The sequence below is a fragment of the Myxocyprinus asiaticus genome, chromosome 1 (genome assembly GCF_019703515.2).
Source record: "Myxocyprinus asiaticus isolate MX2 ecotype Aquarium Trade chromosome 1, UBuf_Myxa_2, whole genome shotgun sequence".
Lineage (NCBI taxonomy): Eukaryota > Metazoa > Chordata > Actinopteri > Cypriniformes > Catostomidae > Myxocyprinus > Myxocyprinus asiaticus.
In genome coordinates, this window is record NC_059344.1 from 47,677,967 (window position 1) to 47,735,977 (window position 58,011).

General features: G+C 37.7%; 2 protein-coding genes across 5 annotated transcripts; one reads left to right on the plus strand and one right to left on the minus strand.

Annotated features, from left to right (window-relative positions):
• Positions 1-3,458: 3,458 nt before the first annotated feature.
• On the minus strand, positions 3,459-13,345 carry traf6 (TNF receptor-associated factor 6). Its single transcript, XM_051702136.1, has 7 exons — positions 13,058-13,345; positions 7,655-7,956; positions 7,372-7,522; positions 5,639-5,791; positions 5,357-5,428; positions 5,146-5,223; positions 3,459-5,005 (listed from the first exon to the last, which is right to left on the minus strand). The coding sequence occupies exons 2-7, from the start codon at positions 7,954-7,956 to the stop codon at positions 4,136-4,138; spliced, it is 1,626 nt and encodes a 541-aa protein (XP_051558096.1). The 5' UTR covers positions 13,058-13,345; the 3' UTR covers positions 3,459-4,135.
• An 11,779-nt stretch (positions 13,346-25,124) lies between these two features.
• Positions 25,125-52,689, plus strand: acana (aggrecan a). 4 transcript variants are annotated; one of them, XM_051701815.1, is made up of 20 exons: positions 25,125-25,305; positions 36,247-36,305; positions 37,718-37,803; positions 37,992-38,375; positions 38,470-38,644; positions 38,755-38,882; positions 38,965-39,258; positions 39,409-39,762; positions 40,275-40,449; positions 40,851-40,978; positions 41,270-41,563; positions 42,000-42,098; positions 42,965-44,236; positions 45,363-45,476; positions 46,357-46,470; positions 48,670-48,828; positions 48,927-49,009; positions 49,125-49,269; positions 50,681-50,863; positions 51,144-52,689. In XM_051701815.1, exons 3-20 carry the CDS (start codon positions 37,725-37,727, stop codon positions 51,224-51,226), a joined length of 4,263 nt encoding a protein of 1,420 aa, XP_051557775.1. In that variant the 5' UTR covers positions 25,125-25,305; positions 36,247-36,305; positions 37,718-37,724; the 3' UTR covers positions 51,227-52,689. The 4 variants fall into 4 exon arrangements, with proteins under 4 accessions (XP_051557775.1, XP_051557774.1, XP_051557776.1 ...); XM_051701814.1 differs by lacking the exon at positions 36,247-36,305; XM_051701816.1 differs by lacking the exon at positions 36,247-36,305 and having other exon boundaries at positions 25,125-25,274.
• Positions 52,690-58,011: the final 5,322 nt, after the last annotated feature.

Consider the following 58,011-nt stretch of genomic DNA (forward strand, 5'->3'; position numbering starts at 1 on the left):
ATCAATCCCAGAATAACAGCAAAGGACCTTGTGAAGATGCTGGAGGAAGCAGGTAGACAAGTATCTATATCCACAGTAAACCGAGTCCTATATCGACATAACCTGAAAGGCTGCTCAGCAAAGAAGTCACTGCTCCAAAACTGTCATAAAAAAGCCAGACTACAGTTTGCAAGTGCACATGGGGACAAAGATCTTACTTTTTGTCCTCTGGTCTAATGAAACAAAAAATGTAACTGTTTGGCCATAATGACCATTGTTATATTTGGAGGAAAAAGGGTGAGGCTTGCAAGCCAAAGAACACCATCCCAACCGTGAAGCATGGGGGTTGCGGCATCATGCTGTTGGGGTGCTTTGCTGCAGGAGGGATTAGTGCACTTCACAAAATAGGTGGGATCATGAGGAAGGAAAATTATGTGGATGTATTGAAGCAACATCTCAAGACATCAGCCAGGAAGTTAAAGCTCGGTCGCAAATGGGTCAGTTACACCAGTTCTGTCAGGAGGAATGGGCCAAAATTCCAGCTTCCAACACAGAAGCTTGTGGAAGGCTACCCAAAACATTTGACACAAGTTAAACAATTCAAAGGCAATGCTACTAAATACTAACAAAGTGTATGTAAACTTCTGACCCACTGGGAATGTGATGAAAGTAATAAAAGCTTAAATAAATCATTCTCTCCACTATTATTCTGACATTTCACATTTTTAATATAAAGTAGTGATCCTAACTGACCTAAGTAAATGTCAGGAATTGTGAAAAACTGAGTTTAAATGTATTTGGCTAAGGTGTATGTAAACTTCTGACTTCAACTGTACTGTATAAATGCCATGAACGGCGCGTTTGTGTGTCATTCAGTTGAACTCCGAGTCTGAGTGTCACTGACGGACCTCAACCAGCTCCTGTCCTGAAGAGCGCATGAAGAGCTTCTCAAGCGCTCTGAATCAGAAACACAAGCAGGAGTTTGGCGCGAACCACTGCTGACAGCTAGCGCCAAACTCCCTTGAAAATATAAATGAACAAGTATAAACTGTGATAGTGAATGCAAAGCGCTCCAGTTTCACTTTAAACTATTGTCTAATGGCAAATGTTCCTGGTTCATACACGCAGTGACTGAGAAGGGGAGACACACGTTCAGGGGACAGCGGGCACAAACTAACACTTTTTGGTTTTCTTACGTTTGTGTAAATGTACTTGGGGTTCGATGTATTTTTTATTTATTTTTTTCACATTAATTTCACACGTGTCTATTACACATATGTGTACAAAATTATACAGCGTATACTTTTTTCTTAATCTACCTCGAAAAAAAAAAGAAAAGTGAAATGTTACAACGTGCCCAGGGACACATTGTAACAAGACCATATAACAGCTTAAAATCCCCCTCTAACAAATCTATCTGATCTAATTAAAAAGCCTAGAAGATAAACTAAATTTCATGTCAATAAAAGCCTTTTATTAACTTTGTCATATATAATATAGCAATAATTTTGACACTTGACAATAAATACACAACAAAGCCACCGCATTGACCGAAATAATGCATTGATTGATGACACACACACACACATGTTCCCGCGCACGCACGCAGGCACACACACACACACACACACACACACTCCCGCGCACGCACGCAGGCACACACACACACACACACATTAAAAGGGGAATTATGTAAATACATATCTGACTGCATGGAATTGCATATCGTTTTTTGTAATTGGGGCACAGTGTTACAACGTGCCCCGACGGCGCAACTGGGATTTAAATCCTGGCTGGTCACTTCTGCTGTCTATCTGAAAATTAAAAGACTATGTGAGATGCTAGCTAAAAGTTTGGAGATTAAAATGATACCAAGTTTGCCTCATTTTAAATGAACAGTAAAAACAGAGATGAAAATTTACTTTAACGTGAATTTTGACTTTTGCTACTTCAAAACGAACTTTTGGCGATATCATCCAGTTTTTTTTAATTTTCCGCCATTTTCTTTTATCTACATAGTGTTGATATGGCAACAAGAAAACAAATTAAGTTTCGTCTTACCAGCGTGTGTGGAAACGTTTAAACCATGTGTGTGACAACTAACCCCGCGTTAGTTTGTCCCCCGCGCTCCCATACTTTATTTCTGTGGGGTGATGAAATGATGAAATGAAATCTCTCAAAGGTTTTGCTTCATGAGAAACAAAGGCCCTTGGGTTTAATCAGAGCATTAAAATAACGTGTGAAAGTTAAGAAATTAGGACAGAAATATTTTACTATTGCATATTATAACAAAATATGATATAAATATATATATATATATAAAAATATATAATGTAAAATATATTAGTTCAAAAAGCAACAGCATAAATGTAAAATTGACCAAAACTAAAGTTGACCAGACATATTTTAAGTATTTAGAAATATTTTGATGTTTAAAACATTATTTTTCATGTCATTCATACGTTTTTAAAGCCTTTAAAGGAAATCATATATCCCTATTTTATCATTTGATTTTTATGTTTCAAGTTAAATGTATAAAAATGACTTAAGGTGTATTAAGCACACATGCAGAAAAAAAGCACACCTTAAGAAATATGACAATTTATATGACAATTAATCGTGAAAGCCCTTAGAGACAATTAATCATCATAGCCCTAAAACAGACAACATCATAATCACAATTATTTGTTTGACAATTAATCATCAGCCAAATTTCATAAGCTTGACAGCCGTACAAGTAAGCAATGTCAGGCACAATGTGAGCAACACATGACAAATTAAGAAGGCACAATAAATTAAAGTGAATGAATCCTATTAAATCATCATGGCAACCATGGCTTGGTACAAAGTCTAAGCTTATAACATACCTATTTGAAGAAGCAAACATCTAGTGGATCTGAACATTGGTGTTAAAGGATAAAGGAATAGTTCACCCAAAAATGAAAATTCTCTCATAATTTACTCACCCTCATGCCTTTCCAGATGTGTATGACTTTCTTCTGATGAACACAAATGAAGATTTTTAGAAGAATATTTCAGCTCTGTAGGTCCATACAATGCAAGTGAATGGGAGCCAAAATTTTGAAGCTCCAAAAGCAGATAAAAGCAGCATAAAAGTAATCCATACAACTCCAGTGGTTAAATCCATTTCTTCAGAAGCGATATGATAATTGTGGGTGAGAAACCGATCAATATTTAAATAATTTTTTACTATGTATTCTCCTCCCTGCCTAGTAGGTGGCGATATGCACGAAGAATGTGAATTGCCAAAAACAAAAAAGAAGAATGTGAAAGTGGAGATTGATAGTAAAAAAAAAAAAAAAGGAGTTAAATATTGATCTGTTTCTCACCCACACTTATCATATTGCTTTTGAAGAAATGGATTTAACCACTGGAGTTGTATGGATTACTTTTATGCTGCCTTTATCTACTTTTGGAGCTTCAAAATTTTGGCACCCATTCACTTGCATTGTATGGACCTACAGAGCTGAAATATTCTTCTAAAAATTTGAGTTAATCAGATGAAATAACATCATACACATCTTGGATGGCATGAGGGTGAGTAAATTATAAGAGAATTAAAATTTTTGGGTGAACCATTCCTTTAAGACTAATGCATTTTAACATTGTTCAAAGAACACGATGCACAGGATTTAGTAAAATTGCAGTAAACTGTGATGCTCTTTACTCATGATGCTTAAAATTGTCTGACTTTGTCAAATGCATGACTAAAAATTATGTATTCCAGCTAAAACAATAGAGCAAAAAGTTTTATTTGTCTCAAACAAATAACAGGACCTTCTGTTAAGTTTCTGGGTCAGGTGAAATTTGCAATTAAATGTAGTACTATGAAATGAAAGGTAACACTTAGCAAAAGCAGCACCATTCATGTTCTTACACCTATGAGCTTGGTTTATTTTGCCAATCATACAGGTGGTTGTCCATTGATTTCACTGCACTGAAATGCTTTTGAGAAACATATCTGTATCAAACAGATATGTAAGAACATCATTACTGAGCCTGGTGTACCATAAAGGGTCTAAGAAAGTCCTGGTTCTGTCATATTTTCCTCATGTTTCAGCAGTGTGTGTGTGTGTGTGTGTGTGTGTGTGTGTATGAGAACTTAAAAAAAAATGCAGGAGGACAGTGCAGGAAATCAAAGTGAGGGTTCTGGGCCCCGAGGTTGCACTCCCTCTCTCCTGAGGCTGGCGTCGAAGCGTGGCGTAACCTCACAGCGCACTAACAGCACGTCTTCTTTCACAAACCCACGCTGCTTCAACGCCTGTAGATGCAGGAAAGTGACGTAGCCGAAACCCTTGGGGTTGCGCTGCACGGTGGGCCTTTGGAAGGCCTGCAGGTCCGGCTTGGTCTCCATCACTTCCAAGTGGTGCTGCCCCTCGACCTGGTCCAACACTGCCAGCCGGATCGTGCCCTGGAAGGGCCAGGAGAGCTGGCTGTCAAACTCACCCTGCATAGTATGCACAAAAAGTGAGATGTAGTTGGAGCAGCGGGGGGCACTGGGGGTTTGCAGGTGTAGCCGAAGGCAGAGTTTGTACCCTGGCCGGCCCGTGTAGAAAGGTGGGCTGTGGAGGACTACAGGTTGACCGGCCTCCTGGTTGCGCAGGTGGGCTGAAAAGGTCTCCAACCGCCACACGTAAACACCTTGGTACTGCTGGGCTTCCAGCTCTCGGGTGGCCTCCTCCAGTGAGCTCAGCTTACGACGTAGGTCTGTGAGCTGGGTTTTCTGCGTGTCATTGTGAATACACAGTTCACGGATCTGTTGGTCTTGACGCACCAGCCGGCCTTCCAGCTCCAAGACGGTCTCCTGCAGGTTCATCAGCTCCTGGTTGCACCGGCAAGGTTCTACTGCCTTGGACGAGGCGCCACGTTCATCTGACGAGGAGTGGCCGGCAACTGATGATGTAAGACAGCTATTCAGAGTCTGGCTGCGCAGAAACTCAGCCATGTAACGCATATGCATCTGTGTAAATTCCTGCATGTGCTGTGCCAGTTCATTTCTCGGCATCTAAAACAAATACATGTGCAAAGAAATCACTTACATTCCTAAATGATTTGCAGTGACAACAGTGTTCTGACAAGTTAAAAGTGGTACTGCACAGAGTACTAATAAGGAAGTCATCTTGGAACATTAATCACGTGCCCCACCTTTTCACGACAACCAAAAGTGCTAAAAGTGCAGGCTACAGGAGCTTTGAGACAATCTGTGTCACAGTGCAACGCCAACTGAAACCAATAAACACAAATTAAATTCAGCTACATCGTCCCACAATGCAAGTTTTTTTTATTCTTATAATAAAAAGACTCAATTACTGTTGTGTCTCAGGCATAATTTATAGTGGCATATCCTCTGACGCACCTGATCCCGAATAAGCACCATTTCACAATAGTCACACACTGTATTGGCGAAAGGACACATCTGCTCATGAATCTACAAGATAGAAAATAAGACACTAATGCTGAAGTAAAATACACCCAACACAAAAAAATGCTACTTTCAATAAGTGCATTCTACTAACATTTAATCAATTAAAATGAACAACTTAAAAATGCCTACTGACCACATAATAACCAAGTCATTAGCCTTTATTTTCAAAGTAGTTTTAGGCAAATCCAGTATGTAAACATGAAAGCTTTTCACCTGTTTGTCAGCATATACAAAGCTCCCTGCACAGTTAGGGCAGGTCATGAATCGCTGTAAGCACTGCTGGCTCTTGTGTTCATCCAGATGGCTCTTACGAACAGACTCCTGACACTGAGGGCATGGCACTCTGGCAAACTTACACAAGTGTTTCTAAGGGAGAAATAACAACACAGCTAAAAACAAAAACAAATGACACAATAACTACTGCAATTACGAAAGTTAGTTCAAGACCACTGACTAATATGTTTTAAATGTCTAATGTGAAAGGTCTATTTGTGAATTGCTCCATCAATTTGATTCACTTTGACTCAGAAACACATTTTGTGTTTTATGCACTAAAGTAAAAAGGAAAGCCTTCTAAAGATATAATTATGTTTCTACTCCAAACTGCTGCCAATATGTAATTAACTAGAGGAATAGTTCATCCAAAAATGAAATTTCATCACTCATCATTTACTCACCCTCATTCCATCCCAGGTGTGTATGACTTTCTTTCTTCTGCTGAACACAAATGAAGATTTTTAGAAGGATATCTCAGCTCTGTTGGTCCTCACAATGCAAGTCAACAGGGTTTAAAATTTTTGAAGCTAAAAAAAAAAAGCACATAAAGGCAGAATAAAAGTAATCCATAGTCCAGTGGTTAAATTCATGTCTTTAGAGGCGATATGATAGGTGTGGGTGAGAAGCAGATCAATATTTAAGTGCTTTTTTACTATAAATCTCCACTTTCAAACAGCCCTCCTAAGTGCTCTTCTATCCTATGAGTTCTTTTGTTTTTGCTGATTCACCTTATTCGAGCATATCGCCACCTACTGGGCAGGGAGGAGAATGTATAGTAAAAAAGGACTTAAATATTGATCTGTTTCTCATCCAGACCTATCATATCGCTTCTGAAGACATTGATTTAACCACAGTAGTCTTATGGATTACTTTTATGCTGCTTTTATGTTTTTTTTGGAGCTTCAACATTTTGGAACCCATTCACTTGCATTGTATGGACCTACATAGCTGAAATATTCTTCTAAAAATCGTTGTGTTTCACAGAAAAAAGAAAATCATACACATCTGGGATGAGGGTGGGTAAATTATTTGAGAATTTTAAGTTGGGTGAATTATTTCTTTAAATGTTGGCTAAGACTTTCTCTTTTACTTTAGTGAATTAAACTCAAAATGTGTTTCTCGGTCAAAGTGACTCAAAATAGGGGGGCCTGGGTAGATTACCACCCCTGGAGTTCGCAAATTCGAATCCCAGGGCGTGTTGAGTGACTCCAGCCAGGTCTCCTAAGCAACCAAATTGGCCCGGTTGCTAGGGAGGGTAGAGTCACATGGGGTAAACTCCTCGTGGTCACTATAATGTGGTTTGCTCTCGGTGGGGCGTGTGGTGAGTTGTGCGTGGATGCTGTGGTGGATGGCGTGAAGCCTCCACACGCACTATGTCTCCACGGTAATGTGCTCAAGACACGTGATAAGATGCGCGGACTGACGGTCTCAGACGCGGAGCAACTGAGATTCGTCCTCCGCCACCCGGATTGAGGCGAGTCACTATGCAACCACGAAGACTTAGAGTGCATTGGAATTCCAAATGAAAAAAAATTATAAAATTAAAAAAACATTTCTGACTCAAAATTATGAAGCAAGTCATATTTACTTTTTGTAGATGCATTGCTTTTATTTGGATATTTAAAACCCACAGAACACATCCAGGGTAGTAAACAACAAAAAAAGTTCACCTCCAAATGCCGTAACTCCATTTTATCAGTGCACCCAATATTAGGGCACCGGACAGTGAGTGACAGGATCTCTCGATTGGCAAAGTTATCAAGAAAGAGCTGATCCTCCAGCAGCAACTCATTGTCAACTGGACATTTCTGCCCTGTATCCCTAACAGGCAGAAGAAAGAAAATTAATAAAAGACAATTTTGAATGAGCACGCAATGGACAAGTACATAAATACGTTTAAATTGCATACACTCAAACTGTTCTGCGAAAACAAAAACAATGCAAGCTGCTAACCTGATGGACTTCTTGATGCACGAGTTGCAGAATCGATGTCCACATGGTGTCTGCACTGCTGATCTGAGACCCATCAAACAGATAGGACATTCATATTTGCTCTCTAGAGGAGGATCAAACTCCACATCATATCCTTGCAGGTCTGGTAGGATACTAGAAGAAACACTGATGGTGGAGGGGTTTTCTGTCGGGCTGAGACACGATTCACTCTCTTTCTCCATCGCCGCCGCACAACTGGAGTATTCGCTATCATAGCAGGCACCATCACCAAAGCTGGACTTCTCCGTATCACTGCAAGCCATCTGTAATCACATCAAGAGAATGAGAAAAAGAGTTCTATGGCGATGAGAGAACATATGAGCCTTACCTCAAAAATCATACCCTTAAAAGCAGTGATGTGCACAGACCTTAGCAGGGACAGGGGTGGAAGGATAAAAAAGGGCACTTTTTTTTTTTAATGAGTAGTAATTAAAAATACTTACCTAATTTCTTTGTTTTTTGAGTATTAACCATTTTCTTATATATATATATATATATATATATATATACACACACACATACACACACACAGTTGTGCTCAAAAGTTTGCATACCCTGGCAGAAATTGTGACATTTTGGCATTGATTTTGAAAATATGACCGATCATGCAAAAAAACTGTAATTTAAGGATAGTGATCATATGAAGCCATTTATTATCACCTAGTTGTTTGGCTCCTTTTTAAATCATAACGATAACGAAACCACCCAAATGACCCCGATCAAAAGTTTACATACCCTTGAATGTTTGGCCTTGTTACAGACACACAAGGTGACACACACACAGGTTTAAATGGCAATTAAAGGTTAATTTCCCACACCTGTGGCTTTTTAAATTGCAATTAGTGTCTGTGTATAAATAGTCAATGAGTTTGTTAGCTCTCACGTGGATGCACTGAGCAGGCTAGATACTGAGCCATTGGGAGCAGAAAAGAACTGTCAAAAGACCTGCGTAACAAGGTAATGGAACTTTATACAGATGGAAAAGGATATAAAAAGATATCCAAAACCTTGAAAATGGCAGTCAGTACTGTTCAATCACTTTTAATCACGAAAATTTGGGGATCTCTTGATACCAAGCCAAGATCAGGTAGACCAAGAAAGATTTCAGCCACAACTGCCAGAAGAATTATTCGGGATACAAAGAAAAACCCACAGGTAACCTCAGGAGAAATGCAGGCTGCTCTGGAAAAAGACGGTGTGGTTGTTTCAAGGAACACAATACGACGATACTTGAACAAAAATGAGCTGCATGGTCGAGTTGCCAGAAAGAAACCTTTACTGCGCCAATGCCACAAAAAAGCCCGGTTACAATATGCCTGACAACACCTTGACACACCTCACAGCTTCTGGCACACTGTAATTTGGAGTGACGAGACCAAAATAGAGCTTTATGGTCATTCACAACCATAAGCGGTATGTTTGGAGAGGGGTCAACAAGGCCTATAGTGAAAAGAATACCATCCCCACTGTGAAGCATCGTGGTGGCTCACTGATGTTTTGGGGCTGTGTGAGCTCTAAAGGCACAGGGAATCTTGTGAATACTGGCAGACAATTTGCATTCTTCTGTGCGAAAGCTGCGCATGGGACGCTCTTGAACTTTCCAGCTCGACAATGACCCTAAGCACAAGGCCAAGTTGACCCTCCAGTGGTTACAGCAGAAGAAGGTGAAGGTTCTGGAGTGGCCATCACAGTCTCGTGACCTTAATATCATCGAGCCACTCTGGGGAGATCTCAAACGTGTGGTTCATGCAAGACGACCAAAGACTCTGCATGACCTGGAGGCATTTTGCCAAGACGAATGGGCAGCTATACCACCTGCAAGAATTTGGGGCCTCATAGACAACTATTACAAAAGACTGCACACTGTCATTGATACTAACGGGGGCAATACACAGTATTAAGAACTAAGGGTATGAAGACTTTTGAACAGGGGTAATTTCATTTTTTTCTTTGTTGCCATGTTTTGTTTTATGGTTGTGCCATTCTGTTATAACCTACAGTTGAATATGAATCCCGTAAGAAATAAAAGAAATGTGTTTTGCCTGCTCACTCATTTTTTCTTTAAAAATGGTACATATATTTCCAATTCTCCAAGGGTATGCACACTTTTGAGCACAACTGTATATATATATATATATATATATATATATATATATATATATATATATATATATATATATATATATATATATATAGCCTATTGTGTTATATTTCTCACAAAAAGCACCACGGTATTACACTTGTTTATTTTCAGACATGGTCTGTGATAACCCCATGTTTTTGAAAAGTTTCATATTAAAACCATGGTATTTTTTCAAGTACCTTGGAGTATCATGACAGTATCATGAAATATGAACATGATCATTCATTCAGTACCATGGCATTACCCATGTAACGTGGTTCATGGTGCGAAGGCGCGATGAGAAAGTGCGAGGCGATCAACTGTGTTCCATGAATGCTTCATGGTCCTTGAATAACGTATAACATGCAAGGAAGGGCAGCCAGTGGAGTTTCTGGTGCCCCCTAGGTATGATGGTGCCCCCCTAGGGAGTTGGTGCCCTACACAGACTGCAATTTACGTATATGGAGCGGCGGTACTGTGGAAGCCTAATGGTATTTTTCTTAAAGTGATTATTCTAATGGATTATTAGTTTCAACAAAACCAAACTGGCTTTGGTTGAACCTGACAGCTCCTTCAGTTTATGTCAATATTCTATAAAAGACTAATTGAATGTCTATCACTTAAAGCGACGCGACCGTTTATAATCCCATTATAATTAATAAATCAGTCAACAACTACAGGTTCGTGATGTCAGAAATGCGGTAGCAATCGAGGATTATTCTTTTGATGAATTTACAACACAATAAGTGGAGTGGACTTTTTATCTGACCTGTTATTCGTCTGAGGTAACGGCACTTTGATGCTCCAGGGCAAAGTCAAAACTGCATTTTTTGCTTCCTTGAAGGGCACTACTAAGGGAGGGGACGCCACTCGAAAGCTCATTCAAAATGAAAGTTAAAAAAAATATTTTCTCAGAGGGCCCTTCCACAAGACTGTTAGCGAAGGGTACATTCTTACAGAAATGCCAGGTTTCCTTCCAAGTACTCACTTCAAGGGCTCTGCACTTTGGAGTGAGTATAGGTCATAGGGAGGATCACTTGCGATTGGATCTGCCCCCAATCTGCACACCCTAAAAGGCACCTCCGCTTATATTTTTTTTAATACGCCAGCGATTTACAAATAAATCTCATAATAACACATAATTACTGTTATTGTGAGATTATTACGAGACTTTGTTTTATTTAACTATTTTAATTTAATTATTAAAATTTCTCCCCTTTTTCTGGACAACCAAAAGTGCACCTTTAGATTTGTGAACGCAACAGGCAGGGGCTTACGCCCTTGCTGCCTTCGTTTTGTGCACGTCTCAGCTTAAAAGTATTACTAAGAGTTTCCTTAAACTAAGGGGTTTGTTGCAACTGGGCATTGGCCCTCAACATTCATGCTTTTCTTCATATGATCTGGCAAGTACATGGAAATGTGATCAGGATCCTTTCCAGGACTTGAATGCATGGAGAACATAGTGTAGCAGAACATTGCTGTAGTAAGAGAGTAGACATAAGGCTGATTACTGCTGTACTAGTGATGTTACTCAACATCTGGCGCTTTCATTTTTTTATTTACCTAAACAACAGATTTCAACTTTTTCTATTTGTTATATGAAGGTCACATTAAACTTTTTACCAGGCTTTCATCATTTATTGTGGTACTTTTCAAATGCCTGTTATGTACAGATTTTGCTGTATTAGCCACACTTGCCCAATTATGCAAAAAGTGTTAAAATTACATTTAATTTTGTGTATTTAGAATGAATAAATGTTTGCAATGAAAACAAAGTAGTCTGCCATTTTATTTTGTAAAAATGCTACAAATCCATTTGCATCACAATCATTTTCACAATGGAAATTTACTAAACGCAATGCAGAATGTGAGATGTGGAAAACGACACCGTTGTGGGACTCTTATTACTTTCAGAAACAAAATATGTCAAAAATCACATGAATTTCCTGTGGTGTATGTAGGCTACACACTTTTGGATTGTTAGGAGTGTGAAAAATGGTTTAATTATACTTTACTTTCTAGAAGTCCACAGTGCTTAAAGTGCCTAAAGCTGAAAGACACCCACAGTTAAAGAAATAGTTCACCCAAAAATGAAAATTATCTTTATCATTTACTCACCCTCATGTTATCCCAGATGTGTTTGAGTTCCTTCTGCAGAACACAAAGAAAGATTTTTAGAAGAATATCTCAGCTCTGTAGGTCCATAAAATGCAAGTGAATGGTGACCAAAATTTTGAAGTTCCCTCCAGTGGTTTCATCCATGTCTTCTGAAGCAATCTAATTGATTTTGGGTGAGAACAAACCAAAATACAACTCCTTTTTCACTGTACATCTTGCATTGCAGTCTCTAGGCACGATCATGATTTCAAGCTTGATTACACTTCCTAGTGCTTGACGCATGCGCAGAGCGCAACATGGCGCTAGGATGTGTAATCAAGCTTGAAACCATGTTAGCCAAGGAGACTGCTGTCTAAGTTTATAGTGAAAAAGGAGTTACATTTGGGTCTTTTCTCTTCAGAAATCGATTGGATCACTTCAGAAGACATGCATTAAACCACTGGAGTCATATGAATTACTTTTATGCTGCCTTTATGTGCTTTTTGGAGCTTCAAAGTTTTGGTCACCATCTACTTGCATTATATGGACCTACAATGCTGAAATATTCTTCTAAAAATCTTTTGTGTTCTGCAAAAGGAAGTCATACACATCTGGGTTGGCATGAGGGTGAGTAAATGATGAGAATTTTACTTTTTGAGTGAACTATTCCTTTAACTGTGTGGGTGTCTTCCAGCGAAAGTGAAACAAGCCTGGAGATGACAAACCGCTGTCTTAAATGATTTATTCAACATTAAACTGCACTGTTTCCTCTTGCGCACTGCTGGGTGGGGAGTCGTGGGAGAAACTCTTCTCTTTTAAGTAATCAGTATGTTATTCCGAAAGTTATTTTGACCCCCAAAATGCCCGTATATAACAGCGCAAAATAAATGTAACATGTATTTTTAAAGCCTAAAGTTTATTTCCCACGTGAACAGATATAAAGTAGGTTAGCAGGCGAAATAAGCCAACCAGACACAACGGACGGTTACACGAACAAGTCCAACTTTCCTGTCGTCGATGACACAAACAAGTCTCACCCCGACGTTATCAATATTATAAAACCATTCACTTCTCAATATGATATACATTTAGCTTTGGACGTTGTTCCTTTGTTAAAAATAAATAAATAAATTGCATTTACATACCTTAGCTCAGTCCGGCCTCGCTGTCAACGAACCTCTTCCTGTATTGACTCCAAACATCAGAGCAGCGTCACAGGGTCAGGCCTCCTGTCATTACTGATCTCAAATAAGCTCTCGACAAGCGAATCTTCGCGAGAATCAGCGCAAACACAAGAGGAACTCAATGGCTCATCTGGTCTGGGATCGGCGGATACCAGCGCATTTGTTCAGCAGATTTTGAAGTCGCGTTTTGCGATGAACACTACCAGATTGAACATTGCAACCCACAAGGGAGTGCTGTTACCTCTGATTTGACAGGAAAACAGGGAACCAGCCCTTTTTACCAACGGGAGGAAAGAACCGTCTCTTATGTGATTTTGGTTACACTTAATATTGTATTCGTTAAAATTAGTTAAGTAGTTAACATAAACTAAGAATAAACAATCCTTTTTTTTTCTTCAGAAGTTAATGTTATTTTTTAACAAATACTAATACATTTTGAATTAGATTTTGTATACAGTTGAAGTCAGAAGTTTACATACACTTAGGTTGAAGTCATTAAAACTCATTTTTTGATTTAATATTAGCAAACTATAGTTTTGGCAAGTCATTTTGGACATATACTTTGTGCATGACACAAGTAATTTTTTCAACAATTGTTAACATACCGATTGTTTCACTTTAAATTGACTATATCACAATTCAAGTGGGTCAGAAGTTTACATACACTAAGTTAACTGTACCTTTAAGCAGCTTGGAAAATTCCAGAAAATGATGTCAAGCCTTTAGGCAATTATCTAATTAGCTTCTGACAGGAGGTGTACTGAATTGGAGGTGTACCTGTGGATGTATTATAAGGCCTGCCTTCAAACTCAGTGCCTCTTTGCTTGACATCATGGGAAAATCTAAAGAAATCAGCTAAGACCTAAGAAAACAAATTGTGGACCTCCACAAGTCTGGTTCATCCTTGGGAGCAATTTCCAAATGCCTGAAGGTACCACATTCATCTGTACAAACAATAGTATGCAAGAATAAATACCATGGGACCACGCAGCCATCATACTGCTCAGGAAGGAGATGCATTCTGTCTTCCTAAAGATGAACGTAGTTTGGTGCGAAAAGTGCAAATCAATCCCAGAATAACAGCAAAGGGCCTTGTGAAGATGCTGGAGGAAACAGGTAGACAAGTATCTATATCCACAGTAAAATGAGTCCTATATCGACATAACCTGAAAGGCTGCTCAGCAAGGAGGAAGCCACTGCTACAAAACCACCATAAAAAAGCCTTTTTTTGCAAGTGCACATGGGGACAAAGATCTTACTTTTTGGAGAAATGTCCTCTAGTCTAATGAAACAAAAATGTAACTGTTTGGCCATAATGACCATTGTTATATTTGGAGGAAAAAGGGTGAGGCTTGCAAGCCTAAGAACACCATCCCAACCGTGAAGCATGGGGGTTGCAGCATCATGTTGTGGGGTGCTTTGCTGCAGGAGGGACTGGTGCGCTTCACAAAATAGATGGGATCATGAGGAAGGAAAATTATGTGGATGTATTGAAGCAACATCTCAAGACATCAGCCAGGAAGTTAAAGCTCGGTCGCAAATGGGTCTTCCAAATGGACAATGACCCCAAGCGTACCTCCAAAGTTGTGGCAAAATGGCTTAAGCAAACCAAAGTCAAAGTATTGGAGTGGCCATCAGAGAGTCCTGACCTCAATCTGATAGAAAATTTGTGGGCAGAACTGAAAAAGCATGTGTGAGCAAGGAGGCCTACAAACCTGACTCAGTTACACCAGTTCTGTCAGGAGGAATGGGCCAAAATTCCAGCTTCCAACACAGAAGCTTGTGGAAGGCTACCCAAAACATTTGACACAAGTTAAACAATTCAAAGGCAATGCTACTAAATACTAACAAAGTGTATGTAAACTTCTGACCCACTGGGAATGTGATGAAATAAATAAAAGCTGAAATAAATAATTCTTTCTACTATTATTCTGACATTTCACATTTTTAAAATAAAGTAGTGATCCTAACTGACCTAAGACAGGGAATGTTTTCTACGAGTAAATGTCAGGAATTGTGAAAAAAAAAAAAAAAATGAGTTTAAATGTATTTGGCTAAGGTGTATGTAAACCTCTGACTTCAACTGTATGAACAATTGTATTTTATATATATATATATATATATATATATATAAATTAACCAAGATTTTGGCCATTGTTAGTTCATGATACCTAATGCATTTATAATGTTAACAAATACAACCTTATAATAAAGCGTTATCAATGTTATTTAATAAGAGATGTTCATTTGAGTAAGGCTAAATTTTATTTGGCGTATAGCCTATAGCTTTTCACTTTCTCATGAAAGAATTAGATGAAACTCATTGTATGTTAGATACAATTGTAAGTGTACTCTGAGAAAGCTCGAGGATGCTTGTGAAAAGTGAAACTATCAGTCAGAAGAATTACTTGAAGTGTTAAAGGAATAGTTCACTCAAAAATGAATCATTTACTCACCGTCGTGATTTCAAGCTCGATTACACTTCTTAGCACCATCTAACGCTCTACGCTTGCGTCAAGCACTAAGAAGTGTAATCGAGCTTGAAATCATGATCATGCTTAGAGACTGCAATGGCAAAATGTATAGTGAAAAAAGAGTTACATTTTGGTCTGTTCTCACCCAAAACCAATTGGATCGCATCAGAAGACATGGATTAAAACACTGGATTCTTATGGATTATATTTATGCTGCATTTATGTGATTTTTGGAGCTTCAGAATTTTTGTCACCATTAATTTGCATCGTGAGGAGCTGAGACGTTCATCCAAAAACTTTGTGTTCTGCAGAAAAAAGAAAGTCACACACCTGTGAGGGCATGAGGGTGTGTAAATGATGAGGGCATTTTCATTTTTGGGTGAACTATCCCTTTAACTTATTTGTGAAAACCCAGCTGTTAACTTATTTAAAGGGATGTTCCGGGTCCAATACAAGTTAAGCTCAATCGACAGCATCTATGGCATAATGTTGATTACCACAAAACAATTTTTGACTTGTCCCTCCTTTTCTTAAAAAAAAAAGAAGCAAAAATCAAGGTTACAGTGTGGCATTTACAACGGAAGTGAATGGGGACAATGAAAGTGAATGTGGCCAATTTTTGGAGGGTTTAAACACATAAATGTGAAGCTTATAATTTTATAAAAGCACTTGCATTAATTCTTCTGTTAAAACTCGTGTATTATTTGAGCTGTAAAGTTGGTTAAATTGTAATTTATACAGTTTTAGGGTTTGTTGACATTACATCATCATGGTAACATAGTTGTAAAATTGGCTATAACTTTACACAGAAAAGGTTTTTAAGTGATTTTATCACACTAAAATCATGTTTACACACATATCCTTTATGTCTTGTGGCTATACTTTTGAAACAGTGAGTATTTTAATGTAAAAAAATTGGCCACATTGACTTCCAATGTATGCAAGTGCCTCACTGGAACCTAGATTTTTTTTAAAGAAAAGAGGAACAAGTAGTGGGCAGGTCTAAGACCTGATGATCTGGAGGTAGCTCTCACCAGCTGCAGGGTTTCAGTGCCAATCTATGTATCTAGCTTCAACTAATGTCCATTTTTTATTTTAAATAATTAATTGGATTGTTGTGGCATGCTAGGGATTCATCTGAAACCCAGGGTAGCCTGTCCACCCCCGTCCCCCCCAACCCAACTTTTGCAGGACAATTTTGGACAATTTAGGATTATCACTATTCTGAATTCCAAAGCAGAGCATTTGCTCTTGAGAGCCTATAATTTATCTAAACATTCTGTTCCTGATTCTGTGACAATGTGCACAAATATACAGAACAGGCACACTGTGAAAAACAGAGTCAAAAGCCATTTACTCCAGACCAACACCTCAGCACAGTCTTTTTTACCCCCTCCGAGGCTTCTATGAAGACTGAGCATTGGCTTGTTGTAACCAGGCTGTCTGTGGCCTGATCGCAGCCACATAGTATGTCAAAATGTGGGTAGGTGGGGGTCACAGTGAGCTTCTATGTCACTTATGAAAAGCACATTTTATAAACAGCAAGGTCAACAACCTGCATACAACAAGCTACTTATTGACCAGACTCAGGATGCTGAGCACGCCTTCTTGTTTAAACAGAAATTCTCACAAAAATATACACAGGCCTTTTCTTTTCACAAACTTCCAGTTTTGTTTTGAGCGGGTGAGTGCAGTTTGAGAAAACCTCAACATGATCTTGATCAAAGATATGGCACAATATCCTATTATTCTAAAGGGAATAGAAAACGAGAATGAAAACATATATACATATGAATATGACCCTAAATGTAGCGCTGACAGCTGTACCTTATTCCTGACTCAGCCTTTCATAGTTTATTATTAGTTTCTTTTTTTTCTGTCTTGCTTTTATTTGTTTTTATGTCGATTTGTTATGTAAACTAGAAAGTCCAGTGCCTAATGACAGCTCTAGAGTATACATTTAGCAACACTTACATTTTTTTTAATATTCATCATATTTTACATATACACCTAATCACCACTCAATCTGAGGTTTTCTGTCTAGGCTTAGTGAACAGATGGAAAGAGAGTGTGCTGTGCTACAGTTTGGCAGATTTCATCACTTCAGTTCTCTAACAGCCGCTCACTATGCTCGCTCACTGTATTGACAAAAGCAACTCTGTCTGACCACACTTAGGAACCCAGCTTACATATGTTCCCTATTTAGTCAAACCAGGAGTGTTTAAATAGTACTGCTGATTTTGTTAGGAGGACAGAACAATATATTCCATCATCAATGTTCCCTCTTCTACACTTTTTGTACTTTTTGATAGTGGTATAATATCAACATATTCATCAATGCAGGCTTTATAATCTACAACTGTTGATGAGTGCTGGGAATGAAACGTCTTTAGACACTGGTCTTCTTATTCGGCTGTCTCATGGGTTTGCTTTCAGAAGCCATTTTTGTTTGAAGAAACAGACCAGTTCAAATGCAACTAAAAGAATGTGCACAAGTCATAATCAAGATAAATACCAGATTAGTAGCATTAGTGAACTTAAGACAGTGCTGATTTCTTAACCTTAAAAGATCTTTGCCTTTTTTTAAACTAGTACATTTCTTTCCCTGAATCCAAAGGAGGACTTCAGACAGAGGCACTGGCTATGGCTATGTTAAGAATGTTACACTGCTTAATGTAAAGAATGCACCCCTCCATCCATCCATTCATGTTATGGTGACTGTTTATGAGGATTATATGGTAAATTGAAGAGCAACTGAGGTATCATTTTTCAACATTCTCTGCATAATAAAGTAATATTACTTCAAATTGATTTAAGGGGATACAAATTCTTCAAGCTAAGAGTCCATACCTAACAGTAGATTGTGAGATGTGTACATACATATAGGTATGTGAAACACGCCGTGACAGCAATGACCTCAGCTGTGGGGCTCAGCTGTTGAGTAACTTCAAGAATAATGTCAGGTCTGTTCCTGTGAATACAGGAAATACTGTTCTACCTCTTCCCTTAAATATTCACACACTTAAGCAAACACACATGCTTGCATAGGAACTGCTGCGTCTGCACCAAATTCCTTATGGGATGTGGGGACTAGGGTGAATTCATGCAATCACCATTTAAATTTGTGTAACCCCACCATTTTAATCCTGTTAAAAGGTGTTGTAGGCAGTGGAGGACCGGGATCCAGTTCAGTATTTCAGGAATTCAGTTTGCTATCTATCTATCTATCTATCTATCTATCTGACTGTCCGTCCGTCCGTCATCTTTCTGTCCGTACGTACGTACGCCCACCCATCATCTATCCATCCATCCATCCATCCATCTACCTATCTATCAGACAAGGCTGACTTATCAAAGTTTGTCCTGACAGTCTTTACTTATCTAGTTTAAATGTGCCAATGGCATGAGGTTCATAGTTAGCAACAATAACATTACATCTGTGTGTGACACACAAAACAATTAACAGGGCAAGTGCAGCAGTTTTAAGTGAGGCATGTAAATGGACACTATTGAGAGAAAGCTGGCTTTCTCCTTAGCTCAGGGACTTACACAGTACTCTCTAGAAACCTATGGCACACAATGCACTGTTCAGTTCCAGCAGGAAAATAAACATGTTCTGCTCTGTCCAAAAATACCATGTGAAGTTTCAACAGGAGCTGCCTGTGAAAGAAAGCCCATTTTGAGAAAGCAGGGAGGCAATGAGTGCAAAATAACTTGGGACAGATTATGTTAGATATAGTGGTAGTAAAACTAACCAATGTCTCCAGGGGCATAGTTTCCAGGGGGGATGGGGGGTAACCATTAAACTTAGGCAGAACATTGCCCTATGTATAAACTAAAGATTTTCAGAAGTCTTCTCTGACCAGGGGTGCATCTCATTTCTGAAATTGTGCATCCTCGTTTCCTATCCTTGCTTCCTATCCTCGTTTCCTTGCTACACCCACTTAGGAAACAAGGACAGAGGAATCGAAGGAATATTTTTTTGTAAAATGGAATGTCCTGCTCACTCACGCATTACTTCAGAGCACTTTCCATTATATTGTTGAAACTTGATACATTTATATTTTCATTATAAAACCTAATAATTCAAGATGCACAGTTAAAGTATGTGACAATTATGGTTTATTTAAAGGTGAAGCATGAATTAAATGTTGTGTCAGATGTGAAGGGGGAGGAGAATTTGTGCGTGCATCAGGTGCTTCGACCAAAAAGTCTCTGCATAGGAAGCTCCTGTTTCCTCGCTCAAGCGTCCTCGGTAAGCTTCATCTGTCCTCGATCCTTGCTTCCTCGTGGTACATTTAGTGAACTGATACATCCTTCATGATGGTGGACTTTGTTCGGTTTCTGGGTCACGGGCTCGAGGGTGGAGGAAAGAGGAAGCAAAATTTAGGAAATGAGAAGCACCCCAGGAGTAACGGATGGAATAAAAAAGCAGACTCCTTTAATGACATCAATGAGCCCATGTTTTGGTTGACAGGCTTCAGTCCTTTCGACATACAGTATATGATGATGCTGGCATTTACACTTGTTTACATTTACAGGAGAAAACATAATGTAAAAAAACGTACTTCTTCAGCATGAAACTGATCTAACTGTGCACTTTCCTGTGTACACTGCCCGGTGTCAAGTTTCAACATACACAAAATATATAAGATATTAAAATGAATACATGTATGTTTTCCCAGCCTGTTGTATTAGTATTTATTTATTTATTTATTTATTGACCCTTATTTATTTTAGATAAATTTATTGAATATTGTTATTTACATAGGCTAAATGCCATTAATGTGCTGTGTTAATGTCATTAATGAAATCTTGTTTTATTACGTATCGTATTTCAATGGGGATATAATTTACAGCTGACAGTTACGTGAGAAAACAAGGTTTGAACATCAACCGTAACTAGATCAAATTGAAGTTCACGGCTTTTTAACACTTCTGTGTACAATTTGAAGGCTGTTTATTGGATCAATACAGTTAAACGCCATATTATGCGACTACGCATTACTTTACGGAGAGCTTACGACCTACTAGTTAAGTTTTGCCTTAAGAACAGGTGGTGCAACCAAATTAAGTACTGACTTAGTTACAAACTAACCAGTAGTTACTAAGCCCTTAGTGTGAACTTTATGTCTCAACTTAAGTGAGAACTTACACTGGTGCAACCCTACCCTGCTGTTCTCGACTCATTCAGGAGTTGAATATATAAAAAACGTATATGTGTCACATGAATATAAGTCAGAGACATATAACTGAACACGTTACCAGTGCTCAATTGTATGTATTTTCAAAGAAAAGTCTTTCTGTATTTGAGGGCAGGCAGTCCTTTACCTCTTTTTTTTTTTTTTGGCAGGTAGAAGGGCAACAGTCCATTGCCACCATGCAGAAAAGCAGAAAGCACCTGGAGTGAGGAACTGCCCTCAGGAATTCTTTTTCCTCACACAGGCTTGTGAAGAAGCTTTTGCATCTCCCTTGAGACCTGAGTTTTCTCTTTCTCTGTATAAACAAGATTGTCAGTCAAGAGAACGCCTGATGTCTTTCAAGCATTTGGCCTTTTTAATGAAAAGAGCCCTTCAGCCACTGAAATGTCCACAAGTCCCCTAAGACTTTACTTGAAACTGTGCATGTGGTCAGCATCAATCAAAACATAAACCTGATTGCTTAAAAACCTACGGATATAGGTTGTCCGTTGCAAGATTTCATATTTTGCCCACCATTGCTTTTTCAGTTAAATGTACCAATGCAAATTAATGTTTTATTCCACATATATCACAACAATTACAAATAATTAAAAATATACTATTTTTTAAAAGTATTTTTTTAAATTAATGCTTTCTGAAGGTAATATGAATAGCCTAAATAAGAAATATTTAGCACTTTAAAGAGGCTTTAAGGTGTTAAGTTGTTTTCAACACACCTGGTCTGATTTTCATACTGAAGGCATAATGCCTATCTGTTTGGCTTTAAAATTTGAATGGATGTGATGTCCAAATGGTACTACACAGCGCGAAAAAAGAACCGGGGAAAATTTTAAACATACCTTTGCATCTCATTTCAAACACTGTACACTGACTGCAGAATAAAAGCACAGAGGACAAAGGACTCTCACAACCTCAGTGGGAACCTCCTCTTTGAAGTCCATTCCAAACAGTTCAGTTACAGTTTATAATCACCATCCAAAGCAAACAGAAAGAATATGTCCCTCCCTACCTAAACTGAGCTTAAGCCCTCTGCTATGTTTAAAAATAATAACAACTGTGATGTTTGGGTCAAAAATGACCCGTGTTGAGTTCAATACATTTGCAATAGATTTACAGCACACTCGTCTGTAAATTATGAACATATAAACTGGCATAGGCTTACCTTTCTCAATGAACAGTCTTACATAGTAGCATTTTAACAGGAAAGAGCGCTACCTATATGTCAGTTGTGGTACTACTCGTGTACATTATATATACAGAAATCCTTAGCTTTACTGTAAGAATTTACTATACTTAAATGCCTGTTCATGCTTGACTGGATCTCTCTGTAGCTCTGCAGTGTGATCAGTATGATGGACCGTTGGAAAAGGTAAGCACAGCTACAGGGAACATTTACATACACATTATCTCGTATAGGTCACAACTAAAACCTTCAGGAATATTGTGATTAGAATGGCTATACACAAATCAAGACTGACTTGAACTGTCATGGTGAAATTGTCATCTAGTAGTGTAAACTGTTGTATGATACTGCTTTTTTCAGCACTCTGAAGCAAAGTACATAAAGTACAGTATACTCTGTTAAGTACATTATTCTTTGGCTTATGTCTATGAGACATTGAAGACTTATCACATTTAGAATGGTGATTCTCTTCAATGGGATACGTTGTCATGTTCCTCTGAGAGGAAAGTTTGAGAGGAACAACGGGGTGGGCCAGACAGCTGAATGAAGCCTTGTGCTTCTGCTTTCCGGCAGTGTTGCTTGCTCCTGCACACTAATTAATATGATGGATGTTTGCGACCAAGAGACATAGTGCAAACATTATTCTTGCGTTTTGTGAAGAATATGAAACAAAACTCCCCAAAAATATTTTATATATCTAATTAAAATACATATTTATGTACAGCATAAGTATTTTGAACACATGTAATTTGCATTTTTTTTTTTTTTTCAGCTAATGCCGGGAACAACAAACTACGTCAAGTGCCGTTCAGACAGAACATGTTCTTGCCCTAAAAAAGCTACACGCAGCCAAAGTTTCTCTAGCAAGTCAGTCCACTGTCGGCCATCTTTGGAACGCTCTCGGGATGCTATTTCCAGCCATGGCAGTGCAGCTCCTATCTACTTGAATGGAGAAAGACTAAAATCTCAAAAACAGTTGGTCAAGATTACAATCAAAGAACATATTTCAAATCAGCATTAAAATCTGACGATTAGATCTGTGATTCTTTACCACATACACACAAAAAAACGTAATTTTCCCGGCTTGTACAGCTAATGCGCATGCGCGTTCTAGAGTTGATTGACAGAAGTGATAGAAGTGTATAAATAGTATTTAAATAGAAGTGGCCCATCTCAGCTAAATAATCTCTGACGCAGCGCAACACACACTCAATTAAAAAAAATAAATAAATAATAATAATTTAAAGATTTACGAATTTCAATGTCATAACAAAGTTCCATCATATTGAATTAAGTAATCTTTAATAAAATAAAAATAAAATATTTTGAGGTTTATTGCTTTAATTTGGTTAAACTTTAGGCTACACAATGCAATTTGATGGATTTTTTATTTTATTTAAAAAAAAAATTAATTATTATTGAAATGCGTAAATCTTAAAAAAAATAAATAAATAAAAAAAATAGACTAATATGTTTGTAAGTGCATATAACACTTTTTTAAAGTTGATGTGCTTTTCTTTTACCTCGCACGACGTCCAAAAACGGCGAGACGCTAAAAAAAAATAAAAAAATAAAACAGCTGGGGCGAAATAGTTCAAAAATGTGGTAAGGTTGGTTTTATGTTTGACATTCCTTTGATATTCGGAAGAAGAAAAAACATTTAACTCCGCATTATTCACACAAAGAAGCCAAAACAACTGATATATACATAAACAGATGTCATTCCTTACATAACACAAGCCTTAAATTTCAAAACTGGAATTTTTTTCATACCAATTTTATTAAGTCTATAAATCTATTAAACAATTTAACTATTTTAAGTTAGGACATCACACCCCTTTTAAAATACTCAGAAAAATATTCATTTTATGACGCACGACTCCGTTATGGAATATACATTTGATATGTTTCATAAAACATTTAATTCTAAATGTAAATTTATTCTAATTCTATTAAACTCTATGACCTTTTAGCCTACTGAAGATGTCAAACCAACTTCAGAAAAATCAGAATATTATTCCCACATAACACAAGGCTTCTCTTGTGGAGTTTTCACATTGTACTTTTTATTTAGAATATTTTTATACATATATATATATATATATATATATATATATATATATATATATATATATATATATATATATATATATATATATATTGAAGTTGGTCAGTACAAATGGCAGTACAAGAGTGTAGGGAATAATATTCTGAGTAATTTGAAGTTGATTTGACATCTTTAGTACAAATAAGATAATAAAATCCACATAAAAAACAACAACTGTAATCTCCCATAAAGAAGCATTGTTCTATTTAGGGAATAATATTGAGTTTTTTTATTATTATTATTTATTTATTTATTTATTTATTTATTTTATTGGTTTGACATCTTTGGATCAAACGGTCATAAAGTTTAATAGAATTAGAATACATTTGCATTTAGAATTCTAAATGTTTTATGAAACATATATTGTAAAATGTATATTCCATAAACGGAGTCGTGTGTCATAAAAGGAATATTTTTCTGAGTATTTTAAAATTAGTGTGATGTCATAACTTAAAATTGTTCAATTGTTTAATAGATTTATAGACCTAATAAAATGAAGGAAAAAAAAAATCGAAATTAAAGGCTTGTGCTAGGCTAAGGACATCTGTTTATGTATATCTCAGTTGTTTTGGTTTCTTGATGTGAACAATGCAGATAGTTAAATGGGTTTTACTCCGAATATCAAACGAATGTCAAACATAAAACCAACTTTACCGCAGCAGAGTCAAAGACGTCGGTAATGCATGTTCACGTAGAAAAAAAAACGTTGAAAAGTCGAAAAGTTTTAAATTAGAGTTTGTTGGTCTACTTTACTTTTTTGGCATACCTTATTGGACAGAAGCCATAAGATTAGCCTACTATAGCGTTAAATTATTCTAATGGAAATATTAGGTTAAATAATGTTCTCTTGGCGAAATAGGCTTCACGGTTCGAATCCAATAATTAAGTGGACTGTTGACATTATGATCGTCATTTGCGTATGCGTAGCCACAAATGTTTTGGAGACTCTGTGTATAGCCAAATTACATCATACGTGGAAATTTTAGGTGCGCCGTTTCTCCACCTCTCTTCCCCTAGCCCCCCTTCCAGCTCCTGTACAGTTAAACGTGTTTCCCCTCGCAGAAGGACTTCTCTCTGCTCTCCATTCTGCAGCGAGAAGCACCGGTGAACTTGACGGCGCAGGTACTTTTATAACGGGCTGGGACTGAAAAAAAAGTGAGTGGAGCAAAACGCAGTTGTCATCTGCAATCAAGAAGGACTACAAGCGTTTCAGGTGCGCTTCCGATTAACTCTCCATCAAACAGGTAATGTAAAAGTTTACTTTTCTGGTATTTGCGCTTGGCTGTACAATACAAGTCTGAATGCTATAGCTGTCCCAATTTAGCATCCCCGCGCAGCATCTTCGGCTCATATAGGTGTACCCAAATAATCAAGGTAGATTTTATGGCTAGCACAATGTCACTGCAGATTAAAGGCATGTACTATTGCAAAACACAGTAATTTTACCATCAGTAATTTTCACTGCCACATCCTCAAATGTATAATAGGTTAATTGGACAAATGTTATCATTAGGATCAAATGGATATTTTTTGCTGATTCTAATTCAGATTCATAAATCTGAATAGGCACTTATCAAATATTATTTACCAGCAAGGCTCATCATGATTGTAACAGCATCATATCAATGAAGGTTTTGTACTAGTAGGGCACATTTCAGGAAGGGTTGTCTCTGGCTTGAGGAATCTGTGGACTCTAAGATGGAAGTACTATTAGATATTATTTATTATTTCACCACTGAATTACATTCTGAATTGACTAAGTAAGAAGACTTACTATGGATGATTGTTTTACAAATTTTGTTGACTTCTGGGAGTTTTGGTCTTTGGTTTAAACTCTCACACTTTAACACGAAGATACAACATGAAAAAATCAGCCAATGGAAGATCTGTTATTTTATAGCAGACTTCATTAAAGGACTGTTCAAGGTTCCAAAGTCAGTCGACAGCAATATTGGCATTATGTTGATAACCACGACGGGGTTGTGTGAATGGGGCCAGTCCATAAATATATATAAAAAAACACATTGTTTCAAAAGTATAGCCACAAGTTGTTCAGATTATATATGTTAACACGATTTTAGGGTGAAAAAAAACTTCTGTGAAAAGGAATATCCAAAATTACAACTTCGTTACCACGACGACGTAACCGGTAAACCCTATAAGCGATTTTATCATACTAAAATCCTTTAGAACAGAGAGTTTATCAGACTAAGATCATGTGAACATGTATTATGTTTATGTCTTGTGGCTATACTTTTGAAATGGTGTGCATTTCAGCATTTATGGACTGGCTCCATTCACTTCCATAGTAAGTGCCTTAATGTAACTGTAAGTTATGCTTTTTGATATTTTTAATAAATGAGCAGGGTTGGGAGGGTTACTTTTGAAATGTATTCCACTACAGATTACAGAATACATGCTGTAAAATGTAATTTGTAACATATTCCGTTAGATTACTCAAGGTCAGTAACGTATTCTAAATACTTTGGATTACTTCAACACTGGTAGATTTTTTTACTTGTTCTGACTATAAAAACTCTGCCAGTACAGTAAGACAAAATACACATGTTAAAAATACATTCTCTGAAAAACCTAAATATCTTATGCAGTGTTGTTTCTAAAACAAGATCAAATTGATCTTATTTTAAGCATTTTTAGATATTTTTACAGGAAAACAATAAAAAAAAAAAATTATCAAGTATATGATTTTTGCCCTAATATCAAAGGTCTTACTAGAAAAAAAGAAATTATGATCCAATGTGAATTTTCTTGATAAAATAATATGATCGTGCCTGGTAACACGTGCATGTAAAATGGCTAGAAATAGCATTTTAGCTTAGCATAAATCTGACAATTTACACAAGGTTTATTTCTATTTCTTCTGCTACAAACTTACTTCTCTGTCTGCTCGTATGAATGTAACACATCATAAGAAAGTGTTTCACCGCTGTTCAAATGCACTTTGGATCGCATCATTTATATGTATAAATGCTTTCCATCTGAAAGGACTAAATATGAAATTGTAACGATGTTGGCTGCTGACAATGATGGCAATGACGAAGACGTGAAGATGAAGAACCCAAGTGCAGTTTATTTACAAAAGTGAATGCCCTAACTATACACGTGAACTAAACATAAACAAAGATGAACTTGACATAAACCTGACTTGATATAAAGTTGGCTTGACAAACGTGGCCTGACATAAACATCTACACTCACATTCAATACTTGACAACTAGACAATGAAAACATGAGGGCTTAAATACAAGACATGGGAGAACATAAACCAATGAACAAACAGAACTGATAACAAGATAATTAAACAATAAACCAATGAAAACGTGACACATGAACATGGAGGGAAAACAAGACATCACATGACTAGGGAACAGGAACTAAACTTTTCAAAATAAAAGACATGAATCAACAAAATACACCTGACATATCCCCCCCACTAAGGGGTGACTCCTGACACCCCAACACATAAACAAAACACGCGTGGCATGGCGAAAAAGGGTGAGGGGCATGGGACCAAGGCAAAGTCTGTGGGGGGTGGAGCCATGGAAGGCGGAGCCGTGAGAGGCTCGAGGGGCGGAACCATGGAACTTGGTGCCCGGAGAGTAGCCGAAGACTCGAAGGGCCAGGGTGGAGCCGATGGCAGGGATGACCAAGGCGGTGCTGGAGGCTCGGAGGAGCAAGGCGGAGCTGGGGGATCAGAAGACTGAGGTGGAGCCGGTGGGACTGAGGACCAAGGTGGAGCCGTAGGGAAGGAGGTCCCCGGTGAAGCTGACAGATCGGAGGGATGAGGCGCAGCCAGAGGATCGGAGAGCCAAAGCGGAGCCAGGTGACCGACAGACCAAGGAGGAGCCAGAGGGACAAGGGACCCCGGCAAAGCGGACAGGCTGAAGGACCACAGTGGAGCTGAGGGAACGCAGAGCTGAGGCAATGTCGAGGGACTGACAGGCCAAGGTGAAGTCCAGGGCTCGGAGGGTCCAGGCGGGGTCGGAGGGCCGAAAGTTCCCCTTGCCTGCTCAGGAGAACTAAGGGTGGGTATAAGGGTGGGAACCATCTCCAGGTCCCACTGCTCAGGTGTGGCTGTGACATGGCATGGAGCAGGCTGAGGCGTTGCTGTGACGTGGCATGGAGCAGGCTGAGGCGTTGCTGTGACGTGGCATGGAGCAAAAGATGGCACTAGCTCAGCGACCATGACTAGAAACTCTGGCTTGGCGGCCATGTCGTGGACCTCTGGCTCGGCGGTGGCCATGTCGTGAAAGAGTTCCACTCTGGCTCGGTGGCGGCCATGACGTGGAAGAGTTCCACTCTGGCTTGGCAGCGGCCATGACGTGGAACTCTGGCTCAGCATCTGCCTCCCCCACAGTGAACGGGGAACCAATGAACCGTAGGGCGAGGTCGATATATTGAGCCAGGCTGAGGGAACTGCGACCGCCAGGCATCAAAAAAGAAATGGACTCATTCAGTCCAAATCTAAAACAGTCTTTGAGGGCAACCTCATTAAAGTCCACCTGGATGGCCAGATCGCAAAAGTCCTCCACATAGTCCTCCAGGGGACGATTCCCCTGACGTAGGCGCAGAAGCCGAACTGCTGGGTTCATGGTTGGGTCAAGTATTCTGTAACGATGTTGGCTGCTGACAATGATGGCAATGACGAAGACATGAAGATGAAGAACCCAAGTGCAGTTTATTTACAAAAGTGAATGCCCTAACTATACACGTGAACTAAACATAAACAAAGATGAACTTGACATAAACCTGACTTGATATAAAGTTGGCTTGACAAACGTGGCCTGACATAAACATCTACACTCACATTCAATACTTGACAACTAGACAATGAAAACATGAGGGCTTAAATACAAGACATGGGAGAACATAAACCAATGAACAAACAGAACTGATAACAAGATAATTAAACAATAAACCAATGAAAACGTGACACATGAACATGGAGGGAAAACAAGACATCACATGACTAGGGAACAGGAACTAAACTTTTCAAAATAAAAGACATGAATCAACAAAATACACCTGACAGAAATGAAAGAAATGACAATAAAATGTAAAGTAATCTCTTCAGTAATCAAAATACTTTTTGAATGTAACTGTATTTTAATTACCAATGATTTAAATTGTAATTGTAGTGGAATACAGTTACTTATATTTTGTATTTTAAATATGTATTCCCGTTACATGTATTCCGTTACTCCCCAACCCTGTAAATGAGGGACGAGTTGAAAATATTTTCTGTGGTAATCTACATCATGTTACAAATGTTTTCAATTGAGCTTAACTTGTACTGAACCTAGAACATTCCTTTAATTGATGATGAATACAAGGACTTTCACTAGTTCAACCCAGTGCAGTCAGTTATAACACTAGTTTGATATTATTATTGCTCATACATTACATATTGATTTTTTTAAATATACACTATTATTTGGATTGCAATAGCTTATAGAAACAAATAGAAGAACACGATGTGGTGTTTGACATTTCCTGTATTATGATGCTGATGCTCATATACACAACCATTCTTACCTAAAATTAATAATTTCCAGCAAGTTCTACTTTGGCATACTTGGCTAGTCCAGTCCAGACTAACCCATATGCAGTAGCATTGGTCTTCTAATTACTAACTGATCAGATTACCAGCCAGTACATCTTCTTGTGCCTCACTGAAGACCTTCTGGCTATTGCCTAAATGGGGATGCCCACCTAAAGGTTTAGTTCAACCAAAAATTACAATTCTCTCATGATTTACTTACATTTAAGACATCCCAAATGTGTATGACTTTCCTTCTTCAGCAGAACCGAAATGAAGAATTTTATAAGCCCATTTCAGCTCTGTTTGTCCATACAATGCAAGTAAACGGGTGCCATCAGGCTGCTGGCTGTTTGACAGTCCAAAAAGCATATTTAGGCAGCATAAAAGTAATCCACATAACTTCAGTCAATCAATTAATGTCTTCTGAAGCAAATCAATAGGTTTGTGTAAGAAACAAATTAATAATTAAAACTTTTTTTAACTTGAAATCGTTGCTTCCGGCCAGCGCTGCATTGCTGTTTGAAATGACCTAACTCTGGCCACATTTATGTGCATAAATGTATTTGTTGTAAGCATCAAAAGTGAAAAACGCCTAACAGCAATCCTAACAAGGGCAATGCATGTTAGGGAGTGTCTCAAAAGTGCAAAACGCACAAATATCAGTTTTAAGAGATACATTATTCCATGACTGCATTAAAAAGTGGTTCTTTTTACATGAGTAATGTTTATGTTGGTAAACAAATTAAGTTACATTTAGATCATTTGCAATTTTCTTATGATTTATATCCCTGTTATAACTATTTAATGTAAACTGAATGCTTTAATGAAATAAATCTATTTAACTTTCTGGATTTTTTACCTAAAGATCTCATATCACCTGCAATGTATTTATACACACCTGCTACATATCTTACACAGCTTTGTTTGGGGAAATATGTTTTAGTGAATTTTTCTGGAATTTTTAAATTACTAAATTTTGTGTATTTATTTATTTTTTTTATGAATTTTTGAAATTTGCAAATCCATATAACTTCCTGGCCATGTGACCTGATGATGTCACACCACCTGTTATATATTTACAAACAGCTATAACACATCATACATGACTTGGATTTTGGAAATATGATTTTGTGTATTTTTTATGAATTTTTGAAATTTTCAAATCCATATAACTTTCAGATCATGTGACCTGATGATGTCACACCATCTGTAATATATTTACAAACACCTATAACACATCTTACATGACTTGGATTTTGGAAATATGATTTTGTGTATTTTTTATGAATTTTTGAAATGTTAAAATCCATATAAGATCCAGATCATGTGACCTGATGATGTCACACCACCTGTTATATATTTACAAACACCTATAACACATCTGAGAAATACACAGAAATACTGCTGAGGTGGGATCTCCTTTCTCAAGCACAGGGCATGATCTGACCTCCCCAGCCAGAGCTCTGGAACCTGAATGGAGCCTGCCAAACGTGCCAGGATTAGCTTGATCGGTTATAAACACCATCCTACAGGCTAGAGTGCCATCCACAAGACAGGTGTTTGTAAATATATAACAGGTGGTGTAACATCTTCAGGTCACATGACCAGGAAGTAGATTTGAAAATTGTAAAAAATTCATACAAAATACACCAAACTATATATATATATATATATATATATATATATATATATATATATATATATATATATATATATATATATAAAATCCAAGCCATGTAAGATGTATTGCAGGTGTTTGTGAATGCATTGCAAAGTTAGAAAAAAAACAAAAAGGACATAATATAAGCTTGTTTTGCATATAATTAGAAGCTTGTATTTTTTAAATGGTGAAGCAACCTTTATAACTAAAAAATTATTTTACAACGTCTCTTTCTCATTAATTACCTTCATTTAAATAATATAATATTTGAGTATTCATTTTTTATGTTGAATGCCCATCCCTAGTATAGATTTGGTTCAGAAGACATTAATTGATCGACTGGAGTCATGCGGATTACTTTTATGCTGCCTAAATATGCCTTTTGGGCCGTCAAACAGCCAGCAGCCTGATGGCACCCGTTTACTTGCATTGTATGGACAAACAGAGCTGAAATGAGCTTATAAAATTCTTCATTTTGGTTCTGCTGAAGAAGGAAAGTCATACACATCTGGGATGGCTTAAAGGTAAGTAAATCATGAGAGAATTGTAAATTTTGGGTGAACTAACCCTTTAAGCCTTTCTCTTTCAGCTGCTGTAAAGATGTCTTATTTCAACTGCTGCCTGTCTGCTGATTTCTAAATACTCTCTTTAGCCTTGTCAGGTACTATATTGCTAGCTGTTGTATAATGGTGACATGAGGTCATGAAGGAATGCTTCAAATTTTACTTTTACTTTTTCATCATGCAAGATCTATCATGGGTGTAAATTCCAGAGTTGCTTAAATTTTTTTATATTAGGCACAAAGGAACTATGAATACTAATGACGGCTTGGTTCTAGCTTGTTTCTGAGTGCCGAAACTAGTGCTGTTAGTCCTAACCTTATGTTTTCAACAATGCTCTTTCCCCTAATTATTTGACACTTACTCTCAAATTACATAATTTCCTGAAAATTGTAAGCATATAGATAGACACCTTTTTTGTTTCACTGAGATAAGCATATACAGTTGAAGTCAGAAGTTTACATACATTTAGGTTGAAGTCATTAAAACTCATTTTTTAATCACTCCACAGATTTAATATTAGCAAACTATAGTTTTGACAAGTTGTTTAGGACATTTACTTTGTGCTTGACTCGAGTAATTTTTCCAACAATTGTTTACAGACAGATTGTTTCACTTTTAATTGACTTTATCACAATTCCAATGGGTCAGAAGATTACATACACTAAGTTAACTGTACATTTAAGCAGCTTGGAAAATTCCAGAAAATTATGTCAAGCCTTTAGACAATTAGCCATTTAGCTTCTGACAGGAGGTGTACTGAATTGGAGGTGTACCTGTGGATGTATTTTAAGGCCTACCTTCAAACTCTGTGCCTCTTTGCTGGAAATCATGGGAAAATCAAAAGAAATCAGCCAAGAGCTCAGAAAAAAAAAATTGTGGACCTCCACATGTCTGGTTCATCCTTGGGAGCAATTTCCAAATGTCTGAAGGTACCACGTTCATCTTTACAAACAATAGTACACAAGTGTATACACCATGGGACCATGCAGCCATCATAATGCTCAGGAAGGAGATGCATTCTGTCTCCTGGAGATGAACGTAGTTTGGTGCGAAAAGTGCAAATCAATCCCAGAACAACAGCAAAGGACCTTGTGAAGATGCTGGAGGAAACAGGTAGACAAGTATCTATATCCACAGTAAAACGAGTCCTATATCACATAACCTGAAAGGCTGCTCAGCAAAGAAGTCATTGCTCCAAAACCACCAAAAAAAAAGCCAGACTACAGTTTGCATGTACACATAGGGACAAAGATCTTACATTTTGGAGAAATGTTCTCTGGTCTAATGAAGCAAAAATTGAACTGTTTGGCCATAATGACCATTGTTATGTTTGGAGGAAAAAGGGTGAGTGTTGCAAGCCAAAGAACACCATCCCTACATGAAGCATGGGGGTGGCAGCATCATGTTGTGGGGGTGCTTTGCAGTAGGAGAGACTGGTGCACTCTACAAAATAGATGGCATCATGAGGAAGGAAAATTATGTGGATATATTGAAGCACCATCTCAAGACTTTAGCCAGGAAGTTAAAGCTTGGTCGCACATGGATCTTCCAAATGGACAATGACCCCAAGCATATCTCCAAAGTTGTGGCAAAATGGCTTAAGGACAACAAAGTAAAGGTATTGGAGTGGCCATCACAAAGCCCTGACCTCAATCCGATATAAAATTTTGGGCAGAACTAAAAAAGTGTGTGCGAGCAAGGAGGCGTACAAACCTGACTCAGTTATACCAGTTCTGTCTGGAGGAATGGGCCAAAATTCCAGCAACTTATTGTGAGAAGCTTGTGGAAGGCTACCCAAAACGTTTGACCCAAGTTAAACAATTTAAAGGCAATGCTACCAAATACTAACAAAGTGTATGTAAACTTCTGACCCACTGGGAATGTGGTGAAAGAAATAAAGGCTGAACTAAATCATTCTCTCCACTATTATTATGACATTTCACATTCTTTTTTTTTTTTTCTCCCCTTTTCTCCCCAATTTGGAATGCCCAATTCCCAATGCACTCTAAATCCTCATGGTGGCGTAGTGACTCAATCCGGTGGCAGAGGACAAATCTCAGTTGCCTCTGCATCTGAGACCGTCAGTCCACACATTTTATCACATGGTTTGTTGAGCGCGTTACTGCGGAGACGTAATGCGTGTGGAGGCCCATGCTATTCTCCGCAGCATCCACACACAACTCACCATGCGCCCCACCGAGAGCAAGAACCACACATTATGGCGACCACGAGGAGGTTACCCCATGTGACTCTTCCCTCCCTAGCAACCGGGCCAATTTGGTTGCTTAGGAGACCTGGCTGGAGTCACTCAGCACGCCCTGGATTTGAACTCGCGACTCCAGAGGTGGTAGTCAGCGTCAATACGCGCTGAGCTACCCAGGACCTCAAAATTTCACATTCTTAAAATAATGTAATGATTCTAACTAACCTAAGTCAGGGAATGTTTTCTACGATTAAATGTCAAGAATTGTGAAAAACTGAGTTTAAATGTATTTGGCTATGGTGTATGTAAACTTCTGACTTCAGTTGTATGTAGCTGAAAATTATATAACCGTTATTTAAGCCATCTACATACTGCAACCACATTTTGGGGAGCTGATTTCGGTTTACTAAATGACATATGATATTTCAGTAATGCCTGAGGTCTGTGACATAACACCTTGTAGTTTTGCCACAGGAAAACATTACATTTGGAACCGATTTAAAATGCCTGATCTCTCTAATGATGTCATTTCAGATTAATAGTTTTTTTTTTTTTTTTTTTGCTGAGCAATGGCTAGAAATACCCATTTGAGTGTTATAGCCAGTAACATATTTTGCAACATAAACTTTTTCTGTTTTATGTTAAAGACATAGGCATGCTGTCAGTCAAACTGTAATCTCTTAGTCCTCTTTACTGTCAGTCACACAGCATTGTGTGTATACTTCACATCACATACCATGTAGTATGTAAGATTAATTGATCCTTTGCTAAGCCTCACCTTAAAAGCATTTCTAAACAATCCTGTCTTAGAAACTGTTTCCCCGCCGCTATTACTTTGACAAGCGTTTGCCTTTTTACAATGAGAGCCTACGGGAGTGAAGTGTGTTTGAGTCGTTGTAAGCAGGATTTTATCAAAATTATCAAAATTATAAAAAAAATTAAAAAAATGTTGTTGCTGGGTCACTTGTAACAGTGACACGAGGTTCCTAGAGAGGATACATGCAGTGTTTTTTCGTTCTTTAATTTTTTTTTTTTTTAAATAAATATTGAGAAGAGCATGCTATGGATTAAAGTGTGTCATTCCTCATTCCCAAATGAGCATGTATAACATCAGCGAGGACACCTACATTTCCTCCAAAGTAAATTAAAGCTAACAAATTAAAGTTCTACAAATATCTCCTCACAGTCTGGTAGCTGCCTGTTCTGTGGGTGGGCTGAAAGAAATCTAGTACTTTTACACAGCCCTGGCTCTGTAAAAGGGACAAAAACAAAGTGGATCAGACCGATCCACACAACGCTACTCCAGCCAATCAGCAACAGGGGGTGGTTCTTGCACGTGCACAGGATGGGGGGTGGGGGCGCAGCGACAGGGAAATTCATTGGACGAGCGACGGCAAATCTGGCTGAAGCGAACTTTCTAAGCTCCAAGGTGAACAAATGGCTGAGAAACAGACCAAGAGAAAAAGGTCAGACGAATATAAACTAAAAAAGAAGGATTATGATAAGTCAAGGGCTAGGAGCCACGTCAGCATTGGCAAGGCTTTTCAGCGTGCATGAATATGGGGGGCGGAGCTTCCAAAGGAGAACTGAAGGGAGGGGTGTGTTTGTTTTGGCATCTGAGGTCGAATATCAACAGTGTTTCTCAGGAATCGCTGAGTTATTTTCACTTACACTAATGTTCTGAGGTTTTTAATCACTATCAAGTGACGCTTTTCTCTTTTTATGTGACTGTGATGATCCTTTGCCTCAATTCTAATTCACAGTCTGCACAGTTTTCAATCAAATTACTGTGTAAATTGCTTTTTCAAAATATGTCAGATAAATATGCTTTACAATGTCACTCTTCATTCCAGCCCACGTAATAATATTATTCATTTCGTTTATGAGAATGTTTTGCCAAAAACTGCACCGTTCATGGCAATCTCCCATTCATTCCTATGGGGAGTTCTGCAGAGCTTGTCAGAGCGAGCAATGGTAGCCAAGGGGGCGGAGCTTATCGAAGGGTCAATTGACTGACCTGTCAGTGAAGCACATAGTCACTGTGTGAATGTTTCCAAGTGGGTTTATTTGCATTTTATTTGCTTTACAAACTAGAATTATTATGCGATTGACATGGTGATTGCAATACCCAAAAATGCATATTTTTGGTTTTCACCCATTGTTATCCACATGTTGGCACATGTTGCCCAATTTTAGCTTGTTTTTCCAGTGATCAGCCTGAGAAGATCATGCTGAGAGTTACTGTGACAGCATCAGTAAGTACTTGTAAAGCAATTTACAGTACACTTATTACAGTGACTGCCTAGATTTTTAACCTACACTTTTGGTTTTAAAACATACAAATTTTCATGTTTCTCTTCTGAGGAGCTGTTATCAATTGAATCCATGACACAGGCCTGTATCTATATCCATGCTTTGTAAATCTTTAGAATGATTTCCGTTTATGCTTGCTTAAACTGGGAGAAACACTTTAACAGGACTTAAAAGGAAAAATTAAGACCAGCACATAAGCCATTCAGCTTTTTCGCATAAAACCAACTTTGGCAACTGATCTTATCTTATCTGACTCTTTCCTTTGCTCACTCTCTCAACAAAATCCAGAACACTTTACATAGTAACAAAAACATTGCATTTATTTTCCAAATGGCCTAATCGTTTTCCTTTGCTTTATATAAATCTTTATATGTATATCTTAATAAATTCCAACATAATTCCTCATACTGCAATTCAGTGCCTTGTATGGTAAAAATGGCTTGTTTAAAGTTCACAGTCTGAATACACATTTGTCACAGTGTCTCAGAGATATTTTTATGTTGTTTGCTTTATAAGATTTTAACTAGACTCGGAGAGAGGTGGGTGAGGGCAAACTGGACATGGAATAGAGTTTAAGAAGCACTTACAGAAGTTGAGTTTCGAAGAGAAGTTGAGAAGTGAGTTTCCCTAGCTATAAATAAGTGGATTTTTGGGAGTATGTGTAGATTAGTCTATTTGTAGGAAGACCTGTTGCATGCGCTAGTCTAGAGCAAGGCTAATAAATATAGCATCACTCCTAAAAGCAAGCCAACACTGGCAAAGATTTATGAATATTATATGTTTGTCAAGTGAGCCAAACCTTTTGAGTCCTTTTTTGCCCCAAAACCCTGTGAACTGCTGGAATAGTAGTCTTTTCTTTATCCATGCATGGCAGGCATTGGCAATTAATGACAAGTTAATTCCCAAACTGCTTGGTGAGCTGGAATAGATAGAACCACCGTGCTCTGGCATGAGAAATACTGCTTCTGTGGTATTTTGGGGAATTTAAAATTACATGTTTTTTTCTCTCTCTCTCTTTCAAAGACCTCTCATTTCTACCAAATCTGTTTTAAACTTGAAAATCCACAATTTGCTCATTTGTTACAGTTTATCATGGTCAGCATTGCCCCCCTTAGATTTTCCTTTCGCCTCTCCAGAAACTTCTGACACCCCACTCTCAGTCCAATGAAGAGACAACCACTTCACTGATCAAAATCAAAATCAAGATCATAATACCCCTGCAAAGATCACATTTTAGTATTGGCCCTTGCCTGAATATAATCTTTTAAAAGTTGTACATACAAGTCGTCACGCATTCATTGTTGCTGAATGTGTTTGCAAACACAATGCTGATAACTTTCTCTTAAACTTGTAGGTGAACCATGCAGCCCTTGCTTCTCTTGTTTATTTGTATCTGCATCTCTTCAGCCACATTGTCATTTGATGATTACATTTACACTGGTGTGTATTCATTTTGTAAATTATTCATATTCATTTATATATTAGTATTCATGAAAATTTATTCCACAGTCTAACTTACCGAACTTATCTTCTTTGTCTGTTTTTATGTTGTCAAAGATTTGTTATAGGATTTTTATTCATAGTAGTCCATGTCCTTGTATTTCTCATGCATGTGTTTATCATCACAGAGCCTGAAAGCACACTGAGTGTCAGCATACCCATTGAGGCATCTCTAGAGCCTCTGATGGGTGACACAATAGTTCTGCCCTGCTACTTCCAGGACAACACTGTCAATGACCCCGGTGCCACCACCATTGACCCTTTGTCTCACCGGATAAAGTGGAGTCTGGTCACCAAAGACAAGACCACAAACATTTTAGTGGCATCTGAGGGCATAGTAAACGTGGAGAAAAGGTATCTGGACAGGGTCTCCATGGTGGAATACCCCTTGACACCCACAGACGCCACCATTAAGATCACAGAGCTCCATTCCAACGACTCAGGAGTGTACCGCTGTGAGGTCATGCAGGGGATAGAGGATAATCATGATTTTGTTAACGTTCAAGTTCAAGGTACCTTTTTTTTGCAAAGATTCTTAAAAATATATACACACAAAATATTGCTTCATGACAAATGTCAAAAAGACGTAGTATTTATTTTTCTTAGGTATTGTTTTCCACTATCGTGCAATCACCACACGATACACCCTCACTTTTGAGAAGGCCAAGGCAGCCTGTATTCAAAACAGTGCAGTCATTGCCACTCCAGAGCAACTTCAAGCAGCTTTTGATGAGGGCTTCCACCAGTGTGATGCAGGATGGCTTGCAGATCAGTCAGTCAGGTCAGTAAGCAGTTATGCTGTATGTTTAGTTGATATGGTGTGCCCAACAGTTTTGGTTGGAAATAGGGATGGTGATTGAAATGATAAAATTGATTCTTTGTGTAACAAAGGTACCCTATTCATGATCCTCGTGAGGCTTGCTATGGCGACAAGTATGAATTTCCAGGAGTGAGGACATATGGAGTGAGAGACGTGAATGAGACTTATGATGTCTACTGCTTTGCTGAGAAAATGACAGGTAGGCAGAAAACTATTCTTTTTCTCATTTGAAAAACATATTACAGTGTTTTGGCTTAAATACATTCCATTTTGTCTTACAGGAAAAGTATTACACAAAACGTCCCCTAATAAATTCACTTTTAAGGAGGCAGAAGCTGAATGTGCAAAGTATGGTGCCCAGTTGGCTACCACAGGACAGCTGTACATGGCCTGGAAGGGTGGCATGGATGTTTGTAACGCAGGATGGTTGGCAGACAGGAGTGTCCGCTACCCCATCAACATTGCCCGGCCACAGTGTGGAGGAGGCCTGCTGGGAGTGCGTACCGTCTATCTGTTTCCCAATCAGACCGGCTACCCCCACCCAGACTCCCGCTACAATGCTTTTTGCTACTCTGGTAAACAAATCTGTAGATTTTACCATTTCTTGTGTATCATTTTTGACTTTTTCTCAATTGCTCATGGAACTTTTAAAGATAGCTATTTGTGCTGCTTAATTAGGAATGGTATATTAACAAGTGTGCTATTTGTTTTTTTCTTTAATTCAGAAAAGGATGAGGAGGGTTCAGGCTTCCCTGACATATTTCCAGACATGCAGATGACTACAGAGGAGGGCAGTGGTGTACTGAGCGTTGGCACAGTCACAGACAGCCCCCAGGTCTTTTTAAGGCCCACCTCCACTGAGAGCGAACTACAGGGGGAAGTTGTAACACATAAGCCTTCAGTGACCACAAGTGTTGACTTGTCATACACTGAGCTAAATGTTACCCAGCTGCCCATTTTGCTACCTCCAAGTTCCATTGAGGTGATCACTGATGTTGTGGAAGTGGTCACTAACAGGACCGATCTTGGGTCAGAGGTTTCCCGTATGAATGAAACTGAAGCTATCATGTCTGCCACAGGTATGTGTTAATGTATGTATATCAAATTTGGTAATATACTATAGAAGTTATACTGCAATTAATACACTTGAGCTGTAGCACAAGAACCTTGTGCTAGATTATTTTGAATATTCGCCAAAAAATGCAAATTCTGTCATAATTTACTTACACTCATATTTTTTTAAACAGTATCTTTCTTCTGTAGATCACAAAAGGAGATGTTAGGCAGAATGTTAACCTCAGTGACCATTCACTTTCATTCCATCTTTTGTCCATACAATGAAAGTGAATGGTGACTGAGGTTAACATTCTGTCCAACATCTCTTTTTATATTGAAAGGAAGAAAAAAAATCCAGGGGGTGGATTATCCCTTTAAGGTGTTTTTATAAAGAAATTGACCTTGTGGTATGTGGTAAAAAGTACCATTCTAAATGTTTCAATTTTACACTAAGAGGTTTTTTTCCTCAGAGATAGATGGTCATGATAAGTGGGATAAGTCTGTTGACACTTGTTGTCTCTTATTCTGTGCACAGGGGTAGTGTTCCATTACCGTTCAAGCTCCAGTCGTTATGCCTTTAACTTTGTGGATGCTCAGCTTGCATGCCAGAGCATCGGTGCAGTCATAGCCAGCCCTCAGCAGCTCCAGACAGCCTATGAGGCAGGTTACCATCAGTGTGATGCTGGCTGGCTCTTAGATCAGACAGTCAGGTAGGATTCATTGCAGTGTTGTTGCCTCATGTCATATTGAACTGTTCAATATTCTTTGACATTTTATTTTTGTTTATTATTATTACTAACTCCAAATACATTTATTATAAAGCTAATTATTTATTGCTGGGCTGATGACAAATGTGTATAGTGGAATTATCTCTATTAAACGGCATAATGCTTATGTGGTGAACTTGCAGTGTGGTGAAATATGCAAAAGATGGTTGTTCCTGTAGCTCAACTGGCAGAGCATGGCACTAGCAATGCCAAGATCATGAGTTTGATTCCCAGGGAACACACAAACTAATTCAATGTATACCTTGAATGCACTGTAAGTTGCTTTGGATAAAAATCTGCCAAATATGCATATATGTACAGTATAAATGTAAATGGTTATGCAGGTATCCCATTGTGTCTCCACGTGAGAAATGTTCTGGTGATTTGGAGCATGTTCCTGGTGTGAGGTCTTATGGATTGCGTCCTGCAGATGAACGCTATGATGTATACTGCTATGTAGACAAGCTAAGGGGTAAGAGATTTTACATTAAATATGCAATTCAGTTTCAGTTGTATAGTGCTTTTTACAATACATATTGTCCCAAAGCAACTTTACAGAAAATAGAAACAAAAAAAATTAGGAAGGCTGTACAATTTTAATTGAAATATAGAGCTATAGAGAGTGGAAAAAAAAGGGTAAAAATGACTTCAACAAACATTTTGCTTTCAATTGGATTCTCTCGTGGGATAAAAAATTACTCTGTGTTGCTTGAACATAAGAGAGTTTTTTAAAGTAAATACACACACTTTTGGTTTATTCTAGGGGAAGTTTTCCATGCAAGTTCATTCGAGGGATTCACTTACAATGAAGCAGTGGCTTACTGCCAAGGCCAGAATGCCTCCCTGGCCTCCACTGGAGACCTGTATGCAGCCTGGAAGCAGGGATTTGATAAGTGCCGTGCTGGCTGGCTTCTTGACCGCAGTGTACGTTACTCCATCAATAACCCCCGACAGCAGTGTGGTGGAGGGAAGGCTGGAGTTCACACAGTTTACATGTTCCCAAACCAGACGGGCTCTCCTGACCTGCACTTCAAATTGGATGCTTATTGCTTCAAGGGTGAATACAGCATTTGTAGTCAAATACAGACAAGAAATCTTGCAAATCAGTGGCTTTTTTGAAAAGTTGGATGTAAAACACTAAAGTAATAGTTGTCCCAAAAAGGAAAATTCTGTCACCATTTACTCACCCTCATGTTGCTCCAAACCCATATGACTTTCTATCTTCCATGGAATATAAAAAGAGTTAGGCAGATTGTTGGCCTCAGTAACAATTCATTTTCATTGAATGGGAAAAAAAGATGTCATGAAAGTGAATGGTGACTGAGAAAAAACATACATAAGTCATACAGGTTTGGAGTGGCATGAGGGTGAATAAATTAAGATTTTCATTTCTGGTTGATTTAAAACCTTTAGGTTTGTTTAAGTTTTCCATACAACATACATGATAATGTGTTCTAAGTGTTCATGACATATTTTGAATTTTTTATATATAGCACATCTGGATTTGTCTCTGAATGAAAGTGAACCAAACATAACAATAACAGAAGAACAAATAGTGAACATCACATCCTTCCCTAGTCTGCTCAGACCTGGTAATATAATTTATCTCAAGATTCACACAGTATGTCTCATTTTACAGTAACACTTTACAATGAGGTTCTTTTCGTTAACATTAGTTAATGCATTAGTTATTATGAACTAACAATGGACAATGATTTTTTTACAGCATTTACTAAATTAAGTTAAAGGTGCACTCAGTAATTTTTTCCCCATTAAAAAAGTTTTACTCCTAAAGAAAAGAATTGTAGTTTTGAAAAATATGTTTAAGATCATGATCACTCACCTGAGAAGAGTCATATCAGTAACCTTAGAAAAGCGGTTTTATTCTACATGTGGCAGGGGCGCCCTCATAGGAGCTGCCATTTAAGAATCACATGACCAGCTGCATACTACTCACTTAATCTCAGTAACCGTCTTGTTATTGGACACTTTCACTCTTGGATTACATTAATCATGGCTGATTGTGAATATTGAATTTCTACAATGGCATCTGTAACTGAAAAGTATTGATTTTGATTGATGCTGCATCCACACCACTAGGTGTCATTGTAAGTCCAAGATGACACCATCAAAAAGTTACTGAGTGCACCTTTAATTGTTGATTTATCAAAATACTCTTGCCCATGGTTTGTTCGTGTTACTTAAACGCATTAACTAATGTTAACGTATGCCATTTTTAATGTAAAAATGTGTAGTATATGCAGAAATGAACATTAATAAAGATTAATAAATGATGTAAAAGTATTGTTCATTGTTAGTTCATGTTAACTATTGTGTTAACTAATGTTAAAAAATACAACCTTATTCTAAAGTGTTGCCCATTTTACACAGCTTATGGTGAGGAATGATTTGCTCAGGTCCAATAGCTCAGATTCTGACAATATTTCTGTTTCCTTAGTTGCCCCCCCTACCACTTATCCCATCCCTGTGGAACCATCTGGATCAGGCTCTGGCTCATCCGGGGCCAGTGGCACAGACGATCTATTAGGCAGTGGGAGCGGGGATCAGCCAAGTGGATCATCTGGTTCCAGTGGATACCTGTCAGGATCTGGGTCCAGTATTGATATTTCAGGGTCAGGTATCAGCGGTGATGGCTCAGGTATTCTTGTGACCTTCTCAGGAAGTGGCACAGTTTTGTCAGGAGTTGGATTTGCTTCAGGGAGACCCGAGGAGGCAGGTGAAGGAAGCACAGAGATCCTCACCTTCCCCTCAGGCCTCTTTGGCGTGGACTTCTCTGGCTCAGGATCAGGAAGTGGGTCGGGGTATAGCTCTGAGGAGAGTGGATCTACCTCAGATGTTTCCAGCAGCTCAGGAGAGAGCGGTGAGAGTGGAGAACTTTCTGGCATCTCCTCAGGAACAAGTTCCAGTGAGGAGTCCTCAGGTTTCAGTGGTTTCTCATCAGGAGTTTTTCCCTTTGGAGGCTTTAGTGGAATTTCATTGGTTGATGACAGTGGTGTCATCATGGTGGATAGCCAGTGGGTGAAGGTATCTACTGTTCCATCTTTAACAGAACAGGAGCTGGGTAGAAGCCATGTGGACTTCAGCGGATCAGGGCAGATCTCAGTGTCTGGGGTGAGTGGCGGCTTCTCTGGAATGAGCGGTGACCACAGTGGTTCTGGAAGCGGTGCATTTTTGGGGTCTGAATTAATTGATCTTTTAAAACAATCTCGTGACCAGGAAGCATCTGGGGTGTTGTATTTTGGGTCTGGTGAGGGGAGTGGATTTACATCCGGAGGCGATGCCATCGAATCAGGGGCATCAGCTAGTGGTGATATCACCCTCTTCACTAGTGGTGCCATGATGGAAATGTCCAACAAGCCTTTCCAAGGCATGGAGCTGGGACGGGGGGAGGTGGAGTATAGTGGCACTGTCAGACTGTCCTCAGGGAGTGGAGATGACCAAACTGTCTATTCTAGTGGAAAAGAATATGAGTGGACCCCAACCACTGGTGACACACCAAAGGTGAATTCCAGTGATGCTGCCTCAGCACTTCTATCAGCTCAAGGGCCATCAGGACTGTACAGTGATGCTGCAGGACCTGTGCATTATTCAGAACCAAAAGGGATCTTTAGTAAACTTGATGACATTACTTCTGCACCTTTGTCTTCTACCAAAGAACCTGCCATCTCTTTACAGATCCCTTCTATCACTGAAAGCCCTGTTGTGAATGGTGAGATACCTGTTGCATTAACAATTAAGCCAAAAATCACCCAAAAATGAAATTTATGTCATATTTTATTCATCTTCATGATGTTTCTTATTTCTATGACTTACTTTCTAGGGCCTTATGAAATCTGTTTTATTTATTTTTCTGTTTTTTCCGTTGAGTATCTTATTTGTCAAATGAATTAAGATGTTAATCAAATGAAAACAGAACAATACATTTTCAACAAAACAATATTTTTATACTACAATTTAGTACAATCTAAAATACAACAGTGGAGTTATTTTAATCAAATGAAGTGCTACACAACAAAGCATTATTTAAATTTATATTTAAAAATTATTATTATAGCGAATATTACATAACTATACAGTAGAGATTTATTTCTGCCATATTTTCACTTCAACTGAGTGAAGTGTATTTTTGACGGAAGGTTCTCACCTCCGGATAAGCAGGTCGCTACATGGCCCAGTGTGATTACTAAATCACAAAAGGCTGTGATTTAATTGTATATATATATATATATTCTGTACTGTATGTACTGCGTGCGTCATAGTGAATGAGCGCTTTGCTCTGTCATCTGCTACACCCACAGAGCGAACGTGATTCTCATGATGCTGTGTTTACAGTGTACAGTATGAACCGCTTCACACATTCACTTTGATGTGCGCAGCACATGCAAACTATATATTTAATTAAATGGCACCTTTTATCGATTTCATAAACACACTATTTTAATAAATTGTTCATTAAAACATGTAAATATGTAAAACTTCATGACATTCCTTGTTTTATAGTTACCAGTAATTCTATTTTTATAAATTTTATGTGGATTCTGCAATTCCGTCCGCATTTTCCCTGCTTTCTTTCTTCCTTGGAACACGAAAGGAGAATTTTCATTGTACGGGAAAAAGACAGCAGTAACATTCTTCAAAATCTCTTCTCTCATGTTCCACTGAAATAAGAAACACATAAAGGTTTGGAACGACATGAGTGCGGGTAAATGATGACAGAATAAATATTTGGGTAAACTAATCCCAAATTTCTGGAGATAAAGCCTGCTCCCCCTTTCAATGAGTGTTTATCTAGTATGGTTTCATTGTTCTGTGTCTTTCTCCAAAAACCTTGTTAGCTTCTGTCAACCCATGTGATCCAAACCCCTGTGGAGCCAGATCATGTTCAGTGCAGGATGGCGTGGGCCTCTGTCATTGCCCACCCGGACTGCGTGGAGAAGAGTGCCAGTTTGGTGAGTCAGACTTAATTTTTTCTGCAATACAGTATCTCAACTCCTATATATATTTGTATTGTAAGGTAACATAAATGCATGGTAACATTTGAGAGCATGGTAAAATAATTATTGTACATCGCCATTTTCATTTTGACCAGTCACCCTGTTTGCCTTTAACTACCAACAAAACTGTTGTTTTTGTTGTCTTTTAGGCTGTTATTTGTATGAATTTATGTTCTCAACTGATTTCTGACTGACTCACTGTGTGCATTTAATTTGTGGATAATTTCTGTTATTCTGTTCACTACATTTTGCTCGTGCCTGATTCATGTCCTCACAATCAATTTTACAGGTTATTTAGCATGCGTTTGTGGTTACTGTAATTTACTTACAGTGCGCTCTCCATTCCAAATGTCATTTCAGTGACTGTTCACCTGTGTTGTTTTTGTTCAGCTGTGCCTTTCCTGCAGTCTGGTTTAACCAGCACGCCTGCTAACTCCTGGTACATGCTCATACTTCTCGTCTCTCTTCATATGAATCTGAACTCTAAACTTCTGCTTCGATATTTCTGAGACTGTAAGAATGCTTGTCTTCAACTCCCTATGGTTAATTTTATCTCATTCATGAGGATAAGAGAGGTATAAAAACTGATCCTGAGTCAGCACTTTTACAGTAACCACAACTTTCTCTGATCTGTCTTTCTATTTACCCCAGAGTTCATTTAGTATATCAATAAAAGGTGTTCTCAGCATATCAAAATCATTTGATAAGGTGTTATGATTGGCTTTCGATATAGAAGCAGCTCCAAGAGTTCTGATTCAGTGATGCGCTCTGCTATGCTTGGCCCACCTCAGGGCATCTTCATAGTCAGTCTTAATTGCTAAATGTTTATTTGCAGAAGTCGATGTTTGCCATTCAAACCCTTGTGCCAATGGAGCCACCTGTGTGGAGGTGGAGGACACTTTCAAATGCTTATGTCTGCCCAGCTACGAAGGAGACCGCTGTGAGATTGGTATGAGGCCTGCTTCAGCTAATTCTACTAACTTTCAAAAACAACCTTAAAGGTGACACACAACTCTAGCTGGTGTTGTGTGGTGGAATGGGTATCCTTGGGCATGGAAAAATGCCTTGGGGCCAACAGTATGTCTTTTTTGTGTGCTGTTCAGGGATTGGAGAGATTGATTTTCTTTCTGTGAGAGACTTTTGACAGTCTGTTTATGGAAATCCGTTGTCAACGAGAGTTGTGCAATTGAAAACTCATTCAGTTCCACTGTCATTCAGTTGTGGTAAAGGAATCAATGACACATGTAATTTGCAGGTAATGTAAAAATCTAGAGGGGGAACACAAACATTCAGTCTTGTTCACATTTTCCATATGACCAGAGTTCATGTTCTGTGAAATGTTTGCTCTTGGCCTCAGATGGAGTTCAATCATCGGTCTATTGGAAGTTTTGGGATTGTGGAAAATACGCTGTATCTGTTAAAGCTGAATTCACAATACCTTTGCCACATACTGAGGCGTTTCTCGCTTGCTTACAACGCTGAAGAAAGATAAAGCGACTTTATCCATAACAATCTCTCAGACACTTCCCAATATATATTTATCATTTCTTTCTGAAATTGCATGTACAGTCACTTTTGTGTAAATTGTCTTTTCATTGTACTTGCAGACTGTAGTAACCATAGTTTTTGGCAGAAACCATGGTTTACTATAGTAATACTGTAGTAACTATGAAAAGTAACCATAGTTGTTTTGGTGGAAACTATGGTTTTAATACAGTATACTGTATCCATATAGTAACCATTGTATAACTAGAATAACCATGGATAATAAGTGTGACTATGGTTAAACTACAAATGCCATATTTGAAACATGGAATTTGTTGTAAAATTATGGTAACCACAAAATTATGAACAAACATCATAGAGCTAAAAAAAATAATAATGGGGATAGATAGCTCAGATAATTAGGTCTTGGAATAATTTGATGAGAAATGTTTTAGGTTATATTGAAATCTCTGACTTTTGATTGCAGACTTTGGTATTGAAATTTGTTGTAAAATTATGGTAACCACAAAATTATGATTTTTATTACCATTGTTTTTGTTTTCCTGTATTATTACTATGGTTTCACTACTAATATCATGGTTAAAATATGGTTGCTGAAGTAAAACCATGGGAAATATATTGCGAGGGAACGCAAATCTTATTACAAGGAACACAACTTATTGACCTGTTTCAGTGACGTCACTTTTCCCCACTGCCGCCATATTGGTGACCATCAGTGGGAGGAAACAATGGCAGTGAATGGAAATGCCCTGTCCCAGGAAAGGTTCATACATGTCTGAAGACGGCACAAATATTGTCAAATTGAACTTTCGTGACATTTAAAGATATTTTATCCACGATTCATCTCCGTACGCCGGCGAGTCTGCTGTGTGACTGGGAGTGCACACGCCCACTGATACATCACCGTAAACATCTCTCACTCAGAATTTACAAATGTTTTTGTGTTGCTGTCTGATTTAGTCAGTATTAAAAAACATCTGTGATGATCCCATCTCTGTGAATGTAGGAGCTGCTTTTAACTCCTGAAGAAAGTTTTAGTAGCATCCCACAGTGCAGCACATTGAAGGTACATGGAATATTGGTCACAAATATGGCGGCGCGGTCATACAGTGATGTCACATGAACGTCACATTCCTGCTGTAAAGTTTAGCTCTGTAAAGTTTGGGAAAAAATGCAGAGGAAAATTTTTGCTCAAATGCTGATCTTTCGTCACTCAGGAGACTTAATGGAGATCTCAGATATGTTGCTTTGAAGTATTGATTTTGTCTAAGACATTTCTTTTAAAATTCCTTAAGAGAAACAAAACAGAAACAAATGAGACAATTGTTGACAAACAGCATAGAGCTAAAAAAAAATAATAATGGGGATAGATAGCTCAGATAATTAGGTCTTGGAATAATTTGATGAGAAATGTTTTAGGTTATATTGAAACCTCTGACTTTTGATTGCAGACTTTGGTATCATGGCAAATGATAGACATTGCTGAGATCTCTTCTGAAACTAGTGGAGACACAAGCTCACTCACTCACTGAGGCCTTTTTCTCCTTTTCCTCCTACTTTTAAGGACAAAAAAATAAGATATTAACAAGATCTAATTTGTGGTTTTATTTCCTATTGGATATGTCATCTGACTTTGCTTCAGATGTACACAGCTGTGAGGAGGGCTGGACTAAGTTTCAGGGCAACTGTTATTTGCACTTGTCGGAGAGAGAGACCTGGATGGACTCTGAGCAACGCTGTCGAGACTTAAACGCTCACCTGGTTAGCATTATCACTCCAGAGGAGCAGGCCTTCATCAACTGTGAGTGCCAATAATGTGTCCGTGTGTGCATCTGTTAATGCTCCTATGTGTTCGTGTTGTTTTTCTGATTGCAAGTAATCGCCCTCTTCTTGTAACAGCATATGCACAAGACTATCAGTGGATTGGATTGAACGATAAAACAGTGGAAAATGACTTCCGCTGGTCAGATGGGACCCCGTTGGTAAGCCTGTGTAGTGTATCAACCAGATGACGTTGCTGAGATATTGCAATCTAAATAATAGAGCTATTTTCCGCTGTTTGAGATAAAGCTTGATTTTTCCTATTTTTATACTTAGCAATATGAGAACTGGAGGCCTTACCAGCCTGACAATTATTTTAACTCTGGTGAAGACTGTGTTGTAATGATCTGGCATGAAAATGGCCAATGGAATGACGTGCCTTGCAACTACCACCTACCTTTCACGTGCAAAACAGGTCCAGGTGTGCACTCAACCAAACATAAAATGAATATCTTATTGATAGAAACTGTGATGTAATTCAGTTAAAAAAAATAGTTCATAAAAAAATGAAAATACGGTCATCAGTTTTTTACCGTAATGTTGTTGCAGACCTGTATGACTTTCTTTCTTTTGTGGAACACAAGAATTAAAAATTTGAAATCTTCACAGGGTTTACTTGCCACAGAGATAGGGACTCGAGTTAGAGACTCAGACTCGAGTTGCACTTTTATAGACTTCAGACTTGACTCCAGACTTGACTTCATACTTGACTCGACAAAAAGAACTCGTGAAAATAAAAAATAAAAAACGAAAAAGTCTTTTAACCTTAACTACTGATATCTAAAAGTTAGAATTTGTGATTTATTTGTATGGTTTTATTACATCTGCATGACATATGTGTCATGATCAATCGGACCCTCATCATAGAATTTGATGAGTTAATTCTGTGTAAACCCCGAAATGTGATTAGAGTCCCATGAAACATGGTGGCACGCACCGTGCCATATGTGCTCACATTTGATTTTATTAACGTAGTGTCGCCAGAAGCAGAAACTTCAGGAAGAACACATCAACAAAGGTTAGTCACATTAGCAAAGCTAATATTGTACTGTCGCAAACAATGGGTTGTGTAGCTACACTGTATGGCCAAAAGTTTGTGGACACCATATGTGCTTGATGAACATTTGATTTCAAAACCTTAGGCATCAATTTCCCCCTTTGCTGTAATAACAGCTCCCACTCTTTTGGGAAGGCTTTCCACTATACTGTATGTAATAACATGGCTGCAGGGATTTGCTCTCATTCAGACACAAGGCTATCAGTGAGGTCAGTAACTGATGTTGGTTGATGGGGCCTGACTTACAGTTGCTGTTCCAGTTCACCCCAAAAGTGATCAGTGGGGTTCAGTCTGGGCTTTGTGCAGGCCAGTCAATTTCTTCCATGCCAGACACAGTAAACCATTTCTTTATGGACCTCACTTTGTTCACAGGGGCATTGTCATGCTGGAACAGAAAAGGGCTATCCCCAAACAGTTGCCACAAATTTGGAAGCACACAAAGCCCAAGCCATTTCATAAAGAAACATTAAGATTTTTCTTTACTGGATTTAATGGAGTAACCAAATTCGTTAATTAGAAGGAGGTGTCCACAAAATCTTGGCCATATAGTGTACATGACTCATTTGGATTGTCAACCAGAGGTTGCATCAGTTTAAACATGAAAAAAAAAAAAAAGAAATTTGTGTTTCACAGAAGAGAGAATTAGTGTGTGTTAAAAAATAAATAAATAAATAAATAAATAAATAAAAAATATTATATATATAATTTTCATTTTTGGGTGAACTATTTCTTTAAAAGCCATAATTTCAGTTCAAAACTTGTTCTTCTTTTCAAGTATCATGTGACCAACCTCCTAATGTGGAGAATGCCAGGATGTATGGAAACAAGAAAGAGCGTTACCAGGTGAATTCTATTATCAGATACCAGTGCAATGAAAACTTCACACAGCGCCACCTACCTGTGATCCGCTGTATGGCAGATGGACAATGGGAGAAGCCACAAGTGGAATGCATAGCCAGTAAGCGACTCATTACCATGAGTCTTTTGAAGGCTTAGAAATTCCCTAGAAAGATTGTCTTAAAAATTTAGTAATTTGTTGATATTATAAATGTCCCTTTACAAAATGGGGCAAACAAACACTAGAGTGAAATGTGTTAAAAATTAACTTTTAAGGAAATATCAATTCATGTCATGGAATGATCTATTCATATAATGTATTTTACAATATTGCTTTCAAACATTATTGTTTATACATTGTTGTATGAGGAGTACTTATATATATTTTTTTGTATTTATAGAGATCAACACCAGGCCACAGAAGAAATCCACAGGTCATCACTCACATAAAGCGAATAGCACAACATTGGAGAAGCGTCTTTAAGGAGATTTAAAGTGCAAGTTTTTTAAAGTGCAAGTTTTATATTTATTATCCAAGACCCTGAATTATCAAGCATATATACCTGATTAAAAAGTGTTATTTTTAAGATACTTTAAGTGCCCATCTTGCATATATTGCTGCCCCCTACTTATTAGATCACCATATTTTAAATCTTAGTTATTGACCCTTGATGCAGTGCTTCATCTCGTCTCTGCAGCAAAAGAACAGAAACCAAAAGATCAAAGACCACCAGCATTCTTAAAGATGCCAGTAAATATTTGCTGAAGGCTTTACATTTGGACTGGCTAGTGTTTCTTGGTGAAAAGGCACTGAGCTAAGAGCTGGAGGTGCTTAGTCCTTCCTCTATGAAAAACCCCAAAACATTTTTGTATTCTGCTAGTAAGCAAAATGTTACGTACATGCACAACAAGATGAATGAAATATGAGGTGAAGAAATGTGAAGTATTATTATTATCTATAGTTTTTCGAGAGGAGTTAGAACATTAGGAAATTAGGAATGTTAGAAAATGTTATAACTATGAAAGACTTTTACAACAAAAACAAAACAAAAAAAGAGAGAAAAATGAATAACTTATTTATTTCTACCTAACCAGGCAGATAGAAAACAACTTGCACAAGGATGTCATTCATTTGTTATGTCTGAGTTGGACATCATAATGTGAAATTAGATCTATTTATTGATTTGTCACAACATAACACAAAGTACATCTATCTTTGACTGGGTGTGTCCATCTTTTTTCATGTTTAGTCACAAAAGCCATATATATTTTAAACAACATCAGATCTAGAGGCCAAATCCAGTCAGATTATAATTGTAAACCCAACCCTGGAAATGTACTTGTGTGTTACATATTATCTGTGTCGCCCAAGACTGTGCAGGGCATAGTACTACATGGTGACCGGAATGACCCTTGACCAGATAACAGCTATTATTTTATAATAAGCTTTATAAGAGTCCTAAGTTCAGATAGAACTATAGATGACAAGTGCCTTGTAAATATTTTGCATTTGCCTGTTTCTGTGTTGAGACCTTTTACTTTGCTCTTTTGTCTTCTCGAAAAGTACAAGAGGCTGTGCCTCTTTCATCGCAATGCCAGGAGAACTCCTCTTTTATACACCGTAGCTCTATTTTCATCTGACACAGCTGAAATGACGAATGCAGCATACACTGCAGAAGAACATGCACAAACATTTCCTGAAAACAGCTCTTCAAGCAAATACTTTGTTGCATTGTCTTTTTATTATTTAGAAGGTGACAGTGTTCGACTTCGTGCCATATATGACTGTGCCTGTAAGACCTAAATGCTGACAGCACTGTCTTGAGGTCATATTGATGGGGAGCTGGAGTTTCGGGATGTGACAAAGTCAACACTGAACCCATGAAAAAAAAAAAAAAACATGAAGATGTGTTGTCCTCTGTGAAATAAAGTTTAAATTTAGCCAAACATGTCTTCAGGCAAACTTTATGTGTTTGGAAATTTGTATTACATCAAATGCAACAACATTATAACACAGGACTGATTTGTGTGTTGGCCAGTAGTGTCACACAGACCAAGAGTCAAGGGCAAAGTTTGTCAGAGCAGTACAGAGCACTTGTATTAAGAGTGGTTATTCACAGTATACAGGTAATGGGGAAAAAAAGACGTTTTAACCTCACCCAGCCCAGTCTAGAAATGTATTTTGTACTGGGTACTGGGTAAATAAGATTCCTTTGCAAAATTACAGACGATAATGTTTGCTTAATTGGGTGGAGTGGAAGGAATGACCAGCCCTGTAACTGAATGGATCCTTTTAAGCCACTTCTGAAGCCCTCACCTATTTCTCCCCTTTCGCCTAGAGAGCCTTGTTGTGTAGCCATGCAGCTCATACCTAGAGCCCTCTTCTGGTTGATTTAAAACATGGCATCTAGTCTTTGGTGTGTTACTGTAACTACTGTACAAATACCAGAATCTTAAATTACGTATGGGTATACAACAGATTTAGCAAGGGTAAAAAAAACAAAAACAATCACACTCTGAATGTGACACTAATACACCATGTTGATCAGTTATTTACTCACAACGGCTAACAAAAAATAAATATTTAATGTTGATAAAATGTTGATGTAAAAATTTCTAGTGTGTCATAATGCATGTGTTCTATTATGTTAAAAACATGCACTATGTACTGTAATTACTTCAACTGTAGTAATATATATATATATATATATATATATATATATATATATATATATATATATATATATATATATATATATATATATAAACAGACAAATGTTTGCTGTGACATTTAAGTTTGTCATATTGTAAGACTGACAGAAACACAGAATTATGTCTCATGTCATAGGATCAGACATACAATATTCATATTTGCTATAACAATTCTAATCTCTTATTCATCACTTTTTCTTGTGTATTTGGGTTTATACTTTGGGGACAAAAATGACCCCAGAAGTTAGCTAAATCTGACCAAATGAAACATGATTGATAAAGTAAATATATATATATATACATATAATTATTATTATTATTATTATTATTATTATTATTATTTTTTATTTTTTTTATATTTTTTTTTACTAATACTATTTTTTATTATTATTGTTTGTCTGTAGTACTTACAATTAGCATTATATGAAAAAACAATAGAATATGTTATGTCCTTATTTAGATCAGGGAGATTAGGAAATGTTATAGGAACATACAGTAAAAAGTCAATACAAAATACATAGTGCATTCCTACTGACTGTGCCTGGAACTCGACTTATATTTGTTCTTGATGTACAGTACAGCATATAGCTGTATAAGTTGTGTTATCGCAAAACGCAGTATACAGTAGCCTATGTATTGCCTTGCAGAACTCACTTTGGGAAAAAAAGTGGCTGAAAACGATGTAAACAGCGACGTAAAATACATCAAGAAAAGTGGCTCAAAGGAATAGTTCACCCAAATGAAAATTCTCTCATCATTTACTCACTATCTTTATTCAGGAGATCACAAATGAAGATTTTTAGAATAATATCTCAGCTCTGTAGGTCCATACAATGCAAGTGAATGGTGATCAGCACTTTAAAGCTCCAAAAAGCACAAACAATCGTAGTAAAAGTTATCCATACGTCTCCAGTTGTTAAATGAATGTATTTAAAAGAGATACGATCGCTTTGGACGAGAAACAGATCAATATTTAAGTCCTTTTCACTTTTATAAATAATTAAACAATTATAGTGAAAAGGACTCAAAAATTTATTTGTTTCTCACCCAAAGCAATCGTATCACTTTAGAAGACATACATTTAACCACTGGAGTCGTATGGACTGCTTTTACCACGATTGCCTGTGCTTTTTTGATCTTTAAAGTGCTGATCACCATTCACTTGCATTGTATGGACCTACAGAGCTGAGATATTCTAAAAAAACCTTCATTTGTGATCTCCTTGTGTTCTGTTGAAGAAAGAAAGTCATACACATGATGAGATTTTTCATTTTTGGGTGAACTAAACTTTTAAAGGAATATTCTGGGTTCAGTACAACTCAGTCGACAGTATATGTGGCTGTGTAATCAACATATGTTGATTATTGCAAAAAAAAAAAAAAAAAAAAAAAAAAAAAAACAAAACTCGTCCCACCTTTTCTTTGTAAAAAGCAAAAATCGAGGAAACAGTGTGGCACTTACAATGGACACTGAAGGGGCCAATTTTGTTTTTTAAGGGTTTAAAGGCAGAAATGTGAAGTTTATAATTTTATAAAAGCATTGACATTAATTATTCTGTTAAAACTTAAAAGGTTAATGAGCAATTTTATCACATTGAAATCATGTTAATGTGCATATTTTGTATGTCTTGTGGCTATACTTTTGAAACATTGAGCATTTTAATGTTTACGGATTGGCCTCATTTACTTGCATTGTAAGATTCTCACTGTAACAGATTTTTTTACAATTTATTTTAAAGAAAAGGAGGGACAGTCCAAAATATATTTTTGTGGTAATTAACATTATGCCACAAATGCTGTCAATGGAGCTTAACTTGTATTGAACCAAAAGTTCCCTTTTAAAAGGTACAGTTGAAGTCAGAAGTTTACATACACTTAGGTTGAAGTCATTAAAACTCATTTTTTAACCGCTCCACAGATTTCATATTAGCAAACAACAGTTTTGTCAAGTCCTTTAGGACATCTACTTTGTGCATGACACAAGTAATTTTTTCAACAATTGTTCACTGTCAGAAAAAAGGTACTGCACAGGTACATTTTGTTCCCAGAGGAACCAAATAAATAATTGTACCTATAAAGGTCCACTATAAGTCGTTAGGCTACAATTATGTACCCAGACGAGGTTGAAAGGTACACTTTTTTAGTGTTCAACGTTAAAGGTCCATATTTGTACCTTTGTCACAAAGAAAAGTCTAAAGGCCTATCTAGAATATGTCATAACAAAGTATATTTTATTTATATACCCTTTACAAAACAAACAAAAAAAAAAATTAATGAATGAAACAAAGTACATTAATAGCCAACAGTATCAATATAAAAAGGTCTAAAATAACAAATCTGTGCGTTCATACTGAACATGTACACGTAATATTAAATGTCGCTGGCTCGCGCCTGTCCGTTCAGTCAATCAGTGAGAGAGATTCGCGGTTCCCTCAGCAGAGTCCCGACAGCACCAGCATCTCTATATCTCTCTGGAATGGAGCTGGGGAAGATGTCTACAGCTCACTTAATAAAGGAGCTAATTCGGTTCGGTATAGAAGTCACGGAAGAGGAGAGGAAGAAATATGAGGGTGAGTATAAAAGTTACACGCTGAAACGTCCTTAGAAAATTAAAGTGTTGACCACTATTTAAGCTTGGTATTAAACTCCACCAAATAGTTAACGGCACATAACCTTGAACTTATAACTAAGGCCAACAGAAAAAAAAAAAAAAAAAAAATCGGCAGCTTCTGTCTCAAATAAAATGACTTTATTCGTCAAATAATAGAGGCTGAAAGGAAAGTGTTTTTAATGTCACTTTGGTGTTAAGGCGCTTGCTGTTCTAAGTTTTGGTGGGCAAGTGGGCCCATGAAGGTTACGTCTGCTATACTTACGCTTATCTTTATCAGTTTAGTATATTTACAACTGTATGTCTTATAGAGACAATGTATTTCTACTTTATTTCATAGTCTTGTAAAGTGGTTATACAGGTTAGAGAGAGAGAGTGTGTGTGTGTGTGTGTGTGTTACAGTGTGTGAGTGTTTGTGTATGAGTGTGTGTGAGAGAGAGAGAGTGAGTGTGTGTGTGTGTTTGTGTATGAGAGTGTGTGTTTGTGTATGTGTGTGTGTGAGAGAGAGAGAGAGAGAGAGAGAGAGAGAGAGAGAAAGTGTGTGTGTGTGTGTGAGTTTCAGTGTGTGGGTGTGTGTGAGAGAGAGAGAGAGTGTGTGTTTGTGTATGAGTGTGTGTGAGAGAGAGAGAGTGTGTGTGTGTGTGTTTGTGTATGAGAGTGTGTGTTTGTGTATGTGTGTGTGTGTGTGTGTGAGAGAGAGAGAGAGAGAGAGTGTGTGTGTGTGTGTGTGTGTGTTTCAGTGTGTGAGTGTGTGTGTGTGAGAGAGAGAGTGTGTGTTTGTGTATGAGTGTGTGTAAGAGAGAGAGAGAGAGGGAGTGTGTGTGTTTGTGTATGTGTGTGTGAGAGAGAGAGAGAGAGAGAGTGTGTATGTGAGAGAGAGAGTGTGTGTGTGTGTGTTTCAGTGTGTGAGTGTTTGTGTATGATTGTGAGTGTGTGTGAGAGAGAGAGCGAGTGTGTGTGAGAGTGTGTTTGTGTATGTGCATTTGTGAGTTTTTGAAATTCCCAAATTCCCTGTAGATGTTCAGACTAAGCTGGACAGAAAATAATGCAATATTTCTACATCAGATCAAATAAAAATCATAAGAACACTGTATGAAAGCATTGCTCAATTTAAGATGTAAGTATTCTTAGTAACGGTGCCAAAGTATTAAAGGTTTACACTAAATTTGGTATTTAAATCACATATAATACTAAACTAACATTAAACTATTTTTACAGATATCCATCTAATCATTTCTGGTGATACAGTGATATGAGTTGTTCATATGATATAAGGGGAATATACACAGACCAAGCGCTGTCTACAAGTGAAAACAGTCTAAAACAGTTGTAAACAAAGATGTCATTGGATTTTGATGTGAGAGGAGAAGAGGATGCCATGTTAGATGGCATGAGGGTGAGTAAACCATAAGAGAATTTTCATTTTTGGGTGAACTTTTCCTTTAACGTAGCCTTAGCATTAACTTATGGGACATTGAAACTGTATAAAATTACATAATTTGACAGGAAACTACTGACGCTTTTTGTGTCTTTCTAAACTATTTGCAGCTTTATCAAGAAATTGGTTTCCTGTATAAATCTCTAAATGTGTGCTGCTGCTTTCGAGAAGGTTTTGGAAACATTGCATCTAGTGTCCAAGGCTTGCTCAAGAGAAATCTCCCTTAGCATAGCTGCACAAGGAGACTAGAGAAGAATCTCTCACTGAAGATCATTCTGGTAATTGATTCTGATTATTGATTTATTGATTCCGGTAATTGGCTATTGACCTCAGTCTTTATCCTCTTAATTAATCCTAGTCTTTCTTTGGATGGATTCATACATATTTATGTGTCTTATGTTTTAGTTACTGATTTCAAAGCAGCTCTCCTGATATTGCCATCCTAGTTCAGGGAGAAACTTGAAAATGTAATCGTGCTTGGGGAGGTGTGTATATGGTCCTGTTTGTTTATT

Excerpts from the sequence above, each read along its gene's own strand:
- acana (XM_051701815.1), top strand. The coding sequence starts at position 37,725 with ATGCAGCCCTTGCTTCTCTTGTTTATTTGTATCTGCATCTCTTCAGCC. Across the intron at positions 38,883-38,964 it reads CTTTGCTGAGAAAATGACAG|GAAAAGTATTACACAAAACG; the intron begins GTAGGCAGAAAA and ends TTTGTCTTACAG. Across the intron at positions 40,979-41,269 it reads CTATGTAGACAAGCTAAGGG|GGGAAGTTTTCCATGCAAGT; the intron begins GTAAGAGATTTT and ends GGTTTATTCTAG.
- traf6 (XM_051702136.1), bottom strand. The coding sequence starts at position 7,956 with ATGGCTTGCAGTGATACGGAGAAGTCCAGCTTTGGTGATGGTGCCTGC. Across the intron at positions 5,792-7,371 it reads TGGAGTTACGGCATTTGGAG|AAACACTTGTGTAAGTTTGC; the intron begins GTGAACTTTTTT and ends TTTCTCCCTTAG. Across the intron at positions 5,224-5,356 it reads TGGTGCTTATTCGGGATCAG|TTGGCGTTGCACTGTGACAC; the intron begins GTGCGTCAGAGG and ends TATTGGTTTCAG.